The 72,089-nt window shown below is 40.1% G+C and overlaps 3 protein-coding genes across 3 annotated transcripts; 2 read left to right on the forward strand and 1 right to left on the reverse strand.

Annotated features, from left to right (window-relative positions):
• Window positions 1-30,381: 30,381 nt before the first annotated feature.
• LOC147422360 (uncharacterized) lies at window positions 30,382-31,884 on the forward strand. The gene is made up of 3 exons (XM_086503049.1): window positions 30,382-30,919; window positions 30,998-31,134; window positions 31,180-31,884. Exons 1-3 carry the CDS (start codon window positions 30,382-30,384, stop codon window positions 31,882-31,884), a joined length of 1,380 nt encoding a protein of 459 aa, XP_086359175.1.
• Window positions 31,885-32,950: 1,066 nt separating this feature from the next.
• Window positions 32,951-34,856, forward strand: LOC147422361 (uncharacterized). The gene is made up of 3 exons (XM_086503050.1): window positions 32,951-33,439; window positions 33,631-33,966; window positions 34,677-34,856. Exons 1-3 carry the CDS (start codon window positions 32,951-32,953, stop codon window positions 34,854-34,856), a joined length of 1,005 nt encoding a protein of 334 aa, XP_086359176.1.
• Window positions 34,857-35,553: 697 nt separating this feature from the next.
• LOC147422362 (uncharacterized) lies at window positions 35,554-37,932 on the reverse strand. The gene is made up of 8 exons (XM_086502804.1): window positions 37,666-37,932; window positions 36,952-37,019; window positions 36,775-36,841; window positions 36,528-36,650; window positions 36,378-36,438; window positions 36,209-36,253; window positions 36,024-36,107; window positions 35,554-35,935 (listed from the first exon to the last, which is right to left on the reverse strand). The coding sequence occupies exons 1-8, from the start codon at window positions 37,911-37,913 to the stop codon at window positions 35,828-35,830; spliced, it is 804 nt and encodes a 267-aa protein (XP_086358930.1). The 5' UTR covers window positions 37,914-37,932; the 3' UTR covers window positions 35,554-35,827.
• Window positions 37,933-72,089: the final 34,157 nt, after the last annotated feature.

The raw sequence follows: 72,089 nt of genomic DNA on the forward strand, positions 1-72,089 counted from the left end.
TCTTCTTATCATAAACTTTGAAGTACAATGTGTTGCCTCTACTTGTTTTGTAGTGCTTGGCACAAAGGTTGCTTTTGTTCACAAATAGTGAAAAGCTGTAGGTTAGAGAGGCCAAGTGTCACCACTTTTCCTCTAAAACAGTCTTCTTTATTACATCTTGCAGGTAGGTGCTTCAAATCCATGATTATTAGAGGTGGGTAATCTCATCATAATGTATATTTTAGGATTGTTTATTCCCAGTTGGATGAAAATACTTGCACATTTGTACAACTTATACTTAACAAGTGTCTTTATTATACAGCTTGCAAATGTTGAATTCATACATGTTTTTGTTACAAGGTGACCTCTTAATATGCTAGTTGAGTGGTGTTGTTTGCAAGAATGGCTTAAGGAACTGGCATAATAAGAAGCTTTTACGGTGGCACAAAGCTCTCCTCAACGACAATGTGGCTCCCACTACACCAAAAATCATTATGCCAACATGGAGAGATCCCTAGTAGGACAATGCAATATCTTTTCATCAGCAGCAACACACCCTTTTCTAACATGAGGGCACTCCTACCAAAGATATTTTTATGTGATAGGTCACCCCATACCATGCCATATCATGGAATGGATGTAAGAACTATCACCGCACTACTCCTTGGAAGTTGTTCACAAATGTATGTTTATCAAAGTTAATGAGAAGAAATTTGGACTTTTTTGTTTGTTAATGTGAAAGAGCACTCTAGGTCTACCATATTTTAAATTGTTTGATAAGTTAAATAAGATTTGTAGTCATTTAAAGTGTAAATTTGTTTTTGTTTGGTAAGATTGTACATGAGAAGACATGATAAAGTAGAAGAGATCTTGACGGAATAAACCTCGATACCACATCTCTCCTTAAACCCTTTGATTTCTATCGTTGTGGGAAGTTCAAGGGAAGTCTATTTTCAAATTTTTAGTAATAAATTTTTTTGAATGAAATTTTGGTTATTTTAAAGTTTGTACAGAGTTTAGGAGTTCATTCTGATGATTTTCCTTCAGTTTCAAAATTTTGACCGAGGGCACTCCTTAGAAGCCACTTTTGAAGGTGTTAGGGTGGGATTTTGGGAAAGTTTTGTATGTAGGAAATACAGTCCTTAACACAATAAAAAACATTGGTTCTTTGTATTTTCAGATTCCATGGTTTTAATGCTCATTGGAGCCCGCAGATTAACACTAGAATGGTAACCTAACATGACATAAAAGTGTCCTTTCAGGGTTTTGGGAAAAAATTCCAAAACCATAGTAGATCCACTCATTTTGAAAAATCCTTTCATGAGCTTATAGTTCAATAACTACTACATATGGAAAAAATGATAAACTTGTAATTTTTCTCATCCCTTGGTCACTACAAGCCCCCAAAGTTGATGGACCATTGCATTTTGCCCAAAACAACAATTTCTTACGGTTGATTGCATATAAATAAGAGTGGAGATTTTTGTAGGACATGAGATAAAATGCCCCGTTAACTTCAATGGGTTGGTGACCAAAACATATGGTTGCTTTTACCTCACTAATTTTTTTTTGGGCAAAAAAAATAGGTACAAAAAAGTTGCATTTTTGCCATGCTATGGACCTATCATCAAAGTTTCTATAGTCACGCTCAATACAGATACTATATACATGTTTTCTTAGTTCCCTTTGGGCCTCTTGATTCAAAAGGAGCCATGGAGCATGTCAAAAGGATAATGGATCTCTTACAATTGGAACCTTGGGGGCAATGATAAAGTGCTAAATACAGCAAACATAAAAAAATTGGGTTTAGCATTATGACCTCTAGAAACCCATAGAAATGTTACCATATACATGTGGTAGTGATGTGTGTGAACTCACTAGGACCGCCGGGGCATTTTTTCCCTCTTTAGGAGGTTTTTTCCCCCGTGCATTGTATATACGTCCATCACTCTAGGGCTATCTATCTTTCCATAGCACACTAAGTAATACACTCTCTATTGTGTGCCTTGAGCTTCCTTCGTCTTCTCCAAGCTGTGTGTGTTTCTCTGCAACCCTAATTCCAACAATTGGTATCAGAGTAGGTCACGTCCTCCCGGGGTTAGTCGCCAGTTGCTCCAGCACACGCCTGCTCACTTTCTCCGATTTTAGCGAGCTTTGGCGAGCGTTCGCAGGTCGACAAATATTTTGGGTAAGCTCGAAGAGTACGGTCTGCTCAGAATTTTGATTTGGGCTCATTTCGGCCTCCGTTTCCACTACAGGCAGTACTGCACAGGCTATTTTGTCATTTTGTGCAGAATTTCTATCAGTGTTGTTTTTTGCATAACAGGTGCCTTACAGTCTTCTACGGTTTGTGCTATATAGCACAGGTTGTTCCCGCTCCGTTTCTCCTATTTTCGGGCAGTTTTCACATCAACTGCAGCATTTACCATGGCTGACAACAACAACACATATGTGTTCAAGATGTTTGCTGCTGAGGATAGGTTGGATGGGGACAACTATCCTATGTAGGCTTATATGATGCAACATGTTCTTGTGTCAAAGGGTGTCTGGAACATTGTGCAGTGCATTGATGTACGTCCTGGTTCTGAAGATGTAGGCGATGTTGAGGATGTTGCAGGTCTTGCTGCAAGGATTGCAGCTGTTAGAGTTGTTTTGCCTACGGCAGAACAAGCTCGTTGGGATGTTAAGGATGCGCAGGCTCATGCATTGATTGCGTTGTCTGTGAAGCACACCATTGTTCCTCACATCCGTTCAGCAAAATCTGCAAAACAGGCTTGGGATATTCTAGTAGGTCTTTATGCAAGCGGCAATGAGGCTAAAATTGCTTTGCTGCGTAAAGAGCTGGAGTCGAAGATTATGCATGAGGAGGATGATATGGACATTTTCCTTGCTAGTGTCAAGGATATCAATGAGCATCTTATTTCTGCAGGTGAAGTCATTTCAGACAGTTCCCTTGTGCAGACTGTTCTTAATGCCTTACCAGATTCCTACCAGACTTTTTCTAGTACTTGGAGACTGATGACCCAAGGAAATCCTGAAGTTTTCAAGTTTGATGCATTATGCACATTGCTGTTGCAAGAGTCACTTTCCAGAAAAAACAGGACTAGGCAGTGTGTAGTTGAACATGCTTTTATTGCTTCTCAAAGAAAGGGTGGTAACAGTAATGCAGCCACTTCTTATGGTTCTGCTGCGAGTGGCAAAAATTATGTTCCTAATGCTTCTGCTGGCAGTACTTCGTCTGGCAATTCTGGTGATAAGGGAAAAAAGAAGATGCGTTGCCATTATTGTAAAGCCAATGATCACTTGATCAAATCGTGTCCTAAGTTGAAGGCCAAAGAGGCTAAGAAGAAAGAGGGTGGTTCCACTGCAAATGCTGGTTCCACTACAAATGCAGCCATTGTTGAGTCTTCTATGAAAGGAGACTGTGTTGCTGATGTTGATGCAGAATGGGCTTTTAGCGCAAAGTGCACTTACAATCCTGCTGTCCATGATGCATGCTTGTCAGTTGCTGCAGATTCACATGTGTGGTATTTCGACAGTGGTGCTACAAAGCACATTACCTCACATCGTGAATTGTTTACCTCTCTCGAGTTTGTCCCTCATGGGAATTCAGTCACTTGTGCCAACAACGCCTCTTATCCAGTTTAGGGAGTTGGAAAGATTGTGCTCACTGTTGCTAATGGCAGTTCCTTCACACTTGTTGATGCACTTTATGTACCTGGGATCAAGAAGAATCTCTTGTCTGTATCCGCACTTGCTAGACTTGGACTTGTAGTCAAATTTGTGGATGACAGATGTACAGTTCATGATCTCAGTTTTGGTGATGAAATTGTTGCATCTGGGCTTTTGTGCCGTGGGCTGTATAAGCTCACTTTGTATGACAAGTGTGGACAAAATTTTGCAAATGCTGTTGCAGATTCAAGGGCTATTTCAGATGCAAAACTTTGGCATGCACGTTTTGGTTATCTGAATTTTGCCAGTTTGCCGCGTTTGCAGAAATCTGATATGGTTGCTTCTTTGCCACCTCTTGAAGCACCTGTCAAACATGTTTGTGAAGGCTGTATTTTGGGTAAGATGCAGCGTTCTAAATTTCCAAAGGATGGTTCAGTTCGGGCCACATGCAGGTTGCAGCTTGTGCATAGTGATGTTTGTGGGCCCATGCAAACTCCGTCCTTGGGCAATTACCTGTACTTCGTGACTTTCATTGATGATTACTCCAAGCATGCATGGGTATTTCCGCTTAAAGCGAAGTCCGAAGTTTTTATGTGCTTCAAACAATTTCTGGCTATGGCTGAAAATGTCTCGAAATGTACGATGGGCACCCTCCGTTCCGATCGAGGGGGGGAGTATATGTCTCATGAATTTAATGCATTTCTGGCTAGTCGTGGGATAAAACACCAATGTACAGTGCCTTATACGCCTCAGCAAAATGGTGTTGCTGAGAGGAAAAACAGGTCACTGACGGAAATGGCACGATGTACGGTCAAAAGTCAAGCTTTGCCGCATTCTTTTTGGCTTGAGGCCATTATGTGTGCCACTTATGTACTTAACAGGTGTCCTACGAAAGCATTGTAGTCTATTACTCCATATGACGCATATGATAGAAAACCTTCTATTGAGCACATGCGTGTTTTTGGTTGTTTGGCATATGCTTTGGTGCCACAAGTGCAGCGCAGAAAATTGGATGATAAGGGTGTCAAATGTATTTTTGTTGGTTATAGTGCTGAAAGCAAAGGTTACAGGTTGTATCATCCGCAAACAAAACGTATTTTGGTTTCTCGGGATGTAGTGTTTGTGGAAGATTTTGTTCAGCCCTTGCTGTCATGTACTAGAGACAGTAATGTAAGCTCACATGACATTTATGACACTTTGTTGCCTCTTTTCAATGGTGGAAATACGAATGTAAGTTCCAATGAGGCAAATGTACAGCCTATGGGGGTTTTTGAAAATGTTTTAGATCAGCCTATTACTGATGCAGATGTACATGATGTACTTGATGAGGAAAGGGCTGAAAATGAGCAGGCTAGAGGTATGCCAAAATGGCTGGTGCACACTTTGCGTGACAGTAAATTGGATGCACCTTTGTCTAGTCGTACTCGTTCAGGCTCTCGCCATGCATCTTATGCATCAGATTGTTATGCTTTGGCTGTGTCTAGTTTACATGATGTTGAGGAGCCTCTGTCTTTTGATGAAGCACATAATTCAGAAAATTGGATGGCTGCCATGCAATCAGAATATGATGCACTTATAGAAAATGACACATGGACTTTATGTGATTTGCCTCTTGGCAAAAAGGCCATTGGTACGAAGTGGGTTTACAAGTTGAAACGCAAGCCGGGTGGTGAGATCGATCGCCATAAGGCTTGACTTGTTGCAAAGGGTTATGCACAACAAAAAGGCATAGATTATGAAGAGACTTTTGCTCCCACTTGTCGTATGACTACTGTGCGTTTTCTATGTGCATTGGCAGCTCATTTTGGTTGGGATGTACATCAATCAGACATTGTTACTGCTTTCTTGAATGGTGACATATTTGAGGAAGTTTATGTAACGCAGCCTCGCGGTTTTTTCATAAAAGGACAAGAGGACAAAGTGTGCAAATGTAACAAGGCTTTGTATGGGTTGAAGCAATCTCCTCGTGCTTGGTATGAGAAAGCTGACACTCATTTGGTCAAACAAGGCTTTCGTAACAGTCCAACAGAAAGCACATTGTATGTAAAGCGTGAGGGTGATGTACTTCTCATTGTGGTTCTTTATGTCCATGATTTGCTGATCACTGGACCAAATGAGAGACATATTGCTGAATTTAAGGCTGATTTGAATGCTACTTTCAAGATGAAAGATTTGGGGCTGTTGCATCATTACTTGGGTATACAGTTTAAGCAGTGTGATGGTGGTATTGCCTTGTGTCAGAAAAGTTACATAGAGACATTGCTATGTAAGTTTGGACTTGAGGATTGCAAACCTATTGCCACTCCCATGGAAACAGGTTTGAAGTTGAGTCTACATGATGCTGGTGATCCTGCTGATGTCACTCTTTACCAAACTGCTGTTGGCTGCCTCATTTATGTATGCAACACGAGGCAGTTTGCAGTCTCACACGTCAGCAGATTTATGCATAGCCCAGGGTCTAAGCATTGGCAGGCTGTCAAGAGGATTTTCCACTACCTTAGTGGCACTTTACATCTTGGCTTGTTTTATCCCAAGGGGGGATCATTGCCGCCAGACTTACATGCTTTTTCGGACTCAGATTGTGCTGGTTGTTTTGACACGCGAGTGTCCACAAGTGGTTTTTGTTTCATGCTTGGCAGTTCATGTATATCATGGTTGAGCAAGAAGCAACCTACTGTGGCCACTTCGAGTTGTGAGGTTGAGTACAGGGCAGTCTTCACAGCTACGGTTGAGTGTGTATGGCTCAGATGCCTTATGGCTGATTTGGGTGTTGGACAGGACACTGCCAACACTATCTACACTGACAGTCAGAGCACATTGGCAGTTACAAGGAACCCAGTTTTTCATGCTTGCACAAAGCACATTGAGGTGCATTACCACTATGTCAGGGAGAGGCTCTCAGCAGGAGAGATCAGCTTGGCTTATGTGCCAACACAGGAGAACCTTGCAGATCTTTTCACAAAGGCATTGTCTCGTGAGAAGCTTGAAGCTTTCCGCAAAGCTTTGGGCTTACTCCCCTTTGTGGACTGATCATGTCCTCAGGGCATGGCACTTCCCTTTACTCATGTGCCAGCTCTCGTTCACCGCATCACTCCAGGGGGGATTTGTTACCATATATATGTGGTAGTGATGTGTGTGAACACACTAGGACCGCCGGGGCATTTTTTCCCTCTTTAGGAGGTTTTTTCCCCCGTGCATTGTATATACGCCCATCACTCTAGGGCTATCTATCTTTCCATAGCACACTAAGTAATACACTCTCTATTGTGTGCCTTGAGCTTCCTTCGTCTTCTCCAAGTTGTGTGTGTTTCTCTGCAACCCTAATTCCAACAAGAAACTACTGAATATCTAGCCAAGTTTGTAGTCTATGATTAGATATGGTTTCTACCTACAAAATACACACAATTGGCCTAAGAAACTAGCAATATTGAGAAAGTTATACTTGCTACTCTAAAATGTATCATATTCTTCAGCAATCAAAAAACTCAACCATCATCATATACTATACTATATAGCATATTAGGTTCCCCAAAACTCAAGGAAGATTAGCTTTATGTTATACATTACACTTACACAATCAAAATTGAATTTGGATATCAAGAAAGCCACGAAAAAAATCATAAGAGTGCTAATTTTGGCCAAAAAACAGGATTATGCAATTCTTGTAAATTGGTCATAACTTGCCATTTTAACACTTAGCTCTCCCTACAAGCATCAAAACATGTTGAGAACTATGAAGGCCTAACCTGTAGCCATCTAAACCTCACAAACATGAAGTTTAGAGTGGTATAGTTACCAAAAATTGAAAAAAAGCCAAAAACAGGACCCGTTTTTCCACACAGTTTAGGTTCGAAAATGTTGTGCAAGAGTAAGGTTAATGGTGAGATCGATACTCAAGAAAAAATGCTAAGTTTTTTTCAGCTCATAAGGCAACTTTGTGGATATATAGCACCTAAAACTTCATTTTCATACTCTTCAAATAATTCAAGAAAAATGGTCACTTAACAGGACACAAAAGTGTCCAAGGACATAAAAGTGTCCTGTTACCATTCTAGTGTTAAGGAAAAAGTAAGAAATGTCTGTTTTATATTAGTTTTTAAGAGATTGCCAATTTTCACGTTGTTTTTTAGAGAATCCTAGCAAGGTATGTTTTTTTTTGCATCAAAGTCTACAAGTTCAACACTAAAAAAAAAAGAAAAAAGAAAAAAGAAAAGTGGCCACAAGGGCGCGCGAAATGGCCATCCGGGACTTTTGGATGGCCATTTTGCGCGCCCTTGTGGCCACTCTTGTAGATGGCCCTGAAAGCTTTTACATGGCAAAAATTTACAAAATTATTGTGTATAAGTATGAGATAAAGCTGTAAATTAGATGTACAGAGAGCAAGAGCTCACCCCTTGGGGCGTTTGAAGGTGTTAGAGCAAGATTTTGAGAAAGTATTGTATGTAGGAAATACAGTCCTTAACACAATAAAAAACATTAGTTTTTTGAGTATTTCCAGATTCCATGGTTTTAATATTCGTTGGAGCCCACAGATTAAGGAAAAAGTAATGCTTTACATTAGTTTTTAAGAGATTGTCAACTTGCACGTTGTTTTTTAGAGAATCCAAGCAAGGTATGTTTTTTTTTGCATCAAAATCTACAAGTGCAAAAAAAAAAAAAAAAAAAAGTGGCTACAAGGGTGCACGAAATGGCCATCCGGGACTTTTGGATGGCCATTTTGCGCGCCCTTGTGGCCACTCTTGTTGAGAGCCGTGGGAGTCTTTACATGAGAAAATTTTGTAACACTATTGTTATAAGTATGAGAAAAGGATGTAAGATAGATGTACAGAGAGCAAGAGCTCCCCCCTTGGGGTCTTATACTGACAAACAGGAGCTTTTTTAATGCATGGCCATGAGATAGAGGTGTAGCGTTTGATGTAATTAGAGCACCCCCCCCCCCGGTCCCTTTTTCTATGTGTTCAAAGGTCTGGAACATTCACTATGTAAAATTTTCCTATATCATGCGCGTTCACCAGAATGGATTAAAAGTACCCCTTATAGACCTTATCTACACATGTTTCTGTAACTTTACAAGAATACAAAATCCCTTATGTTGAACATGTGTGCTATGTTACATATAATTTAGTGAACTCCCCAGGTCAAAGGCCTCACAAATCCTGTGCACTAAACATTCACACTAGAAATTGACCAAACAAGGAGCCAATTTTTACTTCCTTGTGTCTATCTTGTGTTCTTGGGAATGTTTTGGTTAAGCCACTTCTTTGGTATTTGAAACCACATGTGACCCTTATTGTTATAGTATCCAACCAAAGGTTTCTTGATTAGCAGTTTACATAGGCTCGATTGGTACATATCTTCTATGTTAATAATGGATGTATCTATAGTTGATGTTACACTTTCTCTATCCAAATGAGCTACATAGTAAAAATCAAATCCACAATTTAACAGTTAAGTTCACAAGGTAATAGCTATTGGTATCATCTTTAGCAATACCAAAGAAATAGCTACCAGTAGCATGAATAGGGATATTTAAGAAGATTTGATACCAAAAACTTGTCCCCACTACTCAAAAAGGTGGAAACTCAAAGGCTTTACAATATATGTATGATGAAACATGAGTCAATAATAAGTCACCCTTATACATAGACACCTTCATCTCAAGTTGTCATTTCTCTAAGTCAAGCTTTGCATAGGCATAGTATGGAAACAATAACATGTTGGAAAGCAAGAATTTAGCTTTCTCAACTTGTGAAACGTTGTTAATGATATATATTCAGCATCCCCAAATGAGGACATCTTGACAAAGGTTATGATCCACTTTAATAAAAATAACCATTAATGATTAAACTGAAATCAAAATATTGCTTGAATTTCTGATTAAGACTTGAGACTTGAAACATCTTACAGGCAAATAAAAATATCCATAAAGTTCAACAATAATTCTCAAATCTGTATGAAACTCCAGTAATCTAAATTAAATACTCTCACTCAATGCGACGCCATTTAACAAAAAAACACATTTATATTGCATTTATAGAAGAATCCAGCCTCATGAAAATAATTACAAACGGAGACAATGTTGTTGTTATTACGCTTCTCTTACAAGTATTTGTCTTCCTCATCTAGAGATTCATATACACTTGAGTATTTGTGTGTCTATGACACTAGGGAAGATAGTAGTACTATATGGATGGCTTTTCTAAGAGCTCCTAGAGAGTACCTATTGGTTCAAGATTCTACAAAAATTCTACTATTTTTATCAAAATCCTTTAACATCGTAGTGAAAGGTTCCTCATGGAACAAAAATAGAGTGATTTCTATCTCTGCACATGTTTGCTTGCTCATGTCCTCTGAAAAGAAGTTGACTCTGTAAGTAAACAACAGATTATGTGAGCACAAAGTTATAAAGTAGAAAATGATAATCTAATGACAACTATACAAAGAATAAATTATAAGAAAAATCTTTGATGACTCTCTATAGATAACACAACTTACTTGCATTGTGAGACTCAATCACATGCTACACAACTATAGATGGCGCGCCAAAGCCATCAACAAAATAGCACCACCCAGTGTTATGAGGTATGAAGCCTAAACATTGAAAGCCATAAAGAGGTTTATTCTCTCCAGCATGATAAACTTAAAGATGGAGACGATGTTAAGCTCTGAATGTAAGCTACAAGGGTAGTTTTCTTACCATTTTATCTTTATGTTGGAGATCAACCCTTGCAATGCCCACACACTATTCACACCTCCTATTGTTGTGGTATTCAAGTCATGTGAGCTCATATTTTTTTCATCTTCGGGAGTAGAGGTTTCCATGTAGTGTGAGTGAATAGAATTAGAAGGAGTAGAATCTTGTTTCATGGTGTAATGGAGGTGAGAGAAGGAAGAGGAGCTAGCTTGGTGTGAAACTATGTGGTGGCCAAGGGGAAGAGATGGGGGAGGAGCTTGCTTGGCGCTACAATGGAGGTGGGAGAAAGCTAGTAGAGAGATAGTGTTACACTATAGGGGGTGCATGTGGTTGTTGCAGCAATGGAGAGCTTAGAAAAGAGTTTGTAGAGAGAGAAAATCACTTTTTAACTATAGAATAGGTTTGGACAGACTTTGGAGGGTGGAAAATGATGTTTTGAACTTTTTTAAAAAAATTCAAATTTTTGTTTTTTTTAGTGCACGTTTTTGACTTTTGGAGGTCAGAAATACTTATTTGACCATGAAATAAGTTTGGGGACCTTTTAAAGAGGAAAAAATTGAAATTTGATTTTTTTTGAAAATTTGATTTTTTTAGTGTATTTTTAAATCCGGACCAAAAAGTGGGGGAAAAAAAGGTCAAAGTGGTGCCCCCCCCCCTTTCCCCTAGCCACCTCCCTTACCTTCTCACTAGGTAAGAGGCCATAAAGAGGTGTAAGGCTACCTTGTCCCCCTACTTTTTTGAGGGTATAGAGTGTGTCCACCACCCTCTTCCTATTGGCTGGCCTCTAATTAACCTTAATCCCAAAGGGCCCCTAGAGGGTTTATATTTTTCCTAATTCTTTCTCTTTTCACCCAACTAAGGTTAAGTTTGAAGATATAATGGTAATTCCTTGACCTACTTATTCTTAATTGCGCATATATGTAAGATAATTTTATTTGAGCTTCCTTAAAGGGTTTCTAGGCTTACTTGATTTTCTTATATTACCTAAAACTTTTTCCTAATTTCCCTTTCATATCCAAGTCTAAAAATGGCTTATTTTTTACTTTATATTCTTTATGGTAATTACCTCTTAGACATATAATTATATCAACTTTTTAACTATGTTTTACACCTCCAATAATTTTCCTAAAGACTTTTGAATGGATCTATATTTATCCTAGCTAATTTTTGAAGGGTTTATGGATTAAGATAATTACTTAGACTAATTTTGTGTTTATGAGCTAATTATCCCAACTTTCTAATGATGTTTAATATCTGTGATAATTAATATGTAATTTCTAAGGTAATTAATTGATTTTTCCCTTTGATTTATGGCTAAAAATAGACAATTCTAGCTAAATTAATTAGCTATGAGTTAACTTTTTTGGTTTGATAATAATGTTTTCTAGCTTTGAAAATTACCATGCAATTATGTAAGCTAATTAACTAGTTTTCCCCTTCAAATTATACTTAAAATTAGATAACATTAGCTTAATTAATTATCTAAACTAATTTTATGTATGTGCACTAATTCTTCCCAATTGCTAATAGTATTTTCTATCATTGATAATTACCATGTAATTATCTAAGCTAATTAACTAATTTCTCCCTTCAATTTATAGCTAAAATCAAACAATTTTAGCTTAATAAATTAGCTAAACTAAATTTCTATCTATGAGCTAATTATCCCAACTTTCTTATAGTGTTTTCTATCTTTGATAATTATTATGTAGTTATCTAGGCTAATTAACTAAGTTTTCCCTTCAATTCATAGCTAAAATCATACAATTTTAGCTTAATGAGTTAGCTAAACTAATTTTCTATCTAGGAGCTAATTATCCTGGCTTTCAAATATTGATTTCTATCTTTGATAATTACCATGTAAGTATATAAGCTAGTTAACTAATTTCCCTCTTCAATTTTTAGCTAAAATTAGATAATTTTATCTAAAATAATTTCTTATCTATGAGCTAGTAATGGAGGCTTTCTAATAGTGTATTCTATTTGTGATAATTACCATGTAATTATCAAAGCTAATTAACTAATTTTTCCTTTTAATTTATAGCCAAAATTAGATAATTTTAACTTAATTAATTAGCTCAACTAATTTTCTGATTATGAAATAATTAACCTGTGTTTTTAACAATGTTTTCTATCTATAATAATTACCATGTAATTATTAAGCTAATAAACTAGTTTTTCCATTAAATTATAGCTAAAATCATAGAATTTTAGCTCTAATAATCAGCAAAATCATTAATTCAAATTCTAAAGAATTTTTCATAGCTTATTAGCAATATAAAGAAGCTCTAAAAGTTACCCTATGATTAGTGACTGTATTTTTACCTGGATTAGTCCACTTAAGGTTTCTTGCTCTCTTAGTGGTATGTGGAGCTTCTTTCTAAGCTAGAGAGGAATTTCTCCCAAGTGTGTAAATTATGAGGACACAGGCCCTTTTTATAGTTTTCTGGCAAGCAGGGGTTGAGTGTGACCACCCCTCCCCCGCGTGCCCCCAGCTCCAATTCAGTTCCTATCCTTGAGGAGATACCCCCTAGCTGCTAAAGAGATCTTGGACTTGGCCTGAGTCATCATGAGTCCACTTGCCTAGCTTGAGGACCGATTATTCCATTTTAAGTGTATTTGATTTTTTTTGCTAATCATCTAATGAATATATTCTAGACCATGTAAAAGTTTTCAATTTTTTATTACTTTAAGTTGATTATGAACACCTGGCAAAAATTGGACAGCACCCCCTTTGTAATTTGAGTAGTATTTCAAAAAACTCATTTTATTCCATCTCCCAACGAGATCCTCCATAGGAGGTTTACGGCTTCAAGAACTCAAATATATCCCATGTATAAAAAACTAGCAGTATATCCCATGTTACTAGCTCAAAAATATGGTAGTATCCTCAAAACATATTAGAGACTAACATCTTGTTTCTATCTCAAAAATAATTCCATAAAACATATCCTCAATTCCTTATATGTCTATATGCAGTGATAGCCGATCCCAAGAACAACACACACCTGTAGTATCATAAACACCCTGTAAGACTATGACTAAAATGTCCATTCGCAATCCAGATTTAAATAAGGAAACCAATCCAGATTTAAATAAGCTTCAAACAAGAAGCATAAATCCTTATTCAAAAACGGTCCTTAACACAACTTATTTACCCTCCTTTTCAATTGTAAAACAAAAACCAAATGGTGGTAATATTCTATCCGTATTAGGAGCTATCTTGTTCAAGTTTTCACATGAAAATAGGCATAGTAAATTATATTCAAGTAAATTATAACATATTTTCCTACTTCATTCTGTTGATAGTAACAATTCACTAGAACCATTCTAAGTAGGTGAAAATCACCTACCTGATGTTGTACAAATACCAGATGTGTAAGAATGTCTCTATTGCGAGTCGATTTCCAAAGTAGTGAGCTTCGATATATAGCTTTGTGATTTCCTCCCATCTGTGTAGGTGATTGTTGCATATTGCCCTTATGGTAGATAGAGAGGCAATTGATGCAGTTCACGCCTGACCATTGAGAAAGCCAATCTTTTCAAGCCAAGGCCAAAGGAGACATATCCAAAGAGTGTGAGAGTTCATCGGTCCTCCTTCATGCAGGAACCTCATTGCATGTTCGTGCGATGTGTTGATAGGGTATGCAAAATTCGAGGACTACGTTCGCATGTGCTAGCAGAGGGGTATCTCTTGCGAGCAAGCCCATAATAATTCAAGACCTGTGCGGCAGCCAAGAAGCACCCAAAAAAGAGTGGGAAGCTTCAAAAAGGGTTATATGTGTGTGTGTGTGTGTGTGTGTGTGTGTGTGTCTCAAATGATTTGCAAGGGCGAGAGGCATACTCAACTAGTAATGCGAGGTTGAAGCCAGTACGGCTGAAGAACACTGTGCATCCTAGAGGGGCTATCGAACAATGGCAAAAACCTGAAGGGTTGCCTGGAAACCATACCTTGGAAATGTACAAGTGGATGAGATTGGCAAAGAAAAGACGAGCAGAAGATGGGTCGAGCTGGTAGAAGATGGACCACAATGAAGTATGCGACAAAAGGCCAGAGGGATCCAAGTAACCCGACATCCTTAGTTGCCTATTTTTATCAAATCTTGGGTTTATTAGTATCTATCCCCTGCTCTATACTTTGCTCATGTGTTGCAAGTTCAATGATACACCCACTGCAAGTTAGGTGCATGTATGGTGAACCTATGTTCTCCTCTATTATACATGTTTTCACATGGGGCACAACTACACCCACTTGGAATTCCTTAAAAAATGTGACCCTTTGATTATGTTTTGGACCTTGACTTTCAAAGCCAATTTAAGAAAAAAACCTTTTTGTCTTGCAATAGTCAGAGATTGTGAGAACACCTGGGGAGTATCCTAGTATGCACCCGATCATCGGAGGAGCTCATATGGAAAATCCAGCTGGGTTAGTATGGATTGTATCCCACGGACGAGCAGATAAAAACTAGTTCCGAGGCATGAGCACAGAAAGAGGTACAGAGAGATAGACAAAAGAAATCTCCTTAAGTTTGAGATAAGGCCAAATAATAAAAAATGTATATTGCCAAGCAGTTGAGCAAATCCTCAGCTAAAAGATATTTTTATGTAGTGTGGGGCAAATTTTGAAGGATTTACCTGTTTAAATGTGTGTATGCGCGCGCGTGTGTGTGTGTGTGTGTGTGTGTGTGTGTGTGAACCAGATAGCGAGAGCGAGATTACCAAAGAGGGAAGAAGTCAGCCAAGGGTTAGTCAAGGAATTGTCAACTAGATAAGTGTGTGTGTGTGTGTGTGTGGGGGGGGGGAGAGAGAGAGAGAGAGAGAGAGAGAGAGAGAGAGAGAGAGTGGTGTGGATATACCTGTAAATCGAGAGCGTCAAAGCTCAGATATGAGTTTTGAGTTTTTGGTGCTCTTGGATTATTTCTTTATCCCTTTCGGTGTTGCTATGCACGTTAATATAAGCGTCGCTAAGAAACAAATAGTATAGCGACGGGCATAGCGACGCCGTGGATTTTCACATTTGAGCGTTGCACTGCTAGCGTCGCTAAGATGAAGAACCTCTTGTAGTGAAAGGTGGCATGTAGTTTGGATGGCCATAGGGGGAAACCATATTGGATGTTGGTGCTAGCCCTTGTTGGAGAGAAGGACCGAGAATTTGTTAAATTTGTAGCAATCCCTTGATATAATAGCAATCCTTGTCTTCATGTCTAGACTTTTTGCAGAAGTGGCAATAAGCACGAAGGCAGAAGTCCTGTGGAGGGTGTCCTGGAGAGCGGCATGAGCTACACCATACCATAGCCTTAGTCTACTATCGATCCAAAGCCTCATGATGTGGGGGCTTCTCCTATTGAAGAGAGATCGATTTCTCCTCTTGAAGAGCACGTTGTAGTTTTAGGGCTTCAAGTTCCCTACGTAAAGTAGTGAAGGGGTCAGATGGACTTTCCAAGAGTACACAGGCAGTTTCGACCTGAGAAGAGTTGATAAATAGCTTCCTTGCCCCCTCTATTATAGTAGCAGCAACAACAAACTCCTCCAGGTTGGTTTCAGGTTGAAGAGTCTCTCTGAGTTTTTGTTGAGAAGTCTTTGGAAGAGCCTTCTCTACTCATTTCTTGACCATAAACTCACCTGCATTGGTTGCTGAGGAAGCTTGGAAACCAGAGACTTTGTTTGGGTCATGCGTTCTGCAAAAGTCTCTTTGGGATAAAGCGTCATGTTGGCCAACTCATCCAGCAGCTTTTATTGGAAGTCCTATGGTCTGAAAGCTTCACAAATTGTTATCTTAATGTGGCCCAAGTAGTAAAGTGGTTCTCTGCAAACTGGCTATACATTTTGGTCTGCTAAGCCATCCAAGGTAGATGGGAAGAGTACTAAGTAGGGATCTTCTCGGTTGAGGCCATGACCTCTACAGAGAGAAACAAACCTCCGGGCATGGTCATCGGCATCCTCTGTAGAGAGAACCTTGAAAGTCGAAAACTTAATATTCACCTTAGCTAGAACGCTTTGTGAGCTCCTCCATGGCTGTCTCTGCAGGAGCTTGCTATAACATAGTGGATGAGAAGTTTATTGATGGGGGTGACTGGGGAGGTATAGAGCTGGTTGAGGGGGAAGGTAGGGGTAATCGGGTTGGTGGACTTCTGCTTGGCAGGAAGGGTTGACGCTTTCTATGGTAGTACTTCAAAGGACTTAGTTGTGGGCTTTGTCGCTCTTTTGACTTCCTTGTATGTGTCATGAAGTAATCAAAGGCCCACCCAAGCTCTGGGCATGAAGACCTTTAACTTACTGCACATTGGTCCAGACTCCACTAGACCAGGGCAAGTGACTAGACCTCCTGGCTAGACCTGGATGAGAGAGGACTAGACCTAGCGCAGAGACTACTAGACCAGGACAAGAGACAAGACAAGAAGGTCTAGTTGAGCAGGTTGAAAACTAAGCAGGTTGAGGGAAAACCAAGTTGAGGCAGGCCCAACCTGTGCAAACAAACCGAGTGGACTCTAGACGATTGACCACACAAAAGTAGATGATCCCTAAAAGCCCCAAGCATCTACAGATATATACAACTATAAAGAGCCACCAACGACTGATCACAAATACTAATCTAGCTAAGAATATCTCAAAATTGTGGTCTTAGTGGTCTGGCCCCGTGTCCGTTAGACCACCACCTATATGCCTGCCACATGTCACTGCCCAGGCAAAAGTCCGTCCAGTGTAGACTCAGCCCAACTGCAACTAAAATTGTCTGTCCAGTGCATGCGTTACTGGCCTGCCTTGCTACACTTAGCCAAAGTTTTGAGAGTGTGGTTTGAAAGAGCTTGTCAAGTACTACCTTGCGGAAGGAGTTGGCCTTACAGAAGAGTTAAAGATTTGTCCATATGGCCAAATCTTTATGACATTGGTGATTCCCAAATTGGCTCTAAAGTCTCAAACTCTCTGATATGGTGTTAATAGAGGCTTCATATGATAAAATGTGAGAGTTTCATATGCGGACACAATCAATAACAAAAGTCAAGGGATCACTCAACAATCATAGAGAAAACTCCATGGATTATACTTTCCTTAATCATGTTCACAAACCTATTTACCAAACTACCTTGCACACATCATGGTCATTAAAGCTTACGTCTCCTTAATCTTCATATGTACCACTTTACACAACCAAAGTGGTTAACACATTTTACTTCACATTAGTGTTGACATGCTGGCCCAATCACTCAATGCTAATCAACATGCACTAACAACACACACATTGTGAAAAGAGAGATCAAGAGTAGGAAGGCATAATTCTCATACATCACAACCAAGTGATATATTGGATGCCTCATCATGACGTTTACTTCCTCTTGATGCTATCCCCACTGAGAATACTATCATTTGTGCCAAAAATTCCTCTTATCTAGTTGAAGATGTCGGAAAGGATATACTCACTGTAGTTAATGATAGTTACTTCACACTTTCTAATATACTTTTTGTGCCTAAGATCAAGATGAATCTACTGTCTTTTTTTACATTAACAAAACTTGGTCTTGTTGTAAAGTTTGTGTGTGAGATGCTTGTGATGACCACAATGAATCATTAATTTGCTCATGTTTTAATCTCTAGCATCACATAGTACACAAAAGCCAAACATTCTCCAATGCATAGTGATACTTGTTTTCAATAAAAGCACTCTAGCCTTCCTTCATTACCTTCAATTTTTTGTCCAATAAGGGGGTGCTTTGAGCATGCTCTAGTGAAATGTGTATAGTTTACACAGCTAAAATTTTGTAATTTAGAACACAATTCATTTGCACACTTTAGACTTCCCATACACGAGCTCTTGCACACACCAAAAAAATACAATGTTGTGTTTGTCCAGAGGTGAAGATCATATTTTGATTCCATTGCACCCATGCCTTTGCAATTTTCAAAAGCTGGTAGAAATTCATTAATAACATTCCCATCGTTATGCTTCGGAATCTTATTAACTTCTATCACTTCCTTTTTGTTGCGCTCAATGATCTTGCACAAGATATTCTTTTTGTCTCAATTTAACAAATTCTCCATTTAAGGGAGCAGTGACATGGCTAACTTCAATCTTAAGCAAAGTGCTAGAATATTGAGAGTGGTTATAGAGCTTGAGACAACATTTGAATCGTTGCATCACACAGAGCACCATATACAACTTTATAGTTTGACAAAAGAGATTGTTTAAATAGAAAAAATAAATGACCATTTTGATTGATTGCTATTGGCACTAATACATAGCATCTGTTTGTTCAAATTAAACTTGTGCCTCTAAACCCTCAAACTTATCAAGCTTCCTTTTATCAATAAAGAACAAATTATCGACAACTATCTTGCCACATTAGTGAATGAAACAAATAATGTTCTCATAATAAACTCTATGATGCATGTCATTAAGGTAAATTAAGAATTATAAGAGAATTTTGATAAACATGATGAAGAAAAAACTAAATAAAATGAGATTCATGTTTAAATAGATTCTATTGGAGCATTCAAAGTAATCTCTAAGCAATGATTCAAAATATTCTTTTCGTATTAAGTTTCTAGAAATTCATGAAATAATTTTGAATTAAATAATATAATTTAGCCAATATATAAGAATTATTGCAATTTATATACCATAAAATAAATATAATCAAAGAAAAGAAAAAGAGAGAGAGAGAATGGTGGTTGGGCCGGGCACAAGAGTTTTGTGTAGTGTTTAGACATATCATACCAACCTACTAAGTGTCTTTATCACAAAGTGATTAAAGACACTTTTTTATACATAGAGTTAACTTTTAGATGATAGATTTACAAAAATGTACATATACTCTTATATCTAAATAGACTTAAAGTTATTTGATTGTTAAGTGCATACATATATATTTTTTTAAAATGCTTTTCAATGAAAAATGTATCAATCGTTGAAAAGCTATCGATCGATAAGATAATCGATTAATAAGCTTATCGATCAATATACACTGTTATAATTCAAAAATTTACAAATTATTCAAGTATTACTAAATAATACCATACTATGTTCATGATTCGAAACCTTTTATGCAATGCCAAAGGGTTAACTACCATAATCCACAAAAGTAATCTCTATTTCTTATACTAATCTCCAACTCTCTAAACCATATAATGTGCTAATATCTAAACTTAACCCGACTCAAATGCTTTGATTATTAGTAGGCAAGGAATTTTCCATGCCATCGTAATAATAGCAATGTCAAAGGTTATGCAGCTAATATTTGTATTATAGCTCATCCATTTTCAATATTGTATTTCTTCAAAAGGAAAACTATTCTATGTTCAAGCTACATTTAAGTAGGAAATTTACAACTTCTCTTTTTTAAAAATTAGTGATCGATTTTTTAATAGAAAATCTTTATACCTTTCAGTGCTTGGATTAACCTTGCAACTTAGAGAAGGCAAGAGATGTTAAATTGGATAAAATCTATAATATCTATACCTATTTAAATCGTTTGATTAACTTACCAATCGAATGTTTTCTCGATCGATAACATATTGATCAATAAGATAATCAATCGATAAGACAAATCTAAAAAAGTGATGTGTCATCGTATAATACGTTTGAATAATATGATTGAACGTACTATACAGCCATTATTCACGTTCAAAATGTTTTGCGAATAATGTATCATGCAACGGAGGGTACAAATGGCATGCACACGTAGAGATCTTGATTCAAAGAAAATGGGAGCCGGTTGTTGTCATTGCTAGAGTTCTTAGGCTAGAGCACATATAACATGCCAATCCAATCCATATATCTGTTTTTGCCGCATTCATAATTCCCTTAAGCCTTTGAGAGAAATCTTCAACGATATGAAAGTATTTTTACTAAAATGAATCCAATAGGCTAGATATAGAGTGCTCATCCAACATGCCAATGCAATCCATGTATCTCTTCTTGCCTCATTTTTTCCCTTCAGGCTTTGAGAGGATCTTCAATGATATGAAAGTATTTTTCCAAAATGGATCCAGTAGGGATAGCCTAGTATGAGAACGTTTGGGTAACATATCCATGTACTCCTGTGTGTGTGCGTGCGTGTGTGTGAGAGTGAGAGAGAGAGCCTTCACATCAAGGTGGGGTTCACATGGTAGGGATTAGGAACTCTAGACCCCACCTAATTGTTAACAAGAACGAGTTGGAATTAAAGATAGAAAGAAATATGCCAACATGGGCGATAGATAGTAAAGCTCAAAGGCATCGTCAATACTCCACCTGACTGTTGCACGATTCTTCAACTTTAACACATGACAATTGCTCCTTTCTTTGAACTACATATTTTTCCTAATCGTGTTTCATCATATCGCGAAAGAGAGAAAAGTCAATAACAAACTAGTTGTTGATAAGTCATCCATAAAGAGAAGAAGGATTTAAAAGCATAATAGCATCTCACAGCTTTCTCAATGTCGATAGGGATTTTAATAATTCATCTCAAAGACATAAACCTATTAAGTGATATCATGAGAGGGAACAAGCGTATCCAACCAGAAGGTGCCTCCCACACCCAAGGGGTTAATTCATAAGTTTGAAGGATGACACCCCCTCTACTCACATCACGTGTGAATAAGAATGGAATATTTTATTGGGGCGGGGGATAAAGTTAACTACACCCCAATGTGGTGCCCTTAGTAGAAGCCCTTCACATAACAAGTAATAATGTGCCTTGTTGGGTATCTTATATCTAAATTAAAAAGGCAAGGTCGTCGCTTGCCAGGTGGCAGAAAATGCATTGCAAGGCGAATCCAGCCTATGTGGTGGCAGAGCAGAAAATGCATTGCAAGGCGAATCCAGCCTACGTGGAGGTGATGATTGCTCTCGGGTCGCAGGCAAGAAAGCGTGAGTGGGAAAAGCCTCGGACTGCGGGTAAAAGTGTCGGGCTGCGGGTACGGCCGTAAGAAAGCAAGTCGGGTTAAGGCTCTAAAGCTATATAAACCCGAAATATAAGATTGTTTCCAGTCCAAACACGAAACGATTTGCTCAAACCTCACTCAAGCCTCACGTAAATTCCCGACTTCAGTTTATTGAAATGAGAGAGAGAGAGAGAGAGAGAGAGAGAGAGAGAGAGAGAGAGAGAGAGAGAGAGAGAGAGAGAGAGAGAGAGAGAGAGTTGTATCTATGTGGACTCTCTCATGTCTGAGAGTCTTCGACCCGCTTGGGCTGGTGAGCTGTGGGTGGCAGCCAGCCACTCAAACTACTGCACGTTGCAAGCCTTGCACTGCAGGCTACAAGGCTGGAGCAGGAGAGAGAGAGAGAGAGAGAGAGAGAGAGAGAGAGAGAGAGAGAGAGAGAGAGAGAGAGAGAGAGAGAGAGAGAGAGAGAGAGAGAGCGCTAATTTAGGGGCTGCTACCATGGCAAGCGACTTGAATTCGCCTTGCTGGAGAGTGGGAAGCGCTGTAGTAGCAAAAAAAAAACAAAAGAAGCGATACAGTATCTCGAGTGGGTACTGCTACAGTGGCTGCAACGTATGCGGGCCCATGCTGAGAAAAATGCAGGCAAAAAACAGAGGCCCGCTAAAAACGTCGGGACCTCGAACTGCACGCTGCAAGCGGCGTTGCATTGCAGGCTGGAAGGCGAGAGTAGGGCCGAGAGAGATAGAGAGAGAGGAGGCTGCCCCTGGCTATCGTTTTGAACTGCACGCTGCAAGCGGCGCTGCACTATGATTCAACATCCAGCACTGGCAACGCCTTGCTGGTGCACGTCTACAGGCTGCAAGGCAAGAGCAGGGCCGAGAGAGATAGAGAGAGAGGAGGCTGCCCCCGGCTACCGCTGTCTTACTTCGCTGCTACTAAGCTACCCTTCATCTCCTAATGAGACTATGGATGCCTTCGTCTCCTATCTGCAGTACTTGCATGGCGAAAGTTCGTCTCCTATCTGTAGTACTTGCATGGCAGAAGTTTATAGCTACAATTATGAGATGTTTGTATTGAGTAGGTGACCTTTCATGTTGTGGGTAGGCAAGTTGATGCAAGGTCTACTAGGCATGTTAACTACTTTTAGCAATGGCCAATATTGAAGCAAAGTAATCTATGAGCTTGCATACAACTCGCCAATTGTTGGCCCTTACTAATTTGCCTTGCAGGTCACTCACAACGATAGGCATAGATCCTTCATAAGGCTGGATTGTGGCAATTAGTGTGCGGAATCAACAGAGGGTGTGACAGAGTTAATTGAGACGTTTTTGCATAACTTGCCATTTTCAAGTTTTTAAGTCTGAGAGAGAGAGAGAGAGAGAGAGAGAGAGAGAGAGAGAGAGAGAGAGAGAGAGAGAGAGAGAGAGAGAGAGAGAGAGAGAGAGAGAGATGTTTTTAAAGCAGATAAGGTTTTTTAAATTAGTTATTTTATCATCGATTTTTACCTTCGCAGCATTGTCGGCAAGAAGAGCACCTACCCGCATTGTCAACTTTGGTGAGATTTTAGTCATTCGGTAAGGTCCCTCGCTCTCGCTTTCATATAGATTTTTTTTTTTGCTCTCGCTATCTCTCCCTCTTGATTCATATGGCAGCCTTTTCTTTTCCTCCTCCGGCCTTTTTTTTTTCTCCTTCTTCTTCTCTCGACCTCATGGAAGCCTTCTTATCTTGAAAAATGGGGGAAAAAGTAGACAGTGTAAAAAAGTAGAAATAAAACCTTTCAAAAAAGTAATTTAAAAAGAGTAAAATTAAAAATAAAATCAGGATATTAAATAAAAAGAATAGAGAATAAATAAAGAGTGCATATTACTTTAAAAAAGTAGAACACAAAAAGAATATAAATAGAAGTGATAAAAAAAAGAGAAAAATTGGAAAAGATATATTAAATAAAATAAAAATAAAACTAAGGTTGTGTAATATAAATTTGTAAGTGTAAAAAAGTGTACAAATTGCAAAAGAAATGGAAGTAATAGAAATTAAACTCGATGCAAAAATAAAGAAAGAATGGGATAAAAAGAGAAAAAAGATAGTGTAGTATTAGATAGAAAAAGAGGTAGTAAAAAGAAAAAAAAAGTCTATGATAGATATAAATGTTCCTTTTTCAAGTAACTCATGTTCATATGTCCGTGGAGTGATGGATAGCCCTTCCAGTGGTTCTCCAATTTCTGCTATAGGAGGACATGGTGTTGATGAGGTTATCATGCCTACACCTCCAGATCATAATAGCCTACGAGCTACAAAGCAACTTGCTAGATCAAGAGGTTATGGGGATGATGAAGGTTCTTCAAAGCGTTTACACATTATTCAAGGATTTTGTGAACGTAATGAAGCTAACCAACATGAGTCCAATGAACATTTATGTAAAATTTGGAAAGAGGTTCAAGCACCTGCAAGTGAAAGTGACCAAGAGACTTTTCGAGAAGAGTTCATCTCAACAATGAGACGTTTGGAGCTCAACCAACATGAGCTCTATAGGTTTACTGAAACCTTTCAGTATGAGGTCATGGAGAAACTCTCTTTACTCTTTAAAGAGCACAAGGAGCAAGTTGAAGCCTTGAAAGAGCAAGTAACCAAACTAGGGAATGAAGTTCAATCCTTAAAAGTATCTATTAGTCATTTGAATGCTATTGACAAAAGGATTGGTCGTATAGTTATGCCAAGTGGTCCAGGTGCACCAAGTAATGCACCCAATATGTAACCTCTTATTGAGTGTTGAGCTATGATACTTATGATGTTTTGATGTTAAGAACAATTGTTTTTAATCTTTCTATTCCATATCAATCTCTTTCTAAACTATGATGATGATGATGTATGTTATTCATTTGTAATGTAACATGATCTATATAAAGTACCTATGTGTTAATTTTATTTTTATGAGAATAATTCAACCTCTATTTGAAACAGAAACAGATGGTGTCTTCTCGACCACGTTTTTTGACTCCTAGACATGCAAGACATAGCAGATTGTGTGATGCTACTCGAAAAGCAAGACGGGAAGTTGCACGGTCTAGGGTTCGAAGATCTTTGCATGGGGTTGATTTTTCAATGACCCCTCTTCATCAATGGTCTATGTCAATGCCCCCTCTTCATCAAGGGTTGATATTTCGAATGACCCCTATTCATCAAGGGTTTCTATCAATGAGCAAGGACCAATTGCTGCTAACTTCGAAAATAATCTCTACAATACTGAAACTCATAGACCCTTGTAGGATGTCCACACAAATCCTCACAATGCTCTTAGAGAGGGTGACTTCTCCAAAGTTGAGAAATATAGCCTTTCTTTTTGTACAGTGTATCCAGATTCCTTGGTCTTAAAGCATAGCTCCATGCTTTCTCTTTACCATGGTAAATGCGTACTACACAGCTTGGGCACCTTGGAATTTAGATGCTCTATCTGTGGTGCTTTTTCTTGGAAGGTAGAAGGGAGGTCAATACAAACATTTGTGGGAAAGTAAAGTTGCTCATCAAGTAAAGTGTCTTTGCTTGCTTTAAGTGACCCACCAATGGAGCTTAAAGAATTGATGCAGGGGACTACTCCTAGAAGCAAAAGATTTCTCAAAAACATAAAGGCATATAATAATGCATTAGCTTTTGCATCATTGGGGGCCCATGTAGATTACTCGAGGGAGAGGTATATACACTTTTAAAGTTCATGGATCTGTGTACCATAATATTGGGCCTATGACTCCAGGGGAAACAATAGATCAGATCCCTCGCTTTGCACAATTGTACTTTTTTGACACAGAGAATGAGTTGAATAATCGATTACACCATGTACCAAATGTGGATAGAGATGTTTTGCAAAGTTTGCAAACGATCATGCATCGTGAGAACCCATATGCAAATTCCTTTCATCATGCCGCTGCAATGATGCAAGATGCTAGAGTACATGAGGTCCAGATGATATGTAATGGAATTGGCCTATTAACGTAAATTGCAGCGGAAGGAGAATTACTTTGTGAGCATTTTATTAAGGAGATTCCTTCATGTGGGTGGAGAGAGTGTTTGGATAGAGAGAGCAACAATAAACACACTTCCTAATTAACATGGCATGACCAATAACTTGTAAAAGAGAGATAGATAGAGAATTTGACAACAGTTGAATACCGGATTTACTTGGAGCCGGTCCCCCCTCCAGAAGTCTTTTGTATTATAGATTTCCTCATAAGAGGAGCTTGGTACAATACAATCTTTTGTGTTATTTAAGACCTCTTTGATAGCATGAAGATGTAAAGCTTCATGTACCAAGACTTTGCTGCAAAACAACCATTAGCATGCTTGAAATCATTAACAAGAACTTGTGAACTCATTAATCATTGTGTTCATTCAACCATTTGGGTGCCATGAAGATGGAAGATTCATGCACCACCATTAGCATACTTATTAACAAAACAAGAACTTGAAATATCCCAAGCCTCTATCCCAAGACCTCAAACTCCATAAATGGTGAGGAGAGCTGGCAGGGATCGAGGAAGAATAGAGAAGGAGAAGTATTTCTACAAGAAAGCTTTCATCCCCTTACATATAATCACTCATAAGTAGCATATCTTAGCTTACATAGAGATTAAGAAGATGTTAGCATGCTTTAAGCTTGGCTCTTGGTTGGATTTGCATCCATAGCCAAGAGGTGTTGGTGTAGGCACCTCCCTTCACCTTGCATGTGAGAGAGAGAAGACTTGTGAGCTTCAAAACTCCTCCACACAAGAATGGGGCGTGGGATTCATGAGAGAGAGAAGGAAATTCGAATTTGGGCTTCTTACACTACCTACTCTCTCATTGGATGCTTTCTGGGTTGGCCAATGGTTGGCCTCGATCATCCAAGGCAACAGGGGTAGCCTTGTGACAAGTGTCCTTGATACCCCTATTATCACAAGCTTTGGCAATCAAAATACTTTATTAAATCCTCATTGGGACTCTCAGTCAACTGGGCAATAGGAATTAAGATAATGTAGCTTAGATCTCTTTGGTCCATTTGGTAGGCTACCCAATAGGATTTTAGCATCATTTAGCATTAACTAGAAAATGAAATTGCATTTCCTAATAAAAGATATGATTAAATCAATTATTTAAATGCTCATTGGACCTTTAAGGTGGCTAGCCAATATCCTTTTAGCACCTTATGGGAGCAGGAGGCCTAGGGTGCTGACATGTGTCCTTTGGCCCATAAGGGGCATGGCCTAGAGAGAGAGTTCTTCTCCCTCATCCCCTACCTTTAGGGCTCGCCCCCCCTTTGTAGGCCCCCTTTTTGACTCAAGCACCTCAAGCACCTTAGTCATAGTGCTTAGTCAATAAGCACCTCAAGCTGCTTAGTCACCAGCTGCTTAGCATAGGTTCCCACCTTGGAAAATTAACAAATGCAACTTAATGTCCTAGGTCTAAAGGCATTTAACACTAACCCTTAGAGGCTTTAATGAAGCAAACCCTAGGGTCTTAATGCTCATTAAGTGTACTTGCCCTTTTATAGGCCATCTCCCATATGGACCTGTAATGAGATAAAACTATCTCTCTTTTGGTCCCGTCGTGAGATGAACCTAAAGCACTTCTTGTACCTAGCTCTTGGATAGACCATCCCTCTTTTAGCCATAGTAGAGATGCCATCATCTCTCATGTAGGCCCTTGGTACAAATAGGTGTAAAAGCACTTATCTATATTCTAACTCTTGGTCCCGTTTTATCTCTCCACATTAAATGATCAGTTTAATATGAGAAAATCATTTGGTAAAGTTAGATATTTCCATGGGCTTAAGATTTCTCTTAGCCCCTTGTTAGAAATTGATTCTTGCTGCAATCATAGTATGATGTATGACCATCAAAATGCTTTTGGGCCTTTGAGAGTTAACATACTCACTCATGTCTTAAGGTAGCCCTCCTCAAAATTGTTGCTTTTTCTCCTCAAAGTCTAACTTTTTGTAGACAGTAGCTTTGAGATGAAGATCCCAAAACTTGTCCACATACTTGTGTATAGACTCATAAGGAGTTAGCTTTAAGCTTCGCCATTCGGTGAGGACCTTATCCTTAGCATCGCTTGCAAGGAATTTCTTCATGATTGAAGCTCTTAAGGCCTTCCATGTTTTTGGAGCTTCTCCATAAGCCCGTAGTCTAGCCCACCATTGTCTGGCAGATTTTTGGAAGTGCATAGTAACATGACGTAGCTTTGAGGACTCCGTGAAGCCCTCATCTCCAAAGGCGGCATCAAATTTTTGGATAAAGTCCAACACTTTGTCCGTGGCGCCATAAGTTCCATCGTAGGTAAGGAAAGAGATGTTCTTTCCTCCCTCTTTGAACTTTTTAAGCTTGTTCGACCTCTTCCAAATGGCATGAGACCTTCTATGGCCTCTCCTTTGGGAATCCTTAGAGGAATAGCCACTGCTTTCATTGGAAGAAGAAGAAGATGAAGATGGAGAAGAGGGTGACCTCTTTCTCTCCTTTTTCTTCCTTGAGTTCTTCTCTTCTTTCTTTTGTTCTTGACGGGAATGGTTATGTGTTGATATCTTTCTCTTTGGGGGAGTTGGAGATCTTGGCTCCCGCCGTCTTCATGGAGCGACATCATCATCCATTGAAGCGTTAGAAGATTCACTTCTTGCTTGTTCATCTTGAGGGTACTTTTCTTTTCCTTTAGAGAGTCCTCTTTTGGAAGTCTCACCATGAGACCTCTTAGGCTCTCTCTTTTGTTGAGGAATTGGTAAAATTCCAAAGCTGTGAAGTTGTTGGTGAACTTCACTTTGTAAAGCGGGATTTCCCATGGCTTGTTGAAGCCTAGAAACAAGATAGTTAACAAGCATAGGAGTATCATCATTAGCACCTTCATGTGCAAAATCAAAATCATCAATTTTTATCCTACTCTCCTTATTATTGTAAGCCATGTTAACAAAAATTTTATGTGCTTACTTAGTTATGCTTTGGTAGCTTCAAAACCCTAGTTGCTACTCCTCTTAGCCTTTGAAAATTAGCACTTAAGCATCTACACCCACGACTTGAGTTCGTGTAATTATAGAGAGTAGTGGAGTGGGTCTAACATAGCCGAGTTGCCAAGGGATAGCTCCTTTTGGACTTCTTGTAGCTCAATAATGGTAAAGCCAAAGGCAAGTCTAGAAAGACTCCATTATTAAGACCAAAGCTCCCAATGGTGTGCACCATACCCCACCAAGTGGGCTTGACAAAACCGATAATAGATCCCAGTCTCACTTACCCTAATATAATTAACAAAATCAACCATTCATAGGCTACTTAAGGACCTCTCTTCTTAAGCAAGAACAGAGAAACCATGTGTTCTGATACCAATGTAATGGAATTGGCCTATTAACTTAAATTGTAGCGGAAGGAGAATAACTTTGTGAGCATTTTATTAAGGAGATTCCTTCATGTGGGTGGAGAGAGTGTTTGGATGGAGAGAGCAACAATAAACACACTTCCTAATTAACATGGAATGATCAATAACTTGTAAAAGAGAGAGAGATAGAGAATTTGACAACAGTTGAGGATCAGATTTACTTGGAGCCGGTCCCCCCTCCAGAAGTCTTTTGTATTATAGATTTCCTCATAAGAGGAGCTTGGTACAATACAATCTTTTGTGTTCTTTAAGACCTCTTTGATAGCATGAATATGTAAAGCTTCATGTACCAAGACTTTGCTGCAAAACAACCATTAGCATGCTTGAAATCATTAACAAGAACTTGTGAACTCATTAATCATTGTGTTCATTCAATCATTTGGGTGCCATGAATATGGAAGCTTCATGCACCACCATTAGCATACTTATTAACAAAACAAGAACTTGAAATATCCCAAGCCTCTATCCCAAGACCTCAAACACCATAAATGGTGAGGAGAGCTGGCAGGGATCGAGGAAGAATAGAGAAGGAGAAGTATTTCTACAAGAAAGCTTTCATCCCCTTACATATAATCACTCATAAGTAGCATATCTTAGCTTACATAGAGATTAAGAAGATGTTAGCATGCTTTAAGCTTGGCTCTTGGTTGGATTTGCATCCATAGCCAAGAGGTGTTGGTGTAGGCACCTCCCTTCACCTTGCATGTGTGAGAGAGAAGACTTGTGAGCTTCAAAACTCCTCCACACAAGAATGGGGCGTGGGATTCATGAGAGAGAGAAGGAAATTCGAATTTGGGCTTCTTACACTACCTACTCTCTCATTGGATGCTTTCCGGGCTGGCCAATGGTTGGCCTCGATCATCCAAGGCAACAAGGGTAGCCTTGTGACAAGTGTCCTTGATACCCCTATTATCACAAGCTTTGGCAATCAAAATACTTTATTAAATCCTCATTGGGACTCTCAGTCAACTGGGCAATAGGAATTGAGATAATGTAGCTTAGATCTCTTTGGTCCATTTGGTAGGCTACCCAATAGGATTTTAGCATCATTTAGCATTAACTAGAAAATGAAATTGCCTTTCCTAATAAAAGATATGATTAAATCAATTATTTTAATGCTCATTGGACCTTTAAGGTGGCTAGCCAATAGCCTTTTAGCACCTTATGGGAGCAGGAGGCCTAGGGTGCTGACATGTGTCCTTTGGCCCATAAGGGGCATGGCCTAGAGAGAGAGCTCTTCTCCCTCATCCCATACCTTTAGGGCTCGCCCCCCTTTGTAGGCCCCCTTTTTGACTCAAGCACCTCAAGCACCTTAGTCATAGTGCTTAGTCAATAAGCACCTCAAGCTGCTTAGTCACCAGCTGCTTAGCATAGGTTCCCACCTTGGAAATTAACAAATGCAACTTAATGTCCTAGGTCTAAAGGCATTTAACAATAACCCTTGGAGGCTTTAATGAAGAAAACCCTAGGGTCTTAATGCTCATTAAGTGTACTTGCCCTTTTATAGGCCATCTCCCATATGGACCTGTAATGAAATAAAACTATTTCTCTTTTGGTCCCGTCGTGAGATGAACCTAAAGCACTTCTTGTACCTAGCTCTTGGATAGACCATCCCTCTTTTAGCCATAGTAGAGATGCCATCATCTCTCATGTAGGCCCTTGGTAGAGATAGGTGTAAAAGCACTTATCTATATTCTAACTCTTGGGCCCCTTTTATCTCTCCACATTAAATGATCAGTTTAATATGAGAAAATCATTTGGTAAAGTTAGATATTAGATTTTATGACATGATAATTACTGAAGCACGTTCAAATGGTTGGCAGTATCTAGCACCCCGTGGTTCAGTAGTTGCAGCAATCATACTTGGGCATGGAGATGAAAGAAATGTGGGGCATCGTGATATTCTATTGCAATATCGTACAGGAGGCCTTAAAAGAATTTCTTCCTTGCATCGCTCATATATTCCTTTTCTATATGTTTTGTTGTTTCCAAGAGGAGAAGATGGCTGGCACCCATACATACCTCTTCTCAGTATCAATAATAATGCTAACTCCGATGATGATGCCAGTGGGAATACTGAAAGGAGAACACGCTTTATGACTCAAAAGCAGTATTATACCTTTAGGATACAAGTAAGGAGTGACACCACAGAGTGTCTTTTACGAGGGGGTAGGTTATTGCAGCAATACATTGTTGATGCTTACAGTACAATGGAGGAGTCTAGGCTACTATGGTTGAGAAACCATCAAAAGGAACTTCGTGTTGAAGCTTATCAAGGCCTTGCAGACATGGTGGCAGCTAGGGATGTGGTTGAAGGAGTGAGAGGTATTAATGTTGGACAAAGGATTGTTTTGCCTTCGTCTTTTGTGAGTGGCCCATGACATATGTATCAACTCTATCAAGATGCCATGGAAATCGTGCGCAAGCGTGGGAAGCCAGACCTATTTATAACTTTCACATGCAATCCACGCTGGAAAGAGATTGATGATGCCTTATTGCCAGGGCAAAGTGCTTCCGATTGTCCTGATTTGACAGCACGAGTCTTTTATCGTAAGTTTAAAGACTTGATGCATTTGCTTATATAGGGTTCTATTTTTGGAGATGTCATTGGGCATGTCAGTGTGATAGAATTCCAGAAAAGAGGACTTCCTCATGCTCATATTTTGTTGATACTTGCATCTCAGTACAAGCCCACTGATGTTTCACACTATGATAAAATGGTTTGTGTTGAGCTACCAGACAAAGACAGGTTCCCTGATTTGCACAATGTTATAACACATTGTAACATGCACGGTCCATGTGGTGTCTTGAATCAAAATGCACCATGCATGGTAGAAGGGAGGTGCAGATTTAAATATCCACGCAAGTTTTGTGCAGAAACTTGCATTGATGGTGATGGATATCCAGCATACATGCGACGAGATGATGGAAATTATGTGCTATCAAATCAAATGAAGCTGGATAATCGATGGTTTGTGCTTTATATCTCATTGAGATATAAAGGTCAAATCAATGTCGAGATATGCTCAACTATCACAGCTGTAAAATATCTTTACAAATATGTGTATAAGTGCCATGATAGAGGCACACTCTTGCTGCAAGATGGTGAAGGTGTTCTTGATGAAATTAAGAGCTATCTAGAGGCACGTTATGTATCAGCATCTGAGGCAATTTGGAGGATATATGGGTTTGATCTACAGGATGAGAAGCCCGATACAATGCGGTTACAAGTTCATCTTCCTTTACAGAATATGGTAGCTTTTGAAGATGCTGTGATTTGGCGGGAGTAGTCAATAATGATGCAAATAGAAAGACAACACTGACAGAGTGGTTTGTGGCAAATCAAAGGTATCCGGAAGCAAATGATTTGCTCTACACAGACTTTCCTACTCAATGGGTTTGGAGTGCACGCTGAAAAGTATGGACTCACAGACAAAAGGGCAACACCATCGGAAGAATGTACAACATTGTTCCTATAGCTGGGGAGGTTAATTTCCTTCGACTGTTGCTTAACACGTGCGAGGGTTCACAGAACTTTGAGGACCTTCGAACTTTTAGTGGGCTCACTTACCCTACCTTTAAGGAAGCTTGCAATGCTAGGGGCCTACTACAAAATGATGTTGAATGGTCAATGTGTCTACAAGAGGCATCCTTGCAACGATTGGGACCACAATTGCGACAATTATTTGTGATCATTTTGGTGTTTTGTGAGCCTTTGTGTCCAGGTACTCTATGGAATACTTTCTCCAAATATCTTTCTGAGGACTTTTTTTATGCTTTGTGCACATGTACACTTGATGAGCATGTTCGTCATGAAATAGCAAAGAACCAAGCATTATCTACCCTAAACTATATGCTTCAACAATATGGAAAACGACTTGCTGACTTTTCTGGAATGCCTAGCATAGATCAAGCACGTTTATTCCAGCATAGTGGTGGATTGCTAAGTGAGGAGACAATATTCAATGCACATGAACAAAATGATTTGGCAGATAAAATGGAGAGTTCTTTGAATCAAGGGCAACACATTGCATAGAATGAATTCATGGAGGCAGTTGAAAAGGCAGAAGGAAGTATTTATTTTCTAGATGGACCGGGTGGAACTGGAAAAACGTATCTTTATAATGCCTTGCTTTCTCGTATTCGTGGTCAACAAAAGGTTGCTTTGGCATGTGCATCATTCGGCATTGCAGCTTTGCTTCTTAGCAATGGAAGAAACCATTAGAGTTGCATTCGGAATCAACATGTAGTATTAAAGTGAACAGTCAACTTGATGAACTTTTAAAGAGAGCTGCCTTGATCATATGGGATGAAGCTCCCATGACCCATTGATATGCTTATGAGGCACTAGATCGAATGTTAAGGGACGTGATGCAAAATGATGTATTGTTTGGAGGAAAAGTGCTTTTGTTTGGGGGCGATTTTAGACAAATCTTGCTTGTTGTCCGCAAAGGAAGTCGTGCAAATATTGTGAGTGCATCTTTGTGTCACTCACACATATGGAAATATATAAAGGTTTTGCGGCTAACAGACAATATGCGTGCGTTTCAAGGCTCAAATAATGCACTTGCAAGAGAATTTGCAGATTGGATACTTCGCATTGGTGATGGTCATGGAGATTTGAATGACCATGTCCCATTGCCAAATAACATGCTTCTTCCAGGAAATAGTCTTGAAGGGCGCATTGATTGTATATATGGAGATATGCAACACATTCAAGATTACAAGAGGTTTTTTAAGGATAGAGGTATACTTGCTCCTCGCAATAAGGACGTTGATGCCATTAATGACTTGGTCATGGGTAAAATGAGAGGAATATTCAAGGAATATGTGAGTGCAGACTCAGTATGTTCATCTGATTGCAGCAGTATTCTTTATACAAATGAATTTTTGAACTCTCTTGAGCTTTTGGGGGGGGGGGGGGGGGGTTTCCACCACACTCTTTGCAATTGAAAGAGAATGCCCCAATTATGCTTCTTCGCAACTTGGATCCTCGACAAGGTTTGTGCAATGGTACAAGGTTGATATGTAAGCAGTTTCACCACAGAATTATTGATGCAGAAGTAATCACTGGGTCATATGCTGGAGAAAGGGTATTCATACCCAGAATAGACTTTATTGTAGGGGCTTCTCATGGACTACCTTTTGAAATGAAGCGTAGACAGTTTCTTGTGAGGCTTGCATTTGGAATGACAATCAACAAGGCACAAGGTCAAACACTCGAAGTTTTGGGTTTGTATCTACCTACACCAGTTTTCACTCATAGTCAGCTATATGTTGCAATGTCCCGTGTGAGATCTTCATCTGCCATCAAAATAGTTCTTGATGATGCTCAAAGATTGAATATAAGTGAATCCGCAGAGCCACCAATGGTTTACGCTCAAAACATTGTGTACAAAGAGGTTTTACAACTAACAACAGAGACCTTTAAATGCAGTGTCCTCAATTTTGGTTGTGACGAATGGTTACTGAAATTATATACAATAGATGCCACAAAATTGGATTGTGGGTATTCCACGTGTAAGCTTGAGTTTTTTTTTTGGTCTTTGTCATTCTATTTTTGGTTGTCTCTTATTGAAGGACTATAATTGAAATAATTGAGGGATATGGAAGAATTTATTGTGTTTTATTGATATCTTTTGGGAAAGTTCTCTTTTTTTTTTTGTTGCCTTGGTGGCTCCTTTGCTGGAGTCTCACTCAGTATATGTACATAGCACCACCGGAGGTACCGCGGTTCCTCGCCTATAGAATAGGGGGACTTCAGTGTTTACAAGTACAACCTGCAAGTTCGACGTTGTATCTGTCTGTAGCAATATAGCAAGCTTAGGATTAGCATCCTTCATTAGTGAGAGAGAGAGAGAGAGAGATTGTGATTTTTTGGGAGGTGGGGGAGCTCATGCAACCCGATTATTGCGCGTGCGCGCGCGCACGCGCGCGAGAGAGAGAGAGAGAGAGAGAGAGAGAGAGAGAGAGAGAGAGAGAGAGAGAGAGAGAGAGAGGGAGGTCGCCGGAGGCGGCCGGCCATACTAGTACCATAAAATGAAGTTAGAATAATTCTTTTTTATATTGTTATATTTGAAAGGGTTCAAGATTGTTCTTAGCTAAAGGGGGATTGTTTAATAGTCACATCGTACAACGTGTGATTGTGAAGGAAAATTGGTTTGGAGACGTAGTGGTTATACGGAGTAAAGGAAAACGTCTTACCCGCCCTCATGTGGGGGTGCTTCATACAGAACGACCCATTTTTACAAAGCTTTTGTAGAGAAGCCAGTCACATTTGCTCCAAAAGGTGAATCCAAAGGTCTCATTGGATGTTAGTATTTTAATAAGCATCAGCCTCAACCTTCAAAAAAGCTTAGGTCTCAAAATTGAACACCTCATCCAGATTTTAAGCATATTCTTCAAGTGCTGCAAGGCAAGTGATGCAACATTTTGCATAACGTGTCCATTAAGTGAGGGTATGTTTTTTGCTTCAGTATTGGACGATTAAACTCATGTTTTTTGTTGAGCGCACATCGTGACCGTTTATTATTAATGTAATGGCCGCAAACCTAGCTACATGAACGAAGAAGATTGAGCGGCTTTATGCAGATCAGAAAAAGTAGGACTTTGGAGAGAAGTTTCAGCTCATCAAAAAGTAGCGTCAGATTGCGCCTTGGGAATCTTGAGCTTTTATCAAGCACAAAAGAAAAACAGGACTTTGGAGAGAAGTTTCAGCTCATAAAAAAGTAGCGTCAGATTGCGCCTTGGGAAATTTTGAGCTTTTACCATCTATCCTAAAATTGACCAATTAACTCACAGAGATCTCTCAGACAGTGAAAATATGCAATATTATTCATTACAACTACATTGAACTAATCTGGAAAGTACAACAGAACGTTGAGATTGGTATGAATTAACGGATTGCTCAAACTTTTGTAAGCCAGAATTATTATTGGCCGTTGCTGCACACAATTACATATGTCAAGTCATCTTGAATCATCTATTAACCATAAGGAAGAAACATAACCATATTGTTATGAGCTCTACAACTTTACACTGTACAGGATTTTTTCAGACTGTATTTCTCCTGATACATATTTGAAAAAGAGACGTAATGCGATGAGTTTTTTGAAATAACTGTTTTCCTATAATTAAGTTGTGCTGGCAGTACTGTTGAAACGGGTCAATCAACAACTGCCAGCATTGATCACTAGGCAGCGTCCTTTACTGCCATGCTGGAACTTATAGCGCCTAAAGCATGACAGGAGGCTGCGATGCAGCTGTCTCTTCACAGGATTGATCATCTGCCCCATCGCATTTTCCTTCTGCATTGTCAGTGATAGTAGATTCAATGGAGTCCTGCAGAAAGGATGCAAAACAATCAATGAAAATAATTAAACTTTGCATATGGATCTATCCAGCATTCAGATATGAGATATATTGTGACCTTGCCAGCAGAGTTATAAATCTTTAGTGCCTTCTGGTACTCCTCTTTCATGCCCGCACATTTTTTGGCATACTGCTCCTTGGCCTGCTCACCAACCGAAAAGCAAAACATTCACAATTTTGAACCGTTTACATCGTTTACATGTCATGACATATTTTCCACTCGAAATCAGAAAATACACTTGCCTCATCTGACATAGATCTCCACGTTTCGCTGCCTGCTTTGCTGATCTATTGAAATTGTAAATAGTACTCGTAAGTTTTTCCATGAGATATGCTCATATTAATTCACAGAAACGACACAAATGACAATGCAGTTGAGACCGACATGATTCCAACAGCGCAGAATTCCAACCTGTGCAGAACCGCCCTTGGCATTTGGATTGGCCTTTTTGTATGTCTGTCTAAAGTCTTCCCTGCAGCAAAACAGAAAATTTATATAAAATACAAGGCGAGTCGACGGTCTCTCATGTAGATTCTTGATGGATATCAACGTAAAAACTACATGAACAGAAAGAAGGCAGTTGGAGGGCGCTTTGGCTGGTTCGGGTCTTTTTCCTTCTTAGCTCTAACAGGTTTGGGAGACACTTCAATCGCGTCAATGCGTGTTCTCCTTTTCCGAGTTATCCTGATTTGCAATTACAATAGTATTGGTTAATTTCGTACCAGCTACAATGAATAAAATATACACAGAAAGGAAGCAAGGAGAGACGGGTATTCATTAGATCCAACGTCGAAGGGCAGCTACTTACTTGCTCTCGGTTTCAGACGCGTCGGTCTTTTCCCTTGCAGCATCCTTTGCACGAATTACTTTGGCCGCTGCGACGTCCGTTCGTTCGGGAAAACAGGGATACGCGCCACTTATAAGTTATATACTAACTTCAGAAAATTATGAAAACCAACAGGCGAGCGTGTACTAATCAACTCACAGAACATTGGTGAAGCCTTGGTGGATTCTTCGCCGTATTCGTGCACATCAGTAATCACAGTATCCTCGCTGACGGAAATTCGTAATGATCGTAATCGTCAGTAGACTTCAACGGAGCTATGCTTAATTAAAGGAAGTACTTTGGCATCTAACTGATACATTATTCAGCAGCATATTTGATCGACGCCTAAAGTCTGTTTGTTTACTAAAGAATACAAACATAGAATCGCATAACATGAACGGCTCCACAGAAATTTCTGCCAAATCTGTTGCAACTGCGAGTCGATCAGTTCAACGACGTCTGGCACTTGTTTGAACACATAAATCGATACAAAACTCCTTGTACATAGAACGTAACCGACGTATATGAGGAAAATAAAAGATGTAAGAAGGCAAGGTAATACATAAGTCGTGATCTAGAAACGAAGCAGTCATCGTTTCCAATTCGCATTCTTGCACATGATACGGATGACGTTCGTGACACCAATGAAGCTAGGAGTGTCTAAAGCAAGAGTTGCAACTCTATGGAAGAAGATGCTGCATTTACTGCATGGTACTACGAGGAGCGACAGACAATAGTGGAAAATCATACCCGATCAGAGACGGGCCGCCGGTGAGGCAGAATTATATGAGCAGTAAAATGTAAAAAATGTAAGGTGGGTGGTCTAAGAAAAGCGTGATTATGGAAGCTAAGCATGATATTAAATGAGATTACCAGCAAATGCCTCCATCACTGGCGAAGGCGCCCGCGACTTGCAGCTGCTTATTGCCAGGAGGTGCTGAAGGGAGACCGACGCCGATGCGCTTGCGAGCCTTGGGAGGCTGGCTCTTCCCCACCGCAGTGCTGCTCGCCATGTTGGTAATTGGTGTAGCTACCGACGTTGGTCTGATCAAACAGATGGAAAGGTCAATCACGGAATGGAGGGAAAGCTCCATGTAAATGTGGCGCGGATGCCACGTCATCGATCCGCTCACTTCAAATCAATTGGTGCTCCGCTAGTGCACACTGCATCGCGACTAGAGAGAGAGAGAGAATGTAATACCGAAGCAAGAAAGTTACTAAAAGAAAAGGGGGGTGCGCGGGGGGGAGGGGATGAACGCCTCACTGCCGGATTGAGCAGTTGCACACATGCAAGGAAGCCAGAGCCCATCCACTGTCATTCAACCATGTAATTTTGTAGATCTCAAAAGCTAGAGCCCATCCACTGTGATTCAGCCATGTAATTTTGTAAATCTCAAAAGCTGCAAGTGCATGTGCATGTGCTAAAGGTTGCCATGGCAACACCAATGAGCGCCCTCAAACACTTGTGAATCGTTCTGAACGAGGTTCTCACCATGGCCAAGTTAGCCACATGCCAGTCAATGTGGAGACAACATAGGGTGGGTCATCTCCCCTCTTTTTGGCCAAACGTTGTGTTGAACTAGTGCATGTATGGCATCACTTTCATGTTTTAATAATGTATACTAGTACTTACAAAAGCATCTTTGCTCTCCAATTATACTCACTAGTCCTAGAAAAGTCTAGGCTATGGAGAAGTTATTTGTCATGCATAAGCCATGCATGGAATTCCTCAACTAGAACTCTCACAAAGAGAAGCATGCACATGTCTTTATGACCTTGGTATGTTTTTCTTCCACAAGGTGAAGAAGAGATGATGACACTTTTTCAAAGTGACTTCTCTCTTAGTACATGTTTCTCATCAAAGAAGGCAAAATGTGTTGGCTTGATCAGAGAAGGCCATTATATCGTGACATGATAAAAAGGGCAAGTTGATGTATCATGATTATAATTAGCTTCATTGTAAGCACTTGTAATACAGGAATCCCCATTTTGGAGGGGGGGGGGTGTCAACCTTTCAAACCCTCAATACTGGGTGAAAGCATGTTAACCTGTCATGCTTTTTCATGTTCCGGACAATGCTAACTAGCACAATTTTGACATATGCTAACTAGTACAATAACTTGAGCTACATCTCCAAGATCTATGACATATGATATATCAATACAAGGCGCTTGAAACAAGGAATCCAAATGTATAACCTCCGACAAATTTTGATATTGTTTGTAAAAAATTTACCGGATGCCCAACTTTTTGAAGATGTGCTAACTTGAAACTGCTAACTAGCACAAAAAACGCGACAGGTTAACATGCTTTCACCCTATTGTGTTGTCTCTCTTTCCCTCTCTCTTTAAGTTTCTTCTTATGCTTATGTCATTGTCTGCTTGTTTAAGTTTCTTCTCATGCTTATGTCATTGTCTCCTTGTTTAAACTTTATTATAGTTCAAACATGTTGTTATGAATCTCTTATTTTGATTATGTTCAACTTATGGTGGTTGTCTTTTCCTCCCAAATTTTATTACAAGTAGTATTACTGAGTGTGCTAATACAAGGATAAGGCTTACCCTTGAATTATGAGCGTATACCCATCCGGAAAAATACCTTCTAACAAGAAAGAAAGTGCCCTAATGATGCTTAGGGTGTATAGCACATCATTACCATAGTATGGTAACATCAAAGCAAATGTTTTGGAGATAGAAAGGGAGGAAGCTACACTCTGTCTTCTCCTTTCTAGTGTAATTTGCATGAAAGAGTGAAATGCATTTTCAAGATCTTTTGATGCATCTCAACAATTTCTTATATAACTAGCTGTAGTACGCTTGCATTATGTTGCCCTTTATAGCAATACCATTATTGATGCATGTATAGGATTAGATAGATTTGCATAAGATGGTGTGGGTAGTGGCCGAAAGGGTCAAGATACGAACTTTAGTACCTTCCCTCTTTTTTAGTAGTAGTATGTCTCCATGATTTTGGAAGATCATATTGGAGGTAGAGAATCTTTGGAAGTTCTCTCTCTCTCTCTCTCTCTCTCTCTCTCTCTCTCTCTCTCTCTCTCTCTCTCTCTCCGTCTCCGTGGGGGTTGAAGCTGCAAGGAAGACGAAATACTCACTACATAAGAAGGATACATATAGAAGGACTTTCTCCAGATGCAATCATCTATGGTTTCACCTTGAAGGCTTGTGGTTTTATACAAGACATAGACATTGGTGAGAGAATTTACAAGGGGATTGCTATTCAACAGTTGTTGGAGAAAGGTGTCATGCTTGGTGGTTCTTTGGTTGATATATATGCCAAAAAAATGGCAGGGGAACAAGCAATGCCGATACTGAACAAAGGGAGAAGGGAGAAAGGAGAAAGGGGAGGTGTTTGGGGGGTGGGGGACAAGAGCAGTGAGGCTGTGAGGGCAGCGAACGACAGGAGGCAAGGAGAGATGACAAGCGTAGAAAGAAGTATTTTTGTTTAGAGGGAAGTATTAGGTCTCCCCAATCTCGAAAAAATAAAAAGTCTTTCAAAACATATCAAGTCCATAAGTGAAGGGTGAGTTTAGGAAAAAAAAATTCAGATGAAGGTGGAAAGTCAAAAGGCATATGAAGGTGGAAAGTCAAAAGACCTTTTGTGTCCATATAAAGAGGTGTTCGACTTCACATTGTGTATTTGTGTCTGTAACATTAAATGCACTAGTAACTTGTGTGTAGCGGAAAATGATAACTTAGTGAGCATTCCATTAAGAACTAGTTCCAAATGAGCATAGAGAGAGTACTTGATTGGAGAAAGCAACTTAGCAATTTACACCTAGCTAGTTTGGCATAGACAATACTTGAAAAGAGAGAGAAATAATACAATTGACAACAATTGAGGACTGGATTTACATGGAGTTGGTCCCCCCTCCAAAAAGGCTTTGTATTATAGCTTCTCCCATCAAAGGAGACTTTTGTACAATACAATCTTTGTCTTCCTTGACAAAACTCTTTGGTGCAATGAAGATGGAAGCTTCATGCACCAAATTATGCTTGAAAAACACACCTAGTGGGCCTAGCCTCAGTCCCAAGACCTCACACACCTTCAAAGATGGTGAAAGCTAGCAGGGAATGAGGAAAGATTGAGAGGAAGAAGATGTATCTTACAAGAAAGAAGTATTCTCCTCACATAATCACTCTATTAGCTTGAAAAAACACACCTAGTGGGCCTAGCCTCAATCCCAAGACCTCACACACCTTCAAAGATGGTGAAGCTAGCAGGGAATGAGGAAAGATTGAGAGGAAGAAGATGTATCTTACAAGAAAGAAGTATTCTCCTCACATAATCACTCTGATAGCATAGCTTAATTAGCTTAGTAATTAGCATGGTAGAGGGGATGAGCATGCCATTGAAGCTTGGCTCTTGGTTGGATTTGCATTCCATAGCCAAGAGTTGTTGATGTAGGCCTCTACTTCTCAATGCTTGGAGAAGGAGATGGAGTTCTTTCTCAACACATGAGTAGTGTGTGTGTGTGTGTGTGTGTGTGTAGCAGAAATTGGTTAGTCTAAAATGCCAACCTCTCTCTCTTCTTGGTTGACCCCTCTTCCCATTTGCTCTTACTGGCTTCCCATTGGCTCTTGCAGAGCTTATCCAATAACAATTAAGAAGCATAGTTGATAGTATTGTGACAAGTGTCCCCCTTTCCCCTTTTTCAAAGCTTTAGGTAGTTAAAATAATTTATTTAAACTCTCATTGGACCTTTTAGTCTTCTAGCCAATAGGAATCAAGCAAGCCATTAGGCTGTTGGATGCTCATTGGACCCCTTAGTAGACCGTCCAATAGTCTTCTAGGGAGCTTAACTTCTATTGGTTCTTTTATCAAGAATTTTTAAATTGCTTACACTAATTTTACTCTAGCCTAATTCTCATTGGTCCACCTCTATGGCCATCCGATAGGATTTGAGGGGAGATTGGGGGCATCTGGGCTAGGAGCCTACCATGTGTACTCCATTATTACCTTTGTGTAAAGGGAGAGCTTGGGAGTGTGTGTATGTGTTTCTCTCTCTTCCCCTACCTTTAGGGCTCGCCCCCTCCTTCCTAGGGATGTGGGAAGACTTTTTAGTCTTCCCATAACCATCCAATTTTCCCCCTTTTGGCCATTGAACTTATTAATTTATATTTTGGAACCTTAGCCTATGGAAGTCTTAATGGAGCTAAACCTTAGGTCTTTAAGCTCCATTGATGCACATTGCTCTTTTGCAGACTATCCCCCTTTGGATCCCTGCTGAGACCGGTCTGGCAGCCTTACCAATATTCTAGCTTTTACTCCCCTGGTACCTCCTCATATTAAATAATTAGTTTAACATGAGGAAATCATTTGGGAGAACTAGATATTAGTTTTTATGACAGTGTCTCTTCTCCTTTATTTTCCTTTTAGCTTTTTCTTCGCTTTGAAGTGTCCTCTCTCTCTCTCTCTCTCTCTCTCTCTCTCTCTCTCTCTCTCTCTCTCTCTCTCTCTCTCTCTCTCTCTCTCTCAATTTTGTATATGTCCTTCGCACGTCCAACTGATACTGTTGCAAATCTACGTGCTTTGTCATTGCCCGTTGTTGTGTGCTAAGTGTTAATCAAGTCACTAAGCGTGAAGAAGCTTGAGGACTCCATATCCATACACCACATTAGCTCTCACTAGGTTGCGCTCTCAACAAATGAGGATGAGAATCTTAATTCCATTTACACACTGCCTTATATACTTAGGGTGAAAAATATGCATTGTCTGGGTGCCCAAGGCCTTCAGGGCTCCACAATTACTTTATCTACTATTTAGGCACATTAACAAAATCATCTTTAGCACTAGGTTGGTAACCTAATATGACATAAAAGTATCCTTTTAGGGTTTTGAAAAAACTTTGATTTTCCTAGCAGACTTCTTCTTTTTGCAAAATAATTTTTTAAAGAAATTGTAACACAAATCAACATGATTAGAATGCAACTGAAGCCTTTAATTAAGCAAATATTAGAGAGTCGTTTCCAAATTTATTTAATTAGTAGTAAATTAGTGTGAAAGCTAGCAAAAAATAGTGAAATTAGAAGGGTTTAATGAAAAATTAGAGTGTATAGTGCACAATTAGACAGATATCATGTCAAATTAGGAGAATTTGAACACATTACCACATGTACACACATCCAAAATCAACAAATCAACCAACACACATATCTAATTAGTGAAAATAATAGTGAGAAAACCTACTCATTATGCCAAGACTACACTATTGCCATGGTGTCCATCATAACATAGCTCCAATGGGTCAACAAAAATGTCAAACCAAAGATATGTATCCGACTAGGGCATGAAAACACTCACACAATTGTTAAGCTAATCAAGGCAACACGAATGGTTACCTCTATGAGGTGACATTCACATATAAAGGAGCTAAGCCACGAGATTGGCAATCTCCAATTCCATTTCTCTTCACCTAAATTGACTCAATCAAACACTCTAATGATTCCAATGATGCACAACTCCACCAATCCTATCATGTCATACACTAATCACATATATGCAAACATATATCTACCAAGCCATCTATGCTTCAATCAAATCACATGCGTACACAAAGAATAGAGAGCAATCACCCGATATTAGAGAGTAATTAGCCACTAATTAGTTGAGATCTAGCTAATCAAGGCATCAAAGACCATCAACAAAGAGTAAGAGAGGCATAGTAAAAGAAAATTAAGACCATTGATCAGTGTTAATCAAGTCACATGAGCATGAAGAAGCTCAAGGACTCCATAGCCATACACCACATGAGCTCTCACTTGTGATCTCAACAAATGAAGCTACGAATCCTAATTAAGTTTATACACTTCCTATATACCTAAGGTTAAAATTGTCTAGGTGCCCAAGGCCTTCAAAGCTCCACACTTACTTTATTTGCTACCTATGCAAGGACTCCATAGCCATACACCACATGAGCTCTCACTTGTGCTCTCAACAACTGAAGCTATGAATCCTAATTCTGTTTATACACTTCCTTATATACCTAAGGCTAAAATTGTGTAATGTCTAGGTGCTCAAGGCCTTCAAAGCTCCACACCTACTTTATCTTCTATCTATGCAACTAATTGACATCATCTTTATAGCTTGGAACTCTTATTGAGCCCATATCACATCATAACTATTACCATGAAAAACAATCAAAAATTACAATACAAGACCATTTTGAAAAGTTGTACATCCAATCCTTGTTGCTCTTTGTATCCATCCTTGATGTGTAGCTGTTAGGCTTGGGCATTTAGCAAAATCCTATTGACTGATGTCGCATTAGTGAATAGTTCTTATGGTTTATTCATCTTATTTTAATTCCCATCATTTTTGTAGTTCACTCAAATCAATACTTTATGCGTTTTTAGGGCTATGGGATGGAATGAGCTAGTCACTTAACATCTATTCCAAGGTTAGAATTTCAGAGTTAGGTGCCAGCTACCAGGTTAAATTTGATGAATAGAATCAAACTTCAAAAGGCCATATTGAGAATTCAGACAAACAACTAAATTGAAATGAAAGACTTCAGATGAGAGGAATTGAGACAAGTTGAAATGTAAATTAGATCCATAGACTGCTTCAAAAGTACAAAGTTCAAAAGTGGTACAACACTTAGTGCTCAAAAGCTCTACAAAACATCTAGCGACTAAAGTTACAAGAGATACAAGAGTTTCAATCTATTGATTGACCGATCCCAAAAATGAAAGTAAGAGGTCCTATTTATAAGCGCTTGTAGCGGGGGTCTGACTGGTTGCACAGCTATACAGGGCTTGGTAACTACTGATAATTCTACCATAGGTAACTCTTTCAAGTAAACCCTTGAGTAAGGTATCCATGGGGTTGATTCCCACCTTCTACATCCTCCTCCCCTTGCTTGAATATTTTTATATGCAAAATTCTAAACATTTGGTCCAGCTTCATCTTTGTTGCTTTGCTTTTCTCTTGTCTGAAGCTTTCTTCTTTTTAGGCAATGGCACTTGTTGAGATAGTGGCTGCCTAGCTCTAGCCACCAATTGTTGTTGAGGAGTGCTAGAGGTAGAAATATCCTTCTATATAATCCTATAAATAGCCTCCCGCTCTAGTTTCTCCCTTCTAGTTAACATCTCCGCCTCAAAAGGGATTAATGCATGCCAAGTTTTTGTATCAGGGTCCTATAAAGAATTCTTACCTTTGGTTAGCACTTAATTAGAAGGATTATATGGGACTTATATTGACCCATGATTCCTCGGAATTGGTCAGGTCAACCTTGAGTTCTATGACTATACTTTTCTATTCAATGTTGTTGGGTACAGATTTCAATGCCACACATAGGGCCTTGGTTTGTTTGTACCAATCCCTTATTTGATCCACTATCTAGATATACCTCATCTGAACTGCATGTTCATTATATATATGTGGATAGAATTTTGGCAAGTCATCCTCTTTCATTGGGAGTGCATATATAAGAATTGGGGAGTCTGGCACTACCTTAATGTAGTTCAGCACTATCTAGTTTTCCTGCTACGTCATCATTTTTTTTAAAATTCTAACCAAATGAAGTAATATTTTTAGTGCATGTTCTTGTTCTCTAATGGTCATTCTGGTGAGGTTCCCCCAACTGTTGAATGCATTGTTCTCTAGTAAGGCAAGTACTTGGTGGTCCAGAATTACATCTTTAATAGAATGCCTTTGACTTCATTCCAAATTTTGTGCATGTATTTGTAGACTAGCCTTTTGCCTAGTACTAATCTTAGTTGCATTCCTAGACTTTGGACATTCATCTTAGTCAGCTTCTATGTCTGGGGATTCACTGCGCCAGTGCCATCCTATGTGAGAATATACTCATGTATTCTATTGAGTACCTGGACTACATTTGGGTGTGAGGGTAAGCAACAACTCTACTATTCATGGCAATTTATGGCTTTCCATTGATTTATCATTCTCCCACATACAACAATTTATGGCTTTCCATTGCTTTATCATTCTCCCACATACAACATTTGATATCTCTCTAGATCTGAATAGAAATCATCTTCTTGAAGATATGTTTGGATATGAAACTACTTCTCCTTCCTTAGCCTACTCACACTCAAACAATGATCAGAAAATTTTGAAGTGGGATCTGAGTTTGGATGACTTTCTGTAGGGAAACGGATGATATCCCTAATGGACATGGCTATGGAGAGTAAGACCAAGCGATAAGCAAAATGAAAGAGACATTTGATTAGGATATCTTGAGCCTTTAATAGGATTTACAAGGTGATATTTGCCTCCCCAAGTTGGGCTAACCCCAACAATCACCCTGAGAGGTCCCCAACATGCCGACACCAAGGTCAAGATGGGGTCCTTGACAGGTCTCTAGGTCTATTAAAAGTCAAAGTCTCTAAGTAAGAAGGATCCAAGGAATAGACGTTTACCATTGGCAATGGCTTAGGACTATAGCCTTCGAAGAAGAGGCTAGTCCTATCTCACAACAAAAACGGGACAAGAATCCTAAACTTCTAAAAAACTTTTACGGCTCTATAACTTCCACAGTTGGGCTAAGATATCCTCATCCAACACTTTTTTTCCCCCAACATGAGTGAGGGCACAGCCGCCGCTGGTGGACTCCTCTTCCAATGAAGAAGTCTTCTTACGTTTTTAGTACGCAGGGATGGATAGTTACCTATCTAATCAGGTCCACCCGTCCATGATTGACAATCTTAGTCAATCCCCACTTAGCACCTCGCACTCACACATGATTATTTATTTTCTATTTACTACCACATTCTTTTAACATTTAAGATAATGGTTTCCTTTTTAGCTTTTCCATACAGTAATTCGTAAAAACAAGTCTTGAAAATCAGCATTTAAAACAATCTTTTAGCAAACTAACATCTTTAAACTTAAGACAAGGTACAATCACTTATAATATTTCTTGATAACCCTGACCCGTACTCCACTTGTCTCAAGCACACCTATACATGGGTGAAAAACGGAACCCTTCCTTATTCAAAAATACGGGGTGGAAACCCATCACCCAAAGTTCGAAGTGCCCATATGCCAAAACCAATTGCCTATATAACCAGACGGTTTCCCTAGGATAAAAATGGCATTCTAAGAAGTATAAACAAACATACACATGTACGGGGTAAAAACCTCCTCGTACATGGGGAAAATTGACACATCCGTGGTTGAAAAGTCATCATGACTCATCAACTGTAGTGAAATATTCCAAGGAATCAGAGATGTCTTGAGACAAGTTGTCTTAAGTATGACCAATCATTTCTTTCCTAAATCAACCAGGCTTAGCCCAAACAATTCTTTCCTAATTTAGAGACAAGTGTCCGTTGTGTTCTTAAAGGATACCCTTCCGATTTTTGGTCAATTTTGTATTTCCTACTCCTTATCCACTCCTTAATGTATGCAATGTTATTAATTGTAACTTTAAAAATAACTTGGATTTCTCAAAACTTAGATTATAACGAAGACCCACCTGGGACTAGTCGGGTATCTGTTGGATCTTTGAGGCCCGGACACTCTCGTTCGAGGCCAACTGTTGGGTCCTGCCTCATGGTTGTAAAAGACCCTGGTTCTCTTTAGAACACTATCTTCTTTATCAGTTTGATGGTTTGCTCGTATTCTCTTTGGAGCCACAACCTTTATCCTTATCAAAAAGGATGCCTACTTATTAGGAAAATCATCAAAATCTTGACTTTACTTCATATCGAATCTACTTTCTCTTTTCACCCAACTAAGGTTAAGTTTGAAGACATAAATGGTAATTCCTTGACCTACTTATTCTTAATTGCGCATATATGTAAGATAATTTTATTTGAGCTTCCTTAAGGGGTTTCTAGGCTTACTTGATTTTCTTATATTACCTAAAACTTTTTCCTAATTTCCCTTTCATATCCAAGTCTAAAAATGGCTTATTTTTTACTTTATATTCTTTATGGTAATTACCTCTTAGACATATAATTATATCAACTTTTAAACTATGTTTTACACCTCCAATAATTTTCCAAAAGACTTTTGAATGGATCTACTATTTATCCTAGCTAATTTTTGAAGGGTTTATGGATTAAGATAATTACTTAGACTAATTTTGTGTCTATGAGCTAATTATCCCAACTTTCTAATGATGTTTAATATCTGTGATAATTAATATGTAATTTCTAAGGTAATTAATTGATTTTCCCCTTTGATTTATGGCTAAAAATAGACAATTCTAGCTAAATTAATTAGCTATGAGTTAATTTTTTTGGTTTGATAATAATATTTTCTAGCTTTGAAAATTACCATGTAATTATGTAAGCTAATTAACTAGTTTTCCCCTTCAAATTATAGTTAAAATTAGATAACATTAGCTTAATCAATTATCTAAAATAACTTTATGTATGTGCACTAATTCTTCCCAGTTGCTAATAGTATTTTCTACCTTTGATAATTACCATGTAATTATCTAAGCTAATTAACTAATTTCTCCCTTCAATTTATAGCTAAAATCAAACAATTTTAGCTTAATAAATTAGCTAAACTAAATTTCTATCTATGAGCTAATTATCCCAACTTTCTTATAGTGTTTTCTATCTTTGATAATTATTATGTAGTTATCTAGGCTAATTAACTAAATTTTCCTTTCAATTCATAGCTAAAATCAAACAATTTTAGCTTAATGAGTTAGCTAAACTAATTTTCTATCTAGGAGCTAATTATCCTGGCTTTCAAATATTGATTTCTATCTTTGATAATTACCATGTAAGTATATAAGCTAGTTAACTAATTTCCCTCTTCAATTTTTAGCTAAAATTAGATAATTTTATCTAAAATAATTTCTTATCTATGAGCTAGTAATGGAGGCTTTCTAATAGTGTATTCTATTTGTGATAATTACCATGTAATTATCAAAGCTAATTAACTAATTTCTCCTTTTAATTTATAGCTAAAATTAGATAATCTTAACTTAATTAATTAGCTCAACTAATTTTTTGATTATGACATAATTAACCTTTGTTTTTAACAATGTTTTCTATCTGTAATAATTACCATGTAATTATTAAGCTAATAAACTAGTTTTTCCATTAAATTATAGCTAAAATCATAGAATTTTAGCTCTAATAATTAGCAAAATCATTAATTCAAATTCCAAAGAATTTTTCATAGCTTATTAGCAATATAAAGAAGCTCTAAAAGTTACCCTATGATTAGTGACTGTATTTTTACCTGGATTAGTCCACTTAAGGTTTCTTGCTCTCTTAGTGGTATGTGGAGCTTCTTTCTAAGATAGAGAGGAATTTCTCCCAAGTGTGTAAATTATGAGGACAAAGGCCCTTTTTATAGTTTTCTGGCAAGCAGGGGTTGAGTGTGACCACCCCTCCCCCGCCCGCCCCTAGCTCCAATTCAGTTCATATCCTTGAGGAGGCACCCCCTAGCTGCTAAAGAGATCTTGGACTTGGCCTGGAGTCATCATGAGTCCACTTGCCTAGCTTGAGGACCGATTATTCCATTTTAAGTGTATTTGATTTTTTTTGCTAATCATCTAATGATTATATTCTAGACCATGTAAAAGTTTTCAATTTTTTATTACTTTAAGTTGATTATGAAATCTTCCGGAGAGGATAGCGATGTCAGATTTTATCCGAATTCAGTTCTGAAAGTTCCTAGCTATAGGTTTGTCGTGCTTAAGATTCCCCAACCTTTGCTTGAATCAGGCAAGTTTTTCTTGACTTTTAGACATCAAATCATATTATTTAGGCTTGGTACAACCTCTCGCATATTTAGCAGCAGAAACCTTACAATCACCCCAACTTAAGAATTTGAGATGTCCTCATCTCAACCGAAATTGGGAAAGTCTTTAAGAAGAGAGGTTTCAACCTCCCAACTGGCACCTCTGTGGGATAATCTTTCCACTTTAGCAGATGTTCCCTGATTACTCTATTTCTAAGAGTTTACTCTCTGGTTTCAAGGATATGATCTGGTTGGAGTTCAAGGACTCCCTATTGTTACATTACAATCTGTTCATCATCCAATGCATGACTGGGATTTGTGATGTAGGGTTTTAGTAGGCTAATGTGAAATATGTCATGAACTTTGATATGTTCAGGCAGCTTTAATTTGTAGGCTTGATCACTGAGGACCTTGATTACCTCATAAGGTCCGCAATACCTCGGGATGATCTTTTTGAATTTTCCCAAGGATAGGTTGCTTCTTTTTGGACGGACTCAAAGAAATACCTTGTCTCCCTGCTTGAAGATTCGATCCGATCGTTTTTTATCCGCATAATGCTTTTGACGGTCCTCAGTAACCTGAATATCTTGTCGTATGGCCATGGCATTAGGAAAAGTTTGGACTCAAAAATGGGCCTTGTAAGAAATGCCAGGTCAGCTTAGAGAGAGATAATAAAAAGTCCCTAATTTCATTTTTGATATTCACTTTCAAAAAAACTCGGATATCAGATTTGGGGGGTACGTTTATTAAAACTCTCAAAAAGTGCTCAGACAATGATAACATACAACGGCTCCGAATTGAACGCCGATTATCTCAATCTTTTGGATTTTTCAAAACTAAGATTTGGCGCTCAACGAGGTGCATTGAATGTTATTCTTCTCCTCAGTTTCGCGTCTCTCTTGCTTTCCGCCTGCGCGCAGTCTCTTCCCTTGATCTCTCTTCCATTTGCTCCACTCTTGCACTCTCCTTTGTTTTGAGCTTTCTCATTCACCAAGTCGTCGCAATGTCATTATCATCTTCACACAGAACTCAGACGAGGAGTCAAAACGATGTGTATCATATGCATATCGAACTGTCCAGAGAATACGAGCCCCTCCAAAAGAAGAATAAGCGAGGCATCCTTTCCGAAGCTCCAAAAGAGAACTTCAAACTTCAAGGTAAAAAAAGCGTCGATCTTTGGGTGGATGGCAGGATGTATCCTGAGCATCCTATCACCAACTCAACTCCACCGTTCAGAAACATAACGTCATTGCTGAACTACATAGGAGATGGTTATTCTGGTTTATATGGCTACACCAAGCATTTGGCGGCCAGAAGTGATATTCTTAAGCTTGAGAGAGACCTTGCACACAAAGAAAACTTTTGCTTGAAGCAAACGTGACAGAGTGCGCTCAGCAACTGAAAGGCAAGGACGAAAGCATCACGCAGCTCACGCAAGATCTTAGAGAAAAAAATATTGTCTTGGGTCCTCGGTTAAGAGAACGACGCTTACGAGACATTGAACAGCTGAAGGTTGGTTCTGGGGGTTTGAAGAAGAGGGTTAAAGCAATCAAGTAAGATTATCATTCAAGCAGGTTTAATTCATCTTTACATTTGTAGTTTTATATCTTACTTTTCATATTTATGCTTAGATCGTTGCTACATCCTCAGTCAAATATTGACAGCAACACACCAACTTCTTCAAGTCCTTATGGTCTCATACTAAAACACAAAGATGTCGCCGGACTTTTGGACGATAAGCGCTACTGCAAGATTGTTGCTAAGCAACTTGACACTCTTTTGAAATAGAATCAACTCCAAACACGTGATGTTTAGTCAATTCTGGATGAAGCCGGAATATCCAACAAAGGTTATTCTGCAATTTTTAGGTATGTCTGGTGTTTGAATCAATTGTCTTCACCTGTCAAATCAAATGTCTGCAATTTTTAGGTATATTGGATATGTGTAGCATTTCAAACTTGGAAATAGTCCATTTACTTAATTTTCTGTTTACAGAACTATGCAGCAACAAAGTAAGAAGTTCAATCTCAAGCACACGTTGCTGCCAAATGCTTTCTCCATTCGAAAGACAAAACTGGAGGTCAACCAGGAAGTGCTTCGGACATTGGACACGCCTTTTCACATTGAAGCAATGTACAGATCGCCATCAGCAGAGGAAGTGGTCTATGACAAATACAATAATATATTTTATGATTTAGTAGCTTTGCAGACTTATATTGTTCAATTGTTCGAGGTTTCTCAAGAGGAATGCAATGGAGTTTTGAAGTTTGTGCTTAAATTGGATGAGTGTGAGCTAGTGAAAGAGACAAAGGTTGAGCGTGTCACAATAACACTTATGAATAGAGCATTAGATGAAATCATTGCTTTAAACGACCCTAGCAACTTTAGCGTGCAATCTGAAAACAAAAATTTTCTTATTAGACACATTCAAGGTTTGATATCAACAAGTTTTTGCTTAAAAAATGGTTAGACATGTTTCTTTTGATTGGTTTGGTTTTCCCATTTCAGGGGCCTGCAGAGAATTTCGATATTCTTAACTGGGTTTTCCATCAAACAAGTATTCCTGAAGTCATAAGCGAACAGAGAAATGGAAAGACACTCGATGTATTAGGCATGGGTTCATACACAGTAGAGTGGCATATGGCTGGAGATCTCAAAACCCTAAAGTGTATGTACAACATCTCAAAAGGAGCAACAAGTAAAAGCCCTTGTTTATATTGCATGGGAGGAGTCATTGGTCTTGACAAAAGAAATTGGAGGAGAGCACCGGACAGGCACTTGCAGGACCTTAACTTCCGCCCAGTGTTGGATATTCCACTATCCAGAGTACATATTTGCACGATGCATGCACTCTGCAGAATCATTGAGAAGCTTATGTTTTTGTACATTTGTTTTGCTTGGACCACTCGGCCAGCATCAGCAAAACAAAGGGCTATATTATCATTGGAAACAGTTTTCTCATATATGGGCTTGCATGGAGGACATGTGAAAATAGAGCAGGACGAGAAGAGGTCTAAGAATGGTCAAGATGTGCCAAAGAAGTTGTCTATTGGCAGTGTGAAAGCCCGTCTCTTCTTGTCGATGCCAACAAGTGGTAGATAACGCAAAATCCAAAGTGCTCAGGAAAGGTTGACATTGAGATACAACCGGTGGAGAAACCTGCACAATGCAGTGGTTGACCACGCAGACAATGGTGCAGCAAGGACTCGCAAAGCGAATGTGTGGAAAGGTTTGGATTCCATATTCAAGTTTTGTGAGCTCAATGCTTGGAGAGATACTGACTATACATTGTTTCAAGACGCTCTGGAGACCTTCCATAGGTCTTTCATAGAGCTGCATGGACAAATCAACACATAACTCATTACATGGTATATTACTTTATTTGATAAAATTGTGATTATATATTTACATATAAACAATAGGCTGGTCTTTTTTGCAGCTTATCATATGCAACCACATGCCTTGGTTTGCTAGGCAGTATGGTAGCTTGGCTATATGGTCTACACAAGGTATGGAGAAAACTCACTACCAAGCCTGTACTGGCTATTTCAGCCACACTCGTCACGGAGGTGGTGCAAACAAAGCCAACAATTTGGAGGAACTACATCAATGGACTTATCGAAAACTTATGCATAGAACACACCGAAAGGAATGTGTCAAAGACAGTCAGATTGGCCAAGGAATGAGATTAGCAAGCAAATGACGGAAGAAGGAAATATGGGAGGCATCTTCTGCGGCATCGCGACAGGTAGAGTGGCGAATTCAAAAAGAACGCATTGGAAAAACTTGGACAACTCCGACCCAAGTTGTTTGAGACTTCCTAAAGATAGCACATTGTAACACAATATAATTTTTTGTGCTAAGAGAAGACAACCAGTCACAAAAGTGAGAAACATAATGTACTCATTGTTTTGATAGAAAATGTACTATTTTTTGGCATCGACAATATACATTGGAGCTTCTCTATTCTTCATCTTCGTCAGGAAAAGTTACAAAATATTCTGGCCTTTTTGCCTGCTGTGTGTTATCGTCTTCTTCTTGCCTTGGTCTTTTGCAACCTAGTCCTGCAGGTTCATTTGTCGACAGTACATTTGTCTCCACCTCCATAGCCCACAAGAGACATTTCTTCAGTAGGCAGATGCGCAATTGGTTGTTTATTGCGAAACATAGCATGCTTGTCATACTCTAGTAATTGCACATGGTCAGTGATTTTGCATGCCAAACCATATGCTTCTTGGGTAAAAAAATAGCGACTACGCAAACCATACATTCCTAGCCCTTGGCCAAACATATACAATGCGGCCTTTTTTTCTAAAAGCATTATTTTATCTGCGTTCCACCTAATGACGGCCCCTCCTAAATATCTTGAAAGTGTCTTCAACGTCATCAACGGTAGCTCCGTGTAACATTTAATGGCCTAATAACTTATGTGTAGCGGAAATTAGCATGAACATAGTGGGCATTCCATTAGAATAGATTCCTAATGAGAATTACAAGAGTGCTTGGGTGGAGAGAGCAACTAAATGCATAACACCTAGTTAGATAGCATCAACAATACTTTCAAAAGAGAGAGAAATTAAGCTATTGACAACAGTTGCGGACCGGATTTTCATGGAGCCGGTCCCCCCTCCAAAAGGCTTTGTATTATGGTTTCTCCCATCAAGAGAGACATTGTACAATACAATTCTTTGTGTTCCTTCAAGACTAGCTAGTGCAATGAAGATGGAAACTTCATGCACTAAGCAAAACACTTAACAAACACAACTTGAATTATCCCCGTTCTCAGACCCAAGACCTCACACACCTTCGAAGATGGTGAGAGCTATCAGGGTATGAGAGTAGATTGAGAGGAAGAAGGAGTATCTTATGAGAAAGATGTACATCTCCTCACATAATCACTCATATTAGCATAGCTTAGCTTAGTAATTAGCTTGGTAGAGGAGATGAGCATGCATTGAAGCTTGGCTCTTGGTTGGATTTGCATCCACATGCCAAGAGAGTGTTGATGTAGGCTTCTATCTCACAAGCTTGGAGTAGGTGATGAGTTCTCCATTAAAGCTTGGGAAGAGATAGAGTATTCTTTCTTCACACATGGTCAAGTGTGAGTGTGTGTGTGATAATGCCTTGCAAAAATCAGCCCCCTCTCTCTCTTGGGCGAGCCCTCTTGCTAATTGCTCTTGCTGAAGCCTCATTGGCCCTCCCCAAGTCAAGCCAATTACAATTAAAGCAGCATAAGTGATAGCCTTCTGACATGTGTCCCCCTTTCCCCTTTTGTGAGAGCTTTAGGTAATTAAATAATTAAACTAAACTCTCATTGGACCCCTTTGCCTCCTGGCCAATAGGAATCAGGCAAGCCATGGGGGTCCTGAATGCTCATTGGACCCCTTGGGAGACTGCCCAATAGTCTTCTAGGAGACTTAATTCTCATTGGTTTCTTTTATTAAATGTTTTTAAATGAATTAAACTAGATTTACTCTACCTTAATTCTCATTGGTCCACTTCAAGGGTCATCCAATAGAAATTGGGCACACCTTGTGGGCATCTGGCCTAGGGAGCTGACATGTGTCCCTCATTCCCTTTGTGTAAAGGGAGCTTGTGTGTGTGTGTGGCTTTCTCTCTCATCCCCTACCTTTAGGGCTCGCCCCCTCCCATGTAGGGATGTGCAAAGACTTTTAGGGCACACACAAAGCATCCAATTTTCCCTAGGGTTGACCTTTGGACACAACCTTTGAATTTTGGAACCTTAGCATTTTGGAAGTCTTAATGGGCTGAACCTTAGGGTCTTTTTAGCCCATTGTTGCACATGGCTCTTTTGCAGATGGCCCCCCCTTTGGATCCCTATTTTCCCTCCTTTGGATCCCTACTGTGGCCGGTCTGCTAGCTTAACCAGTATTCTAGCTTTTTCTCCCCTGGTACCTCCCCACATTAAATGACCAGTTTAATATGAGAAAATCATTTAGGAGAATTAGATATTGATTATTATGACATTACTTCTCTTTTGAAATCATAGTCATCCTCGACTATGGTGTAGAGAAGATAAAGCATATTCATGAGTCCTTTTCTTAGCGGGTAGAGGATGTTAGGAAATAAGACGTAGCTAATAGATAATTGAGTAGATTGCTTAATGGAGAGAGACAGATTTATATACACGAGATTATAGAGTAGAGAGAGAGAGAGTACACACGATATACGTGGTTCACCCAATGTGGGCTACGTCCACGGGAAAGCAGCCACTCAATGGCTTTAGTACTTCAAAACAAGAAGTAGTTTACAAAGGGATTATACCCTTAATGGAGCTCCCGCCTTGCTTCACTCTCACCACCTCACACTCACCTTGTTGCATCAACTTCACACTATGAAATGTGTGTAGAAATGGCCTCCTTTTATAGGCCAAAAGGACTGCCCTCTCTTATGAGAGACAGCCATGTGTAGCCGCCCTTGTGCGAATAAGTCCAAATCGGACCCTCCAATCCGCCCATGTGTGGCCGCCCTTGAGAAGACAAGTCCGCTTTTGAATTCGGCCACCGGCCACCGGCCATTGACTTCCGACCACCGGCCATCGGCCATTGACTACCGGCCACCGGCCAACCGACCGGTTGTTTTCCGACCACTTTCCGACCGCCGACCGGCCATAATATTTCGGCGAAAAAGAATATTCCAGCGAAAAAAAAGTCTCGGGGGCCTCCGCCCCCGAGGCCTTTAAAGTTGCCCCTGATTCTTGTCCGTGAAAATTTTGGTTTCCGGTGAGTGATTTTCCTTCACGCACGATGGCTTCTCCTCATAATGGGGACCTTACAAATGTGCGCTTTTACCACAGAAAATTACAAGGGTAAATCAGGCTCCATACTTAACAATCTCCCACTTGGAGACTGATCTCCAACCCAAACCTGTGACTGCTTTCCATTCTGGCTTCTTATCCTTGAATGCCGATTGAAGATGAGCAAAAGCTCAACTTCTCCTTGTTGACCACCTTTGTAAACATGTCTGCAGGATTTTCAGTTGTATGCACCTTTCCTAGCTTTAGTTGTCCCTCTTCCAAAAGAGTGCGTATGAAGTGATATCTCACCTCAATGTGCTCTGTCCTTGAATGAAAGGCTGAGTTCTTCGCAAGATGGATAGCGCTTTGGCTATCACTGTACAAGACACAATTGTCTTGTTTGAATCCAAGCTCTTCTAAGAATCTGTGAAGCCACAGAATTTCTTTGCTTACCTCCGTCATTGCTACATACTCTGCTTTCGTGGTAGAAAGTGAAACCACTTTCTGCAGCTTTGAAGCCCAGCTTACTGCTGTGCCTCCAACCGTGAACACATAGCCAGTAGTGCTCCTTCGAGTATCTTTGTCACCTGCCATATCTGCATCAGCATACCCTTCTAGAAAAATATCAGTTCCTCCAAAATACAAAGCATTTGTTGTTGTCCCTTTTAGATACCTAAGTATCCACTTCACAGCTTGCCAATGCTCTTTACCTGGGTTGTCCATGAATTACCTACTCACAACACCCACTGCATGTGCAATGTCTGGCCTTGTCCAGACCATAGCATACATTAGAGAACCTACCGCTGCAGCATATGGAACTTTAGACATATAGGCTATCTCCTCTTGTGTCTTTGGACACATATCCTTCGTTAGTTTAAAATGACCAGCCAAAGGTGTAGAAACTGGTTTTGCATTTTGCATTGCAAACCTTTCTAGTACCTTCTTGATGTAATCTTCTTGAGATAGCTTTATTGTCTTCTTTGTCCTGTCCCTTGATATTTTCATACCAAGTATCCTCTTTGCAGCACCTAAATCTTTCATTGAAAAAGATTTGGACAACTCCTCTTTTAGGTCTTTGATGTCCTACATGTTAGCACTTGCAATCAACATGTCATCAACATACAACATTAGGATGATGAATTTCCCATCTCCCAAATTCTCCGTGTAGACGCAGTGATCCGAGTTGCATCTTGTGACTCCATGATCCAACATCCATCGATCAAACTTCAAGTACCATTGTCTTGATGCTTGCTTTAAACCATACAAGCTCTTCTTTAATCTGCAAACCATTTTCTCCTTACCTTTTACTTCATACCCCTTTGGTTGAAGCATGTAGATTTCCTCCTCTAAGTCACCGTGAGGGAATGCCGTATTTACATCCATTTGCTCGAGATTTAGATCATGAGCAGCCACAAGGTTTAAGACAAGCCTAATTGAGTTCATTTTTACAACAGGAGAAAATATTTCATTGAAGTCAATACCTTTCTTTTGAGAAAAACCTTTTACCACAAGCCTAGACTTGTACCTTTTCTTCCCACCTTCTTCTTCCTTTAGCTTGTACACCCATTTGTTTTGAAGTGCCCGCTTACCTTTAGGCAACTCAACCAACTCCCATGTTTGGTTGCGATGTACTGAGTCCATCTCCACTTGCATGCTCTTCGTCCATTCTTCTTTGGATTCATGTTGCATAGCTTCTTCATATGATTCCGGCTATCCAGAATCTGAGATCAAGAGATGGTTGAAGGAAGTAACAAACCTTTCTGGAGGTCTACTTGCTCTTGTAGATCTTCGGGGAATAGGTTGAGGCTCCTCATTTGGTTGACGTTTTTGCACATTGTCACCGTTTGCAGTCCTTGAGTCTTCACCGTCCTCAAGCTCCATGTACTCATCACCTGTTTCTTTTGTTTGTTTTCTTTCCAAGTAATCTTTGTACATATTTTGTTCGTTAAAAATTACATCCCTACTTAAGATTTTACCATCTTCAGGATTCCATAGGCGATACCCAAAGTCTCCTTCTCCATAGCCAATGAAGAAACACTTTTTGGACTTTGCATCTAACTTTGATCTTAGGCTTCTATCTATGTGCAAGAAAGCCTCACACCCAAACACTTTGAGAAATGCATAATTCACCGGTTTACCTGTCCATGCCTCTTCTGGAACTCCCCCATCCAATGTCGTTGAGGGTGACCGATTGATTAAGTACACATACGTACTTACAGCTTCCGCCCAAAGCTCAAGCGGTAGTCCTGCATGTAACCGCATGCTTCGTGCTCCTTCCATGATTGTGCTGTTCATCCTTTTCGAAATCCCATTTTGTTGAGGTGTCCTTGGGGTTGTCCTTTGCCTCCGAATGCCATTGCTAGCACAAAAGCTTTCAAAAGCTTGGCTACAATATTCGCCTCCATTGTCGGATCTGAGGCATTTAACCTTGGTACCTGTTTCATTCTCCACAAAGGCTTTCCACCTTTGAAATATGGAAAATACATCGGATTTATTCTTCACGACATAAACCCATGTTTTTCTAGTCGCATCGTCTATGAATGTTACATAGTACAATGAGCCACCAAGTGATGGTGTACTTGCAGGACCCCAAACATCAGAATGAACCAACTCAAGTTTTTTATTTTTTCTTTCATTTCCCGATTTTTGAAATTTTACCCTCTTTTGTTTACCATAAACACAATCTTCACAGAACTCTAAGTCCACTTCTTTCAAACCTGGTAGAAGCTTCTTTGTTTGAAGGATTTGCATTCCTTTGGCACTCATATGCCCAAGTCGGTAGTGCCACACCGCACTGTCAACTTCTGTAGTTGCTGCACAAGCTGAAGGTTGCGTGCTAACAGTACACAAGTAAAGTGTACCGACTTTTTCTCCCTTGGCAACCACCAAAGATCCCTTTGAGATCTTCCACCGTTTGTTTCCGAATGCAATGTTGTGACCTTCATCGTCCAATTGTCCTGTAGAGATCAAATTTTTGCGAAGAGGAGGAACATGTCTAACATTTTTAAGCTTCCATTCATTTCCGTTAGCAGTTTTGACAGAAATTGTACCTTTGCCGACAATCTCACAAGCTTCATCATCTCCCAAGTATACATACCCAAAATTACCTTTGGTGTAGTCTTGGAAATGTTGCTTGTGTGGTGTCGCATGGAATGAAGCCTCGGAATCTACTATCCAGGAATTAGACACATTGTCTAATGAGAGAATTAGAGCATCTTGCTCTACTTTACCTGCCACATTGGCCTCCGATGTTGGCTTGTTGTCTTGAGACTCTGTCTCCTTCTTCTTCTTGGACTAGCAATCCTTCTTGACGTGGCCCTTCTTGCCGCAGTTCCAACATTCAAGAACTGACTTTGTGCGTGACTTGCTCCGCCTTGAGCGATCACGACCCTTTTGGTTTTTGAACCTCTCCTTAAGCCTTCCTCTTGTTTCCACTGATAGTGCAACACTTGATGATTCTCCTGTGCTTCTCCTTCGCATTTCCTCGCTTAGGAGAACACCCACAACATCATCAAACTTAAGAGTATTTGTGCCAGAGATAGAATTACTTACAGCCATCACAAGGCTGTCCCAACTATCCGGTAGAGATGATAGTATAAGGAGAGCTCGCACTTCGTCATCGAAATTGATTTTCACTGATCGAAGTTGACTTATGTTTGTGTTAAAGTCATTTAGGTGTTCTGCAACTGAACCATTCTCTGCCATCTTTAGATTGAACAAGCGCTTCATAAGAAATACCTTATTGGATGCCGATGGTTTCTCGTAGAAGTCGTCAAGTGACTTCATCAAGTCCTCCGTGGTCTTCATCTCCGAAACATTGAAGGCCACCGTTGACGCCAAGCTTAACCGGATTGTTCCCAGTGCCTTTCGATCAAGGACAATCCATGCTTCATCTGCCATTGTTGCGGGCTTCTTCGCAAGACCGCCTAGTGGCAAATAGAGGTCCTTCTGGTAGAGATAGTCTTCAATCTGCATCTTCCAATGTTGGTAGTTTTTGCCGTTGAACTTCTCAATCTTGAGCTTCCCTTCCCTTCCCTTCCTCCGCTTTAGTACTTCAAAACAAGAAGTAGTTTACAAAGGGATTATACCCTTAATGGAGCTCCCGCCTTGCTTCACTCTCACCACCTCACACTCACCTTATTGCATCAACTTCACACTATGAAATGTGTGTAGAAATGGCCTCCTTTTATAGGCCAAAAGGGCTGCCCTCTCTTATGAGAGACAGCCATGTGTAGCCACCCTTGTGCGAATAAGTCCAAATCGGACCCTCCAATCCGCCCATGTGTGGCCGCCCTTGAGAAGACAAGTCCGCTTTTGAATTCGGCCACCGGCCACCGGCCATTGACTTCCGACCATCGGCCACCGGCCATTGACTTCGGAGCACCGGCCATCGGCCATTGACTACCGGCCACCGGCCAACCGACCGGTTGTTTTCCGACCACTTTCTGGCCGCCGGCCGGCCATAATATTTCGGCGAAAAAGAATATTTCGGCCTTTAAAGTTTCCCCTGATTCTTGTCCGTGAAAATTTTGGTTTCCGGTGAGTGATTTTCCTTCACGCACGATGGCTTCTCCTCATAATGGGGACCTTACAAATGTGCGCTTTTACCACAGAAAATTACAAGGGTAAATCAGGCTCCATACTTAACAGAGGATCCCTATGTTACCCTACGACATCATTCCATAATGGATGACTAGTCCATTTGGCGCTTGAGATCCTGAGGCTGTCGCAAGCATGTCTGCACATTAGTCCTATCAGTCTTCCATAGTAGAGTGACAAGCTCTACTTGGTGTCTGGCGGGAGATGTCGTCTCCGCAAACTTGATCTAAGCATGCATACTACTTCATTTTTGTGCACAAATAAAGAAAAAGAGAGTCTTATAAGACAAAAATTTTGTTCATTTTTAACATTTTGTACATTTGCTTACTCTTGGGAAGCATTGTAAGCATTGACAAGGTTTAGGTTATCCTTCAATTGTATGCCTTGCATCCATCTAGCATCTTCAAAAGGATAATTCTTAAACTTAGTAAGATATCGTCGGATAGTCTTACCGCCTCTTAATACCTTGTCTTCATGTCGGAGAATGGACTCGGGCTGCAGCACCTCCTCTTGGTCCTCGATCTCCGGTGGGTCTTCAATAGTTGGTTCTTGAGGTGGATCTCCTTTGTAAGGCTTTAATAGGCTCACATGGAAAGCATTGTGTATGAGCCAATGATTGGGCAACTTGAGTTGATAGGCCATCTCGTTGATTGGCCTAAGAATCTGGAAGGGACCATAGTACCTTTTTGCTAGTTTAGCATAGTACTTTTGGTGGCCCGTAGGATTCTTGCCCGTCGTGTGCCTTAATCGAGCCTTGGGAAACTTTAACAAGACCCAATCGTTTTCTTGAAAGGCTTGGGCTCTTCTGTGCTTGTCAGCAGCAGCCTTTTGCCTTTGCTGTGAGATAGAGATAGCATCCTTGATCTTTTGAAAAGATTCTTGTAGGTCTCGGCTATACTCATCTGCAGCGAAGATCTTCCCATGTACCTTAAGTAGCAAGGGAGTTTTTGATCTTCCCTCAATTACCTCGAAAGGTGCTTTTCCCGTGGAAGTATGTACAGTGTTATTGTAAGCATACTCCACTAAGGGTAAGTACTTCTCCCATTGGGATCTTTGATCTACTTCCGTTACATAGGCTTTTAGTAGATCGAGAATGGTTAGGTTAGCTATTTCACTTTGGCCATCAGTTTGTGGATGATAGGCTGAAGAGAAGTTTAGCCTTGTTCCTAAATTCTCAAAGAGAGCCTTCCAAAAATTACTGGTCATTCTAGGATCTCTATCCGACACTATGGACATGGGCAAGCCATGGTACTTGAAAATTTGTGAAATAAAGAGGGTTGCCATTTGATGGGCTTTGATAGTCTTTTTGACAGGTATAAAATGAGCTTGTTTACTGAACCTGTCTACTATCGTCCATATTCCCGTATTCCCATGGATAGACTTAGGCAATCCAAAGATAAAATCCATGGATATGCTCTCCCATGGTGAATTAGGGATTGGCAACGGTTGAAGCAATCCAGGTTGCTTCCCTCTATCAAATTTTGTCTTTTGACATACCACACATTTGGAAACATACTCTTGTATGTTCACTTTCATGGTAGGCCAATAGAAATATGTTTCAATTCCCTTTAAGGTAGACTGAATCCCTCTATGCCCCGCATACGGTGGAGCATGAGATTCATACATTACTTTCTCACGTAGTGAGTTAGTAACGCATAGTCTATTGCCATAGAGAAGATAACCATCTTGTAAAGTAAATGGTTCTTCTTTCTTCCCTAATGTAAGGGCTGAAATCACATCTCTAAAATCGGGATCAATAGCATACTCATCTATCATTGAAGATAGATCATTGTGAGTTGCTATGGAAACCGCATTCACTCTCGGCCGTCTTGAGAGTGCATCGGCTACTTGATTATGCTTGCCAGCAATGTGAGCAATATGAAAATGAAATTGCGAAAGGAAATTTGCCCACCTCATTTGTTTGTCGGAGAGCTTGGTCTGCGTCATGAAGTACTTAAGACTTTGGTGATCCGTTCGCAGAATGAAAGGAGTCCCCAATAAATAGTGCTTCCATGAATCTAAGGCATGTAGAACTGCAAGGAGTTCCTTTTCGTATATGCCTAGAGCTTGCTCAACAGGGTCGAGCCTTCGACTCTCATAGCCTATGGCGTGCCCTTCTTGGAGCAAAACAGCTCCAAGGCAATCACCACAAGCATCGCATTGGACCTCAAATGGTTTTGAGAGATCCGGTAGTGTAAACACAGGTTGGGAGATAAGCTTTTCTTTAAGCTTTTTGAAAGCATTGTTCTCCTTAGCAGACCATGTATACCTAACGCTTTTCTTTGTTAGGTCATGTAATGGTCCCGCAATTTGTGAGAACTTTTCTATGAAGCGTCTATAGTATGCACACATACCTATGAAGCTTCTTAGTTCATGAAGATTCCTTGGTTTAGGCCATCCTTTTATTACCTCTAACTTGGATGGATCCATTTGGATGCCATCTTGAGAGATAATGTGACGTAAATACTGAATCTCTTGCAAGGAAAATTCACTTTTCTTTCGATTAACATAAAGTTTATTCTCTCTTAAAACTTGAAATATTACTTGGAGGTGTTGCTTGTGTTGCTCCAATGAATTAGAGTAGATGATAATATCATCAAAGAACACTCCAGTGAAGGTTCGATGAGGCCTGAACAGCTTCTCCATCAAGCGGTTGAATGTGGCTGGTGCATTGGTCAAGCCAAAAGGCATGACAATGTATTCGTAAAGACCAAATGTAGTACGAAATGAGGTCTTTACAATGTCTTGATCAACTATCCTTATTTGATGATAGCCACTTTTTAGGTCAACCCTACTGAAGTAGGTCGATCCTTGTAGCTTATCAAATAGGTCTTCTACCCGTGGAACGGGAAACCTATTCTTGATAGTGATCCTATTTAGTGCTCTATAGTCAACACACATACGATATGTGCCGTCTTTCTTTTGCACTAATAGCACAGGTGAGAAAAATGGAGATGAGCTAGGCCTAACCATGCCCTTCTCAACTAACTCATGTACTTGCCGCATAATCTCCTCTTGTTGAGCTTGAGAAACTCTATAAGGAGGTTTATTAGGCGGTGAACTTTCTGGAAGAAGTTCAATTGCATGGTCATCATTACCTCGTTTAGGAGGTAGCTCACAAGGGATGTCGTCAATAAAAACATCTTGAAACCCCTTGAGAAAATTGGATAACTCTAATTCCTTTTGGTTACTTTTATTTTCTTTTGCTAAAGCATTAGGCTCATTTTGAGAATCTTTAACAAAAATCATGTACACGGAAATAGAGCTCTTTATTGAGTTGTTGAAAGCTGGTGTATGTACAATGGGGATGGTGTTACCCATTTCCTTAGCATCTATATACATGTATTTTTCCCTGAACTTAAAGGAGATTCTCCTTTCAGGAAATTTAACATCGGCAGCCAGGCGGTCAAACCATGGTGCCCCTAGGATTACATCCTCATGCTTGAGAGGAGAGATAAAGAAGTCCTCTTTGTCCACATGGCCTTGGACATGAAGCCTCAATTTCCCAATTAAGGGAGTGACTGAAGCTTCTTGCCCCTTGAAGGCACTGTCTGTGGGTAGGACATCTCCCATCTCGTAGGATTGTATTCCTAGCTTGGTGGCCAACTCTATAGATATAAAATTGTGAGTAGAACCAGGGTCAAAGAGAAAAAAAGCATCATGTTCTCTTACCTTTCCCCAAGCATGGCAGAGAGGAGATCCTTTGTGAGTTGTTTGGTGAGTGTCCTCCTCTTGGATTTCAACCAAGGAAGCTCTAGGAGGATCTTGGCGGTTGTTCTTTTGGGGACAAGCGCGGTACGCATGCCCTTGTTCGTTGCACTTGAAACACCGGTTATCCTTACGATAACGCTCAAGCTCTTCAGGAGAGAGTTCATTCTTACCTTTGTAAACTCCCTTCTCTTTAGCTTTGTTGGAGTTGCCCTTAGGAGACTTTTGGACATTGTCCTTCCCCTTAGGCTCATTGGAACCCTTGTTTTTCGGGGGCTTATTATTTCTTTTTGCCCCCGTTTGGAAATTGATTCGAGAGGCGACCATAGTGTGGTGTATTACCGCCGATATGGTACGTGGTCTTTGGGAGTTGACATACTCCGCCATTTCTTCGGTTAAGCCCGCACAAAATTGTTGCTTTTGCTCTCCAAAATCCAACCTTTTGAAGACAGTGGCTTTGAGTTGTAGGTCCCAAAACTTGTCTACATATTTGTGGATGGATTCATTGGGAGAGAGCTTTAAGCTTCGCCATTCGGTGAGTACTTTGTCTTTGGCATCGGTGGCCAAAAATTGCTTCATAATGGAAGCTCTTAAAGCCTTCCATGTTCGTGGAGCTTCACCATTGGCTCGTAGGCTAGACCACCATTGTCTGGCAGACTTTTGAAAGTGCATAGCTACATGGCGTAGCTTAGAGGACTCCGTGAAGCCCTCATCTACAAACGCCGCATCGAATTGCTGGATAAAGGCCAAGACTTTGGCCGTAGCACCAAAGGTACCATCATAGGTAAGGAAAGAGATGCTCTTCCCTCCCTCTTTGAATTTCTTCAACTTGGACGACCTCTTCCATGCGGCATAGGATTTCCTATGGCCTCTTCTTTTTGATTGCACCATCACTTTCTTCAGAGGGTGAAGAATTTGAAGAAGGTGGAGAAGAGGGTGACCTCTTTCTCGCCTTTTTATTGTCTTGATCTTTGTCATCTTCAGCATAGTTTTCATAAGAGGGAGGATGAAGAAGATGGAGAAGAGGGTGTCCTCTTTCTCGCCTTTTTCTTCTCTTGCTTTTTATCATCCCTCTTTGAATTGTGGTGGAGAGAAGAATATGATGGTCTTCTCCGCTTTGGTGGCGATGGAGAGCGTTTAGCCCGCCGTCTTCGTGGAGCCATCTCCGCCGAGGTGGCGAGAGACTCGCTTCTTTCTTGTTCCTTCGGTGGAGGCTCTTGAGTTCTCCTTTGGGAAGGAGATACATCATCAAGAAGTAAATTTTTGAGCCCTTCATAAGGATTCTCTTCTTCTTCCCGAATCGGAGAGAGACCTCTTTTGGTAGTCTCACAAGGAGGCTTCCTAGGTGTTCTCTCGTTATGGTGATGAGCTTGGAGAATCCCGTGAGCACGGAGCTGCCGTTGCACTTCACTTTGGAGAGATGGATTGCCCATGGCTTGTTGAAGCCTAGAAAAAAGATAGTTAACAAGCATTGAAGCATCATTAGTAGCTTGCTCATGAGCAAAATCAAAGTTATCAACATTAATTTCACTCTCTTTACTATTGTCAGCCATTCTAACAACTTTTAGGTGTAAACTTTTTAGGTGCACTTTGGCACTTCAAGCCCTAGTTGCTACTCCTCTTTACCCCTTTAGAAAAAGCACTCAAGCTACTGTACCCGGAGCTCGAATACCATTAATTGCAAGGAATAGAAGAGAGGGTCTTTCGACACCAAAACAGCACCGGCTCCTATCAAGCTTCTAATAGCTCAATAGTGGTTAAGCCGTAGGCAAGCCCCGTAGGACTCCACTATTAAGACCATAGCTCTCGACGGTGATCCCCCGTTAACTGCACGAAGGCAGGCGCACTGCAAGGCTGAAAAATCCCTATTCTACTTACTCACAGGCAATTAATAATACCAACCATTTGTAGCTAGCTTGAGGACCTCCCTTCTTGAGCAAGAAAAGAGAAACCTTGAGCTCTGATACCAATGTAACATTTAATGGCCTAATAACTTATGTGTAGCGGAAAATTAGCACGAACATAGTGGGCATTCCATTAGAATAGATTCCTAATGAGAATTACAAGAGTGCTTGGGTGGAGAGAGCAACTAAATGCATAACACCTAGTTAGATAGCATCAACAATACTTTCAAAAGAGAGAGACATTAATCTATTGACAACAGTTGAGAACCAGATTTTCATGGAGCCGGTCCCCCCTCCAAAAGGCTTTGTATTATGGTTTCTCCCATCAAGAGAGACATTGTACAATACAATTCTTTGTGTTCCTTCAAGACTAGCTAGTGCAATGAAGATGGAAAATTCATGCACTAAGCAAAACACTTAACAAACACAACTTGAATTATCCCCGTTCTCAGACCCAAGACCTCACACACCTTCGAAGATGGTGAGAGCTATAAGGGTATGAGAGTAGATTGAGAGGAAGAAGGAGTATCTTACGAGAAAGATGTACATCTCCTCACATAATCACTCATATTAGCATAGATTAGCTTAGTAATTACCTTGGTAGAGAATATGAGCATGCATTGAATCTTGGCTCTTGGTTGGATTTGCATCCACATGCCAAGAGAGTGTTGATGTAGGCTTCTATCTCACAAGCTTGGAGTAGGTGATGAGTTCTCCATTAAAGCTTGGGAAGAGATAGAGTATTCTTTCTTCACACATGGTCAAGTGTGAGTGTGTGTGTGTGATAATGCCTTGCAAAAATCAGCCCCCTCTCTCTCTTGGGCGAGCCCTCTTGCTAATTGCTCTTGTTGAAGCCTCATTGGCCCTCCCCAAGTCAAGCCAATTACAATTAAGCAGCATAAGTGATAGCCTTCTGACATGTGTCCCCCTTTCCCCTTTTGTGAGAGCTTTAGGTAATTAAATAATTAAACTAAACTCTCATTGGACCCCTTTGCCTCCTGGCCAATAGGAATCAGGCAAGCCATGGGGCTCCTGAATGCTCATTGGACCCCTTGGGAGACTGCCCAATAGTCTTCTAGGAGACTTAATTCTCATTGGTTTCTTTTATTAAATGTTTTTAAATGAATTAAACTAGATTTACTCTAGCTTAATTCTCATTGGTCCACTTCAAGGGTCATCCAATAGAAATTGGGCACACCTTGTGGGCATCTGGCCTAGGGAGCTGACATGTGTCCCTCATTCCCTTTGTGTAAAGGGAGCCTGTGTGTGTGTGTGTGTGTGTGTGTGTGGCTTTCTCTCTCATCCCCTACCTTTAGGGCTCGCCCCCTCCCATGTAGGGATGTGCAAAGACTTTTAGGGCACACACAAAGCATCCAATTTTCCCTAGGGTTGACCTTTGGACACAACCTTTGAATTTTGGAACCTTAGCATTTTGGAACCTTAGCATTTTGGAAGTCTTAATGGGCTGAACCTTAGGGTCTTTTTAGCCCATTGTTGCACATGGCTCTTTTGCAGATGGCCCCCCCTTTGGATCCCTATTTTCCCTCCTTTGGATCCCTATTGTGGCCGGTCTGCTAGCTTAACCAATATTCTAGCTTTTTCTCCCCTGGTACCTCCCCACATTAAATGATTAGTTTAATATGAGAAAATCATTTAGGAGAATTAGATATTGATTATTATGACACTCCGCATTGTCATTGAAAAAGGACGAATGGAAGACCAAAAAACTCGGATACTTAAGATTCTTTAAGTATTGGCAGAGAGAGGAATTCTTCCCTAAATCTCCCATGCCTCGTCCACGAGGGCGAGGAATGAAGGTATCATCATAGACCACCAACTGCAACAAATTAAAGTTATGAAATGAGATAAGTAGAAACCAAAAAGGTAAGGCAAAAAAAAAAGATTACCTTTTGGTTTTTATCTTCCTAAAGTAAGTCCTCATTCCATAGGTTGATGTCGCCCTAATCTCCAGTGGGCGCATTGGAGGTTGAGGCCAAAGATGATGAAGAAGTGCTTGCCTTACCCATTTCTTCAATCCCTAGCTTTTCTTGCACTTCCATGAACTCATTTTCTGTTGGAAGCGTGTGCTCATACCTAGCAACATCATTGTAAATCATCACAAGTGCACTTGCGGGATCAACGAACTCATCGTCATTTACATGGGTATCTATAACAGAATACTTGTCATGCTCAGGGTCAATGACAGCATCATCCTCTTTGAGATGGCAAGGCAATAGTCCTCTCGAAGGTCAAAAAGCTCCATAATGTCGTTAAGCATGATATACTGCAAATCACCAATAGGTATGGTAGGTAGAACACTAGTAGGCAAAGCACCCTTCTGAAGCTGGACTCCCTCTGAAACCTGCAAGGCAAGGCTTCCCCGAGACTTGGGCTCTTGACCCTCCCTAGTCTGATCCTCTAGCGAGGCCTCTGCAGCATCAACATGCTCATCCAAAATTAAATGCAAATATAAAATAAAACCTACATAATATTCAGCCACTCGACACTTGCGGTTGTGAAGTGTACACTTGTAGACTGTTATCCGCAAGTGCACTGACAGCTTAAGGCAACTCCTAGAAAATAATGCGAGGAAATATGGAAATCTGGATGTGGGTAAAACGCAGAGTGACTAGAGACACTTCGGAAAAAACGATGAGAAAAAAGGGGGGGGTGTTTATATTAGCGGAATAAGTATAATCACATCTTAATCATGAGAAGAGGCGGCTGCATTAATCATGACATTGCGAGGTATGACTGGAAGCGTGCGAGCATAATGATTACGTGCCACGTGGCACATCGGGACTCAACACGATATTGGTGGTGCCAAAATTAGTGGCACTGCCTATTCGCGGTGTGGCATGACAAGGAAAGAAGCGCCCCAACGGGTTGCCCTAGCAACACTGGTATGTCGCGGCACAACGCGAGGAGGCGGACCCTGATGGTTCTGAATTGCAGTGTTCGCGTTGTGGCAAGACAAAACGTTGTCGTGTCAAAACGCGATAAGTAAGGTCCCGGTTAGTTTGATCACAAGTATCGCGCTGTGGCGCGACAAAAAGGCGTCGCGTCACAACACGATACGGGGCGTCCCGAGTACTCTAGATTGGCCGTATCGCGTTATGAAGCGACAACAAGCTGTCGCATCAAAACGCGATAGCGGTGCTTTTGTGGAGTGGCAGCACCAGTTTCGCGTTGTGGCGCGACCGTTCCACGGCGGCTAACACGTGGCGTAATCATCACGGCGACTGCATGATGCACGGGTGGCGCGACAAAAAGGCGTCATGTCACAACACGATACTGGGCATTCCTGAGTACTCTGGATTGGTCGTATCGCGTTATGACGCGACAACAAGCTGTCGCGCCAAAACGTGATAGCAGTGCTTTTGTGGAGTGGCAGCACCAATTTTGCGTTGTGGCGCGACCGTTCCACGACGACTGACATGTGGCGTAATCATCACGGCAACTGCATGATGCACGGCGGCCCAATGATGCACGTCAATCGATGTCATCAATGTCCTCGAGAGTCCTATAAATATGACTTGCTCCCCCATTTGCCCTTTGTTTGGATGTTGTGCTCTCTCGTCTATCTTCGCTTTTGAATTTCCGTTATGGACCCCTTCAATGTTGAACTAGAGGAGGAAGTGCCTTTCTCTCAGTATGCCCCCCAAGACAAACTATCTCATTTTCTATACCGCATTGGGCTTCAGCAGCGCGAGACAGAGATCAGGCCGATGTTCAATCCAGATTTTTCTTTGCATGAGTGGATTGTCTCCGTGCAACATTACCTATCAGGTTTTGAACAGACCTACCAGCAGCAAACTTCCGGTGGCACTGTCGAGATACAAGGAGTTCGTTTTGTTCACATGAAGGATATCAATTCGGGCTCCTCCAAGTCATGGCCCGCACAAAGCAAACAACAGGGAAAGTTTATCCTGGCCAGTCTGGTCCGCAGGGCTAGGCTAGCTCGTCTGCAGTGCAATCGTCAACATCATAGGTGATTTCGGGCAAGACCATGCCGCAGTTACGGGCAACAATGCGAAGAAGAAGATACGAGCAGAATAGGAGCGTTCTACTCGAACTTCGTAAGCTCCAAAAGCACATTACATTGGCAATACCTAAACTGCCATTCCAGAGAGTTGTTCGCGAGATTTGCGAGCAACCAACATGAATTTTCGGTGGTCTCAAAGTGCAATGGGGTGCTTGCATGAGGCCGCCGAGGATTTTTTTGTAGAGCTTTTCCAAGATAGCTACCTTCTCTCGGCCCATGCCCATAGGGCAACATTGATGCCGCGAGACAACACACTTTGCCTTCTCAGGTTCAGGTATGACAAAACAATATCGCCTGCCGGTATTTCAGACCGAAAGATGGACAATATTCTTAGAATACCACCTATTGACAAGGTCAAAGTTCATGAAGTGTCTACACAAATGCATCGATACAGCGCCCGTCTCAACACCGAGCGGGACACAACAGAAGATGATAGTGAAAGATTGGAGAAGTTACGCATTGAGATGGTGGAGGAACAAATGGAAGATGCCATCAGTGACGCCAACGCTGATGATTTGTCATTGCTGTTTCCCTATTTCCATGTTGGCCTTCCTCTGTGGGGACGCATTCTGTATTTTCCCTATCACCCCCACGAGATTGAAATTTTACAGAACCGGACGAGGGAACTCACAGACTCAATCATCAATTGCTTGCTTTGGTGCGTGCTATTCTTTTTTTCACAATAAATTCTTTTAATATATTGAATTTTGTATGACACGAATTTCTTTACAGTTTTGTAGTTTCAAATTTGCCTTGGAATATGCAAAATGATGTCGCCGTCCTTGACTCGAACCTCTCGGTCGTTTTGACGGCCGAGAATACATCTTTAGTGGAAGTAGTTGACTGGTTCCAGTCAGTGAACATGGAGACGGAATTTTTTTTTGTTCTGGCTTATCATGAAGGGTACGCAATGTTTTCAATAGTAAAATTATTTTATCTTGAACTCTAATTTGTTGTGATGACATATGTTTTGCTTATGTTTATTTGTAACAGCGCTCATTGGAGTCCAATTCTCTTACACCTTGAACGAAACCAGTGCTACCTTGCTAATTCATTCCATGGATTTCATGGTGAAGTACGTAGGTAAGAGGTTTTGTATTTTGTTCGACATCGCATAGAATTTTGTTAAAAGTCGCTTATGAAATTTAATTGTATTTTGCGCAGATCTGTTCGGAAGCTTGTGTCTGCTCTTGAAGCTTTAATGCAAGAGCAGATATATAATGGATGCCTACTCTTGTGGATGGAAGCTCTTAATCAATGCAGAAATTTTGTTAGGGGTCATGCTTGATGGAAGTCGTAGAAGTGTAAGCATTTGACACTTGTTTACAGATTTGTATCTTAATAAGTTAGTAGCTATGTTAATAAACATGATGTTCTTAATGCTGGTAAGAAATTTGGCAGATTATTCAAAGGATGATGTTTCTACTTTTAGATACAGAATGATTGAAAACTTGATCAATTGCGCGACCATGCGTCCAGACGGAGCACGTGATGCTTTTATCCCGCCAGCACCAAGGCCCACGCCTAGGCCTCAGCCGCGACAAGATACCCCTTGTCTGCCATACCAACACAAGCACATATCAATATCTCCCCA

This window comes from Adiantum capillus-veneris, chromosome 27 (genome assembly GCF_014529385.1).
Source record: "Adiantum capillus-veneris isolate H3 chromosome 27, ASM1452938v2, whole genome shotgun sequence".
NCBI classification, from domain to species: Eukaryota; Viridiplantae; Streptophyta; class Polypodiopsida; order Polypodiales; family Pteridaceae; genus Adiantum; species Adiantum capillus-veneris.

Bases quoted from the DNA above. Each gene is read 5' to 3' on its own strand.
- LOC147422361 (XM_086503050.1), top strand. From the start codon at position 32,951: ATGTTAAGGGACGTGATGCAAAATGATGTATTGTTTGGAGGAAAAGTG. The intron at 33,440-33,630 runs GTATGTTCATCT...ATATGTAAGCAG, and splicing joins AATATGTGAGTGCAGACTCA to TTTCACCACAGAATTATTGA. The intron at 33,967-34,676 runs GTTTACGCTCAA...TATATTTGAAAG, and splicing joins AATCCGCAGAGCCACCAATG to GGTTCAAGATTGTTCTTAGC.
- LOC147422360 (XM_086503049.1), top strand. From the start codon at position 30,382: ATGATAATTACTGAAGCACGTTCAAATGGTTGGCAGTATCTAGCACCC. The intron at 30,920-30,997 runs GTATTAATGTTG...AACTCTATCAAG, and splicing joins TGTGGTTGAAGGAGTGAGAG to ATGCCATGGAAATCGTGCGC. The intron at 31,135-31,179 runs GTCTTTTATCGT...TTGCTTATATAG, and splicing joins GTCCTGATTTGACAGCACGA to GGTTCTATTTTTGGAGATGT.
- LOC147422362 (XM_086502804.1), bottom strand. From the start codon at position 37,913: ATGACGTGGCATCCGCGCCACATTTACATGGAGCTTTCCCTCCATTCC. The intron at 36,842-36,951 runs GTGAGTTGATTA...CGGACGTCGCAG, and splicing joins CAAGGCTTCACCAATGTTCT to CGGCCAAAGTAATTCGTGCA. The intron at 36,439-36,527 runs GTAGTTTTTACG...GTTTTGCTGCAG, and splicing joins ACTGCCTTCTTTCTGTTCAT to GGAAGACTTTAGACAGACAT.